We start from the raw sequence: 71,917 nt of genomic DNA, 5'->3' as shown, positions 1-71,917 counted from the left end.
CAATAGTTTGCATGTTTAGCTATTCGGTTTGAGACCTAGCGGAGATAACTGTTTAGCGGATTCAGGAATGTATTATATGATTTTAACCTTGAGACCTAGCGGAGATAGGTGGATCATAGGGAGCTATTCTTAGGAGCTATTGGGAGTTAGTAGATTTTCTTGAGACCTAGCGGAGATAGAGAATTTATTAATCTACGATCGTTGCTGCTCTAGCGAAAGTAATTGATTAATTAAGTGACCTCTCATCATAACTGGATTAAACTGGTACATAGGATTAATAGACTAATTGCATAGATTTAGTTAATGAAATTACTACCCTAGGATCAGTTGTCTTTTAATATTTGATTTTTCCTACGATCTTTTAATTATTGTTATTTGCGCTTTAGTTTAAGTTAATCAAACCTTCCTACCTTCGTTTGCCTGAATATTACTAGAGTTTAGTTAGGATTACTTAGAGTGATTCGTTATAATAGTCCCTGTGGATACGATACTCGGTTACTTTTTACTTGCTACAATTACCTATGTTGGTTGCAGTTTTTGTAGCTATAAAATTAGTGATCAGTAACCAGAGAAGCCGTTCAGAGGGAAGCTAACCAGAGGAACCACAAACACTTCAACAGAAAATAAGCAGTAATGGCAGAGCAATGGCAGAGCAACCACGAAAAGAAGAAGCAAGCAATGGCAGAGCAACAGAATAACATGGACCTTGAAACTCTTGTGCGAGCCGTGACAAACCTTCAGAGGCAACTAGATGAAGAGAGAGAGGAGAACAGGCGCAACCGGGCTCCTCCACCAGAGCCACCACTCAATCACATGTATCAGCCTCGGGTTGATCAATTTCAAGGAGGCAGATGGGGACCAACTGTGCAGGCTACCACGTTCGAGCTGAAACCGGGATTGATAAACATGGTGCAAGCTGAACAGTTTAGTGGAACGGTTTCTGAAAACCCGCATGCTCACATCACTCAGTTTTTAGATATCTGCGACATTATTAAGCAGAATGGAGTGCCACCAGATGCCATCAGAATGAAGATGTTTGGATTCTCTCTCAGGGACAGAGCGAAGGAGTGGTTCAAAAATTTGGACAGAGGTGCTATTACTGGATGGGAGGATTTATGTAGAGCTTTCCTAGCAAAATACTTTCCTACTTCTAAAGCTCAGAAAATCATTGCAGAGATTTCTCACTTTTCCCAGCTAGGAGATGAGACCATTCATGATGCCAGGGAAAGATTTCAAGAGCTGCTAAGGAACTGCCCACAACATGGTTTCACAGAGGATCAGCAAATCATTCACTTTTATAATGGTTTGACTGGTCTGACAAAAAGTATGGTGGATGCTACTGCAGGTGGATGTCTTCTCCATAGAAATACAAAGGAGGCTTATCGTGTGATAGAAGAGATGGCCTCCAACAGTTATCAATGGCCGAATGACAGAAATTCTACGAGAAGAATTGCAGCTGTAAACGAGGAGAGAGATGATTTTAAGGAGAAATACGAAGCTCTTCAAAAGCAGTATGAGTTGGAGAGAAAAGCACTGCTAGCTAAAATTCCTCAGCAGCCGAGATTATCTGATGTGTCGCAATTTGAAGATGCTAATTATGTCCAGCGGCAGTACCAATTCAATAGACCAAACTATCAGGGACATCAGGATGGAAATCCACCGTATCATCCCAATAATAGGAATCATCCAAATTTTTCCTATTCAAATCCCAACAATGCTTTGCAGCCTCCACCTGGATTTTCTGTGTCTAGCGGAGGAGTTATAAATGAACCAAAGAAGGGATCAATGGAGGATATGATGCAGCAGGTGTTAGCAGAAGTGTCTAGCATGAAGACAACTGTTAATACAAGGATGACCAATTTGGAGTCTCAAGTGGGTCATATTGGAAATAATTTTTCAGCACTGTCCAAGCAAGTGCAGATGTTGGAAACTCAAGTTGGTCAGATGGCCAACCAAGCAGCTGCGCAGCATAAGTCGGGCCAATTCCCGAGCAACACTAATGTCAATCCAAAGGGCCAATGCAATGCTATTTTCGATGGCACTCTGTCTCCAAAAGATAGGAGAATGAGCAAGGAGAACGAACAACCAAGTGAGGAACCATACAAATCTCCTATTCCACTTAGGGAATACATCCCAAAGGTTCCATTCCCCCGTAGCCTGATGAAGAGGGAGGTGCTTGAAGAGCAATGTGCTGTGAAGCCGAGCAAAAAGGTGGATGCCAAGGAAATCAATATCAGCGGGATCATCCAGAGAAGCGGGACTCAGCAGCTGGATCATCCAGAGCAGCGGGATCATCCGGAGCAGCGGGATCATCCAAAGCTGCAGGACGGCAAGGATGCCAAGGAAATCAAGCTGGAGATCTCCCATTGCAAGAATGAGAAAAAAGTTGCCAATCCTGAGGAAACAGAGCATAGACGCATAGTGGATGAGCTAGAGAGGCTACTTGAAGAATCAGACCAGCGTGCATAGCCTCAAACTCTCTCAAAATTGCAGGATCCCAAGGATAAAGAAGAAAAGACAGTTGTTCACACCAAGAAGATGGGTGATGAGGATAGGAAAATCTCACAGGCAAAAGCTGTGTGCACTGAGCTGCCAATGAAGCTACTTTCGAAGAAGAAAGATCTGGGTAGTTTCACCATTGAGTACGAAATAGGAGGAGAGCTCTTTCCCGAAGCTCTTTGCGATTTAGGGGCTAGTGTTAATGTGATGCCCATCTCTGTTTTCAAGCGGTTGGGAATTGGAGATCTCAAGCCGACCTCGATGGAGATTCAAATGGCGGATAGATCAAAAGTGAAGCCGAGAGGAAAGCTTGAAGACATCTTTGTGAAGGTTGACAAGCTCGTCTTCCCTACGGATTTCTTGGTCCTCGATATTCCTGAAGATGCAAATCCGCCATTGATTCTTGGTCGATCATTCTTAGCTACGGGAAGGGCTATGATAGATGTGCCCAATGGAAGCGTCGTTTTTCACGCAGCTGATGCGCATGAGTCCTCTGTCTCTGTTCGTGTCAGGCGGTCTGTCACACCCGCAGCATTTGATGTTCATTGAGACCATGAGGTATCGTCGAGCTCTAGACGTTAAATTAAGTACTTGTTGGGAGGTAACCAAACCGTTTTTGTTCTGTTTTTCTTTCTTTCAGTTTCGTTTTGTTTCTTGTTATTTTGTTGTTTTGTTTGGGTTTTTTGTGCGGTGTTGAGCTTGGAAGTTGCGAGGACTCACGCTTTGTTCATACTACCGCCGTGGGCATGTGTTTTCTCTGCCATATTTCTGGAGGTTTTCATGTTCCCAGCGCAGCCTTTTCTACTCTTCGCTGCCCTACCCAGCGCCGCCATTCTCCCCTCTGCAACAAACCCTCTGCAACGAACCCTCTGCAACAGACCGCAAATCCCCCTCTTCACCGCCTCTCACGATGATTCTGTTTGTCAGTGCCGATAATCAGGGATGTTTTCTCACTCTTTTTCTTTTATGCCCTGAGGACATGGCATGCTTTAAGTGTGGGGGGGGGGTGTTTTGTTGCTTATATTTTTCAAAAATTGGGTGAGATCCATCCTTCTATGCTTAGTTTTTGGTCTCGAATCTTGCTAATTTTTATGAATTTGTGGAAGAGAAGATGGTTTTCAATGTGCATTTCGGGTTTGTGTTTGTTTGGTGGTTATTCTTATTTTACTTTTAATATATGTTTCTTGATTGTGCAAAGAATTATGAGTATTGTTGCAACACTTTTGTAAGTTAGTAAAAGGTGATTTGTCCGGTAGATGCTAGAAGGAGTGTTGTCATTGTGATTGCCTACGATCGTATCTTATCTGTGAAAATGTTGGACGAATTGCCAACTCTAAAATTGCCAACTCTAAAACATCTGGCCTGTTCTGAAAAAGTGGCAGCTCTGAGTCTCTGCTCCTCTAGTCTAACTATGAGCATGGGAAACCACGTGAAAAGACTTTGGATTACATCCAAATGGTTTTATTTCATGAATTATGGCTCAACTGTCGAATATCTCAAGCACACAAAGTGTGAAAATTGGTGATATTGATTATAAAGGCGATCACATTAGGGAATTCACTTCTAGCGGAGAATTGGGTCTGATCGAATTACTTGCATTACTCTTTTGTTGCTCCTTAAACTTTGAGTTACTTGCATGACCAAGAGATGTGTGTTGATTGTAAAGTTTTGAATTGACTTTGTGAATGTTTGGATGGAAATTAACATTGTTGAAATCAATCTCTTCCTAGGATTCATATAGATTTTGCTTGAGGACAAGCAAAAGGCTAAGTGTGGGGGAGTTGATTTATGCTTAAATTGCTCTATTTTCAAGGGTTTGTATGTGCGTATTTTAAGATAATCTTCTGGAAATTGGTGCATTTTATGGTGTATTTTATGCTTTGCAGGAGATTTAGGCTTTCGAGATGGAAAAATGCAATTTTGGAGAATTTTGTATGAATTTGGCATTTTCTAGGTGTTCTGGTCTCCAGAGCAGAGGAACTGACATCTCCAGAGCAGAGAAGCGTCAGCATCAGAGAAGTAAAGCCCAGCGCTCGAAAGTGCCAGAGGAATCAATCTCCAGAGCAGCGGAACCAAGTCAGAAGTGAAGTCAGAGCAGAGAAACCAATCGCCAGAGAAATCAATTGTCAGAGCAGAGGAATCGAACGCCAGAGCAGCAAAATGACTTCCAGAGGAATCGAACTCCATAGAAATCAAAAGGCCAGAGCAGAGAAGTCGAGCGGTCAAGCCAGAGGAACCGAATGCCAGAGCAGCGAAGTGAATCACCAGAGAAACCGAGAGTCAGATGAATCAAGTGCGCCAGAGCGGAAGTCGTTTCTCTGGCGAGAGCCGCGAATTCGGCCAGAATGGAGATGACTTGCAGCGCGTGTCACAGCCGGAGAGTTGCCTTATCTTGCACGATTCTATTACCTTTAGAATTCTACTTTGCATGGCAACTTCCATGGTGATCGAAGGAAATCTGAAAACTATAAATAGGTCCTCTTTTGACCTATTCAAAAAGACCCCGAACATTCATATTTCAGTTTTATAGCTTTAGAATATTTTAGCTTTCCAGTTTTCAAGGCTTGGATCAAGATTGAAGATTCAAGCCGCTACATTCGTTTTCATTCGGTTTTTATACAATTTGTTTTTACAATTGCGTTCAATTTAATTATGTTTATGTTTTATTTTATTATGTCTGGCTAGTTTCCTTTAGCTGATTCTAGGGCTTGTAAATAGTTGATTGAATTTATGTGATTTATTTGTTAATACCTTTGTGCCTTCCAATTTATGATTCATAATTCCTGGTGCTTAATTTCTTGTGAATTATCTGATCAATAGTTTGCATGTTTAGCTATTCGGTTTGAGACCTAGCGGAGATAACTGTTTAGCGGATTCAGGAATGTATGATATGATTTTAACCTTGAGACATAGCGGAGATAGGTGGATCATAGGGAGCTATTCTTAGGAGCTATTGGGAGTTAGTAGATTTTCTTGAGACCTAGCGGAGATAGAGAATTTATTAATCTACGATCGTTGCTGCTCTAGCGAGAGTAATTGATTAATCAAGTGACCTCTCATCATAACTGGATTAAACTGGTACATAGGATTAATAGACTAATTGCATAGATTTAGTTAATGAAATTACTACCCTAGGATCAGTTGTCTTTTAATATTTGATTTTTCCTACGATCTTTTAATTATTGTTATTTGCGCTTTAGTTTAAGTTAATCAAACCTTCCTACCTTCGTTTGCCTGAATATTACTAGAGTTTAGTTAGGATTACTTAGAGTGATTCGTTATAATAGTCCATGTGGATACGATACTCGGTTACTTTTTACTTGCTACAATTACCTGTGTTGGTTGCAGTTTTTGTAGCTATAAAATTAGTGATCAGTAACCAGAGAAGCCATTCAGAGGGAAGCTAACCAGAGGAACCACAAACACTTCAACAGAAAATAAGAGTTCCACTCTATACAAAAGTTCGATTTGACTGGGCCGGAGCCCTAGAAACTGACAAGCATTTAATGACATGTCCAAGGCAAAAATCCAGAGCGGACACCCCACGCTGGGTAAAATCCAAATAATTGAGTATAGACCATGAGAATACTCAATTAGACAGGGGGGGAGTAGCTGATGAGGAGTAAAGTATGTGCAGAGCAGAGAAGTGGTCTTAGCCAGAGGAGCGGGCTTCAGCAGAGAAGTCAGAGGGATGAACCTTACCAGAGGAACCACACTCGCCAGAGGGATCACACTCGCCAGAGGAACCACACTCGCCAGAGGGATCACACTCGCCAGAGGGATCATACTCGCCAGAGGAACCACACTCGCCAGAGGGATCACACTCGCCAGAGGGATCACACTCGCCAGAGGAACCACACTCGCCAGAGGGATCACACTCGGTAGAGGGATCACCTTCGCCTGACAACGAGGCGACGCCCCGTCCGGTCGGCAACGCCTTCGCCTGACAACGAGGCGACCCACCTCTTCCAGCTTAAAGCACCAACTAAGGGAAATGACTGAAATTCCACCATATCCGATCTTCACCTAGATTTTCTAAATCCAGATGTCCGCCGCCGCGGCTTCAAGATCCGACGAACTTCCGCCGCGCCTAGAAGAACGAAAATAAGATCGATTTGGGGAGATTCAGGGATGAAGCTCTTTTCAATTTCAGAAAATTACAATAGGGGAGAAGTTTTCGCAGCTAGGGCTCAGTCCGATGGGGATCTCCAAGATCGATTCGGGGAAATTAATAGATCTCTCTGGTCAAGCGGACCACCAAGACGGGTGCTCTGACGGGTGACGGGCATTTCTCTGCTCTGACGGGTGACGGGTATTTCTCTGCTCTGGCGGGCGACGGGCATTTCTCTGCTCTGACGGGTGACGGGCATTTCTCTGCTCTGGCGGGTGACGGGTGCTCTGACGGGTGACGGGCATTTCTCTGCTCTGGCGGGTGACGGGTGCTCTGACGGATGACGGGTATTTCTCTGCTCTGGCGGGTGACGGGCATTTCTCTGCTCTGATTGGTGACGGGCATTTCTCTGCTCTGGCGGGTGACGGGTGCTCTGACGGGCGACGGGTATTTCTCTGCTCTGGCGGGTGACGGGTGCTCTGACGGGTGACAGGCATTTCTCTGCTCTGACGGGTGCTCTACCGGGTGCTCTGACGGGTATTTCTCTGCTCTGCCGGGTGCTCCGACGGGTGTTTCTCTGCTCTGACGGGTGCTCTGACGGGTGCCCTGACAGGTATTTCTCTGCTCTGACGGGTGCTCTGACGGGTATTTCTCTGCTCTGCTGGGTGCTCCGACGGGTGTTTCTCTGCTCTGACGGGTGCTCTGCCGGGTGCCCTGACGGGTGTTTCTCTACTCTGACGGGTGCTCAGACGGGTATTTCTCTGCTCTGCCGGGTGTTTCTCTGCTCTGCCGGGTGCTCTGACGGGTATTTCTCTGCTCTGCCGGGTGTTTCTCTGCTCTGCCGGGTGCTCTGCCGGGTGTTTCTCTGCTCTGCCGGGTGCTCTAACGGGTGTTTCTCTGCTCTGACGGGTGCTCTGTCGGGAGCCCTGACGGCACAGGGCAATTAAACTTGGAAAAGCTTTGAACAAAATATGGGAACCGCCATAACATGAAAACGGTAAACCACTTGTAAGTGGTAATTCAGAGCATTGCACATGTCACCAGAGGGGTGAGTAGGGTGTATACCCGTAATCCACAATTTACAAATTCAAAATTGCTGCTTAGCAAGTCAAAGGAAAAGCAAATGCAAAATTGCTTCCTAGCAAGTCAAGGGAAAAGCAAACATCAAGGGCGGATCAGAGGAATCATTTTAACCGTAAGCCACGAAAGTTGGTTGCACCCCCCGGGTCTTCCATGCTCCGTGCAGGGTCGTTGGCAGAACATCGATTGAATGTAGATCCAACCAAGAGGCACTGGGAGGTGGATCATATCACCTATCTGACAGCGAGGGAAGGCCACTTACGCGGCCTTGGAACGTCAACAACTTGAAGAAATTCTATGCTTGAAAAGCTTACGCTTCCTAAAGCGCTCATTGTAGACCGAATACTATTTTTCCACACAGGGGTTTTAACGAGGTTCGGGACCAAGTTCCTTATAATAAAATAGGATTCTTGGTTTTAGGATAAAATACTCGTGCATCTCTTTACCTGCTTTACTTTGAATGTTTTGGGAGGTGATTATGTTTTTTAGATGCTGCCTAAGTCGCGAGCTCCCAGAGCTGCCTTAGCCGCGAGCAGCTGCCAATGCCGAGCCCAGAGCCGGTTCGACGCGAGCACCTAAGTTTAGATGTCGCCTAAGTCGTGAGCTCCCAGAGCTACCTTAGTCACGGACATTAGGGGGGGCATGTTTTTTAGATGCTGCCTAAGTCGCGAGCTCCCTGAGCTGCCTTAGCCGCGAGCAGCTGCCAATGCCGAGCCCAGAGCCGGTTCGACGCGAGCACCTAAGTTTAGATGTCGCCTAAGTCGTGAGCTCCCAGAGCTACCTTAGTCGCGGACATTAGGGGGGGTATGTTTTTTAGATGCTGCCTAAGTCGCGAGCTCCCAGAGCTGCATTAGCCGCGAGCAGCTGCCAATGCCGAGCCCAGAGCCGGTTCGACGCGAGCACCTAAGTTTAGATGTCGCCTAAGTCGTGAGCTCCCAGAGCTACCTTAGTCGCGGCTGCTAAGTAAATTATACTTTAATATATATCGCTTAAGCCATGAGTTTTCAGGGCTGTCTTCGTCATGGGCAATAAAATGAACTCTCGGAGTCGCCTTAATCACAGATGTGGAAAGAGACACACTTCCTCGAAGCTGATCCAGCCTTGATACTTGGGGGGGATTGGCCACTCAAACAACAGAACTCGAACGGAGCAGAGGTAAGCAGTTGATTAAACAAGAATGGCCAAGTTCCTAGCCAGGGCTGGACGTCGGCACAATCGTGCTTGAGTTTTAAAGTACGCGCACGAAACTGGGGGGGAGTAGGGGTGTATACCCCGTATACAGCCAAGTTGTTATCATTATCCTATTTTTTAGGGATAAAAAATTCAAATCTAGGAAACACATATATCAAAAGTAAGAACTGGAAGGAGGGGAAGAAAGCAATATTTAAAAAGGGAAATGCCATAACATATATGCAGAGTTGGGAAATACTGTTTACAAAAAGTGAACATAAAATTTACAAGGGAAAAATTAGATAAAGAGTCAGGGAGCCAAGACATCCTCGCTAGAGGAGTCAGAGAAATCATCGCTAGAGGAGTCAGAGAAATCCTCGCTAGAAGAGTCAGAGAAATCCTCGACAAAGGAGTCAGAGAAATCAACCAGGAGGATCGTCCAGAAGAATCATTCAGAGGAATCAAATAGGGAGAGTAACTGATTTATGCTTAAATTGCTTTATTTTCAAGGGTTTTGGTGAATCAAAGAACCAACACCTAAACTAATCAACAGTAAACAACGTGTATTATACCTAGTTTGGGTGATTTGAGATGACAAAGGAAGACTGCTAGAACACAAGAGAGAATTTGCTGCTGTATTTGAATATGAGAGATAACGTAAATACAATGCACGAGCCCAGGGCCTATTTATAGATTACATAGGAGGGCAAAATAGTAAAATCAGTGCTAAGGCATGCATTTGGCGAGGTTGAGGGGCATATCGGTAAATTCGCCTTCACGCGGGAAATCTCCCGCGTTTCTGGCGATTCTGCTGGTGAAGATCGTTCTTCTGGCGAAAGCGACATCTCTGGCGAAGGTGACTCCTCTGGCATGCGTGATTCCTCTGGTGAGTGAGATGCCCCTGGTGAATGAGATTCCTCTGGTGAATGATATCCCTCTGATGAGGATGGCTCCTCTGGCAAGTCTGACTCCTCTGGTGAGGATGATTCCTCTGACGAGTGCGCTTCCTCTGCCATACTCGTTCCGCTGGTGGGGCCAATTCCACTGATTTACGTCATTTCCCTACTCTGCACATATCACTCCTCATCAACCACTCCCCCTCTAGTCTGGTTGAACCGGGTATTCTTCGTGTTTAACCAGCGAAGTATTGTTAAAATCAGCGCTGTGCTGTTTTCCTTGGTCCCTGCAAATCATGAAAACATGAGAGTTCTAATATTGTAAGAAAACAAAGGTGAGCCTTGTAAATTGTTTCTCTATCGTTTTTGCTACTCCCCCCTCTGGTCTGACTAGTTCACTCTGGAACGGTGCAACTAGTTAGAGGATTCGCCCGCGTGGGTGACGTCACCCGCATTAAATGCCCGCCCCTTCTACAGTGCTTTTTCCGTATCCCGAGGTTACTTTTCAACCTTTGCGTCTTTTCGTCTTTCCGTAGAAATTCTCAGCCATTGATTAATTTCCGTATGCCACGCGTCGTTCATCCCGTATGGTAGTAGTTGCCCGCGTACGTTACTTAGTCAGTTTCGAATTTCTGCTTCCCACTATTCATCTTCTCCAATTTTTCCAAACTCCTTCATCTGCGATTTTCGGCGATCCTCCCCCCTGTTCCGGTGTACTTCCAGCGACCCTTCCATCCCGGTATTTACAGTCAATCTTTCTTTGACCTAGGTAACTCGCGTACCCTCCTCTCCCAATATTTGTAATTAGTTGTAGCATAGTGGTGTAATTGTTGGTGCTCTGATTGATCGTGCTAGAAACCCTAGGATTAAAATTTCCGATAATGGCCTCCACTTCCGTTCCCCAGCCCTCGCGGTCGCCCTCTCCCCGAGATTCTTCATTTTCCTCCCCCCAGCCCCAGGGTCTTGAAAACCTTCCTTCCCCCTTCGCCTCGCACGATTCTCAGGCTACTCCGAGTCCCTCTAGGCCTAAGAAGAGAACTAAAAAAGCGCCCCAGCCCCCTAAGCCTGTTCCCGAATCTCGCCTTAGCTTCGCGGCGATGGAAAAGATGAGGAGCAAGTGTCGTTGCCCTGAAGGCTTAAGATTCGAGGCCTTCTCTAAAGCCTCGAAACCCCCGGAACAACTTCGTGACCATAAAACAATAGCCGTCTGGCAAGCCCAGATAGACGCTGGTCTGCGGCTTCCTCCCCCTACTCTTTTGGTCGATGTTTGCAATAATTTCCACATCCCTTTTTACCAAGTCACCCCTTCTGCTATCCGGAGACTATACGCCTTCCACATTTTATGTCGCGCTCACGGTGTCGGAGACACCGTGAAATTGTTCTGTCAAACCCAGTCCCTTCGTATGCAGGGCAGTCCCCTGTATAGCTTTGCCGGTCTCCAGAAATATCCCACCACCTTCCTTTCTTCCTTAAATTCTTTTGACAAAAATTTTTTATTTAACTACTGTTACGTGCGCACCCTTATTGGTTCCTGGCGTGATCACGGCGCCTTGGAGCTGGAGTGGCATAATCCACGAACCACCTATAAACCAGCCTCACAGGCTGCTCCCTCCGCCTTTGACCTGGGTGTCATAGCCCAACTTAATGCCATAAATGAGGCCGAGCCCCTATCCTGTAGATATCTCGCCGAGAACAATTCGGCTTTGGCATACAATGGCTTATTTCCCCTATATCCAAAGAAATCAATAGGTAAAAAATACGGGTTAGAAAATGTATTAACTTTTGTTACCCTGATTCTAACGTTGTAAAATTTTTATTTGCAGACATGGCTTGGAGGGTCAAGTGCGGGCTCGACTTGGCTGTCGCTGCTTCTCCCGTTCGCAGCGGGGAACGTAGCTCAGAAGGCTCTGACTCCCGTACAGGCCCGTCAGAACAGCCCACCATGCCCGAGGTAGACACCTCTCACCCAATGACAGTGACTTCTGGCCAAGGGAAAGAGTGTGGAGGCCCTGCACACGTTCAGCTCAGAAGACCCGGAGGTTGACGTCAGTGGCCTTGTTCATAGGCGCAGACGTTCTAGCACCGGTGGTGTATCCGGTGCTGGTGCAGAAGATGTCCAGGTTGTGGACATCACTGATGAAGTCCCCTCGTCCGACTCGGTCCCAGAGATCGCCCCCGCCGAGCCCACGAAGAAGAGGAAGAGGGGCTCTCTGGTCTCTGTGGGTGAAAAGGAAAGGCAGGAGGGCCTGAAGAAGGCCGGCAAGTCTATTGAACCAGCGAAGAAGTCTGCTGGTGGTTCAAAGGTTCTCTCCTCTGCTGCCGGAAAAGGCAAAGGCAAATCTGTGGCTCCTCCTGTGGAGGAGTCAGAGGATACTATTCCTGGCCCGATTTCAAGTTTATCGGGGCAGGCATTTGTTGATGCTTTGTCCGTCCGTGTTCATTCGAAGGACAAGGAGAAAGTAGGGAACTTGACACGAGGGGCTCTGGCAAGTCAGCTTGGCCAGTTGGCTCTTCAGGTACCTTGCATCTTGTATTTTTATTTAAAAATTTAAGTTATTAACCTCTTGACTGTTCTGGTGGAACCCATTTCTCTGAAGAAAACCATTCCTTTGGTGAAGATTATTTCTTTGTTCTGACATGACCCATTCTATTTCCTTGCAGGTGGAGTCTCGGCTCTAGGGAGCTATCCAGTGCATCCACGATTATGATGTGCTGGAGAAAGAGAGAGATAAAGAACAGGCGGACATTGCCAAGCGTGATGACGCCGTCGCTGGGGTAGTGGAGAATCTTAGCAAGGCTGAGGCGGAGGTCGCTGAGTTGAAGGCCAAGCTGGCCCAAGTAGAAGTGGAGAAGTCATCCTTGGCCTCCGAGCTGGCAAGGGTGACGAGGGAGAGTCATGAGAGCCTTGTCAGATTCAAGGCGGGGTACAAGAGAGACTACAAGGAGGCCAGGCGTGGCTGGAGGAAAACACTTATGGAGGCTCAGAACCGTGCTTATGTCCTAGGAGCGCGGGATCAACGTCTGGAGTATTTCTTATCTCCACAAGGCCAGCACTTCCTGGGGGTGATGCTTGAGGGCACCTTGGCGGCCTTCAAACGAACTCCCGAGTATCTGGAAGACTTCGGGCCCTCTTTGCTTACGTGATAAAGCAATCCGCTACGAAGCCGTTGGAGATGGCGGGTGCTTCCCCGGAGCAACTTGCTACCCTGAACCTGCCGGCCTTGATGGAGAACATCAAGAATGAAGACGTGAACAAACTGATGGGGATCCCTGCAAATGCCCCGAAAAAGCCGGTGTGGTGGTATCCGGTACTGGAGAAGGCCCTTCCCTATTTTGCCTTTGGGATCGGGTCTGACCCATTGCCTTCTGCTCCAATGTATATGCATGCCTTCTCTGCTTCCCTGGTGGGCTTCGTGAACCGGCTGCGGGATCCCACTGGCAACAGCACCCGGACATTTGCTCAATACAGCATGGAGCCTCCCCTGCCCTCTGATCTGGCGGCCTCAGTCTTTGAAGATTCTGCTTCCTCCTCCTCCGCAGTGGATAAACTTTTTGTCCTGTACAAAGATGAGAAATCATATGTACAAGAAGCTGTGAAGCTGTTGGACGTGGAGACCCGTCTTCCTAAGATGAAGGAAACTGGCATGTTGCCGGTGTTTACAGAGGGAGCCCCTTCTGGCCAGGTCTCTACAAGTGGTGTCCCTCATCTGGTTTCCTCTTCCTCTGCTCCCGCTTCCTCTGCCCCTGCTCAAGACTCCTCTGTCCCTCCCGCTTGATAGCCCTGCTCTCCTTTTTGATTTGGCAAACATTTTTGTAACTTTTTTAATTTCTAAAAACTTGGTATTTACCTCTAGTGTTCAATGTATAGCTTGCCTCTTTGGCACTCTTTTTTTTGAATGAGATTACTTCACTGTTTGTCTTGTCTTTTATATTTCTGTGCTGCTTCTGCTTTCCTTTGTACTTCGTGTTATTTTTGTTGCCCGTTGATGTTGAGTTTGCATTCCCGGATCTCCAACTGTGATGTATGTTTTCGTATCATAGAGTATGATTTCTACTTTTTGTCGAAGTCTTTTGTGCCTCCTCTGTTGATTTGATTTGGCCCGCTGCGCTTGTTCCCGATGTTTCTCTGATTTTATCCCTTGGGGGTTTCTCTGATTTCTGCTCTGCGGGTTCCGCTGATTCCTCTGGCGAGGACTTTAGCTGACTCTTCTGCCGAGGATTTTGCTGACTCCTCTGGCGAGGATTTTAGCTGACTCCTCTGTCGAGGATTTTGGCTGTCTCCTCTGGCGAGGATTTTGGCGGACTCCTCTGGCGAGGATTTTGGCTGATTCCTCTAGCGAGGATTTTGGCTGACTCCTCTGGCGAGGGTTTTGGCTGACTCCTCTGGCGAGGATTTTGGCTGACTTCTCTGGCGAGGATTTTGGTTGCTGCTTCCCATCCAAGCGTTCCTTTGCTGCTTCCCATCCAAGCTTGAGCACTCTGCGCGGAGCATGGAAGACCCGGGGGGTGCAACCAACTTTCGCGGCTTACGATTAAATAGTAACCCTCTGCGCGGAGCATGGAGGACCCGGGGGGTGCAACCAACTTTCGCGGCTTACGATTAAGAGAACACCCTGCACGGAGCATGGAAGACCCGGGGGGTGCAACCAACTTTCGTGGCTTACGGTTAGGAGAACACTCTGCGCGGAGCATGGAGGGCCTGGCCGGCGCAACCAACTTTCGCGGCTTACGATTGAGTAGTAACCCTCTGCACGGAGCATGGAGGACCCGGGGGGTGTAACCAACTTTCGCGGCTTACGATTAAGAGAACACCCTGCACGGAGCATGGAAGATCCGGGGGGTGCAACCATCCTTCGTGACTTACGGTTAAGTGCAACCTCTGCGCGGAGCATGGAGGACCCGGGGGGTGTAACCAACTTTCGCGACTTATGATTAAGTGCAACCTCTGCGCGGAGCATGGAGGGCCTGGCCGGCACAACCAGCTTTCACGGCTTACGATTGAGAGAACACCCTGCACGGAGCATGGAAGACCCGGGGGGTGCAACCAACTTTCGTTGGTTACGGTTAAGTGCAACCTCTGCGCGGAGCATGGAGGACCCGGGGGGTGTAACCAACTTTCGCGGCTTATGATTAAGTGCAACCTCTGCGCGGAGCATGGAAGGCCTGGCCGGCACAACCAACTTTCGCGGCTTATGATTGAGAGAACACCCTGCACGGAGCATGGAAGACCCGGGGGGTGCAACCAACTTTCGTGGCTTACGGTTAAGTGCAACCTCTGCGCGGAGCATGGAGGACCCGGGGGGTGCAACCAACTTTCGCGGCTTATGATTAAGTGCAACCTCTGCGTGGAGCATGGAGGGCCTGGCCGGCACAACCAACTTTCGCGGCTTACGATAGCATCCCTCTGCGCGGAGCATGGAAGACCCTGGGGGTGCAACCAACTTTCGCGGCTTACGATAGCATCCCTCTGCGCGGAGCATGGAAGACCCTGGGGGTGCAACCAACTTTCGCGGCTTACGATAGCATCCTTCTGCGCTGGTGGCAACGTGATTTCTCTGCTCTGCTAGCCGCATGATCCCTCTGCTCTGGTGGCAGCGTGATTCCTCTGCTTTTCCCTTGACTTGCTGAGAAGCAATTTTTTGAATTTGAAAATTGGGGACTACGGGTATACACCATACTCCCCCTCCAGGTAACATGTGCAATACTCTATATGAACATGTTGGCCCAATTACTCCTTATTCCAACTCCGGCCCATCAACTCGCGTAAGCCCATTACCTCTTATCCCTTTCTTAAGCCCGAGCCCTTCTCTATATATACCCCCAACCCTTCACGGCCTAGCCTAGAATCCCTCATCTCCTTTCCGCCGTCCCAATCTGATCTCCTCTCAAACCCTAAATCTCCCGATCCCTTGTCTCTCATATCACGTGTCCCTCCTTATCTTGGTTGTAAAGCACTCAGTCGGGGGAGTAAGTCCTGTATGAAGGTCCACAGTATTGGAGGCTGAGAAGACAGGACTCTCCCCCGCCTGAGGGTTTTATCTCCACGATTTCTGAAGAAAAATTCTTCGTTGCCCCCTTCTGATTTCAGTGTCCTTTCTTTGTGTCATTTTGACTTGCTGCTTTTCTTGGTGTTCTGCAGGCATGGCGCAGAGAAGCCGAAGTAGTAGATCGAAGAAGTGGAAATGTCCCGGCGGAGAAGTCAAGAATCCCCGATGTTTGCTTTCCCTTTACCCTGCTAAGCAGCAGTTTTTGTATTTGTTTCTCCCTTGTCCTGCTAAGAAGCAGTTTGTATTTTGAATTTGTAAATTGTGGGTTAGGGGTATACACCCTACTCCCCCCTCTGGTGACATGTACAATGCTCTGCATGAACATGTTAAGTAGCATATGTAATGTAAAAAAGCGATAATTAAAGTAAATGACACAACACCAGGGAATTCCCTAGAACCACATATCTGTTTTATTGATATCATGGCCCCGGACCTCGTTAAAACCCCTGTGGGGAAAAAGAGTATCCGGTCTATATTGGCATCAGTTCTGCTGAGTAGCAGTTATACATAAAACTTTTTGAGTGTATTTATGTTCCATGGTCTAGGGAGAGCTCTGCCGTCTGAATCCGACAATATGTATGCTCCGCCGCCCAAGACCTCTGTGACGATGAACGGGCCTTCCCAATTAGCTTCGAACTTGCCCACTGCCTTTAATGCGTCGGCTCTTTTTAGAACTAAATCACCCTTGGCCAGCTTCTGGGCTCTGACCCCCTTGTCGTATCCCGCTTTGATGACACTCTTATATTTCGCTGCTTTGACTTGAGCTTCTTCTCTTTGTGCTTCAACAAGGTCAAGCTCTGTTCTTCGGAGATCGGCATTGTGCTCTGTATCGTAGGTAATGATGCGATATGATTCCAACCTTGCCTCTGCTGGTATCACCGCGTTGGATCCATACACCAGAGTGAATGGTGCTTCGCCCGTGGCTGTCTTTGGGCTAGTTCGGTAGGCCCGAAGAACGGTGTCCAACTCCTCAACCCATTTCTCTCTGCTCTGATTCAACCGCTTTTTGATGCCTTCGCAAATTGATCTGTTTACGAGCTCCACTTGCCCATTTGCTTGAGGATGAGCTACGGATACGAAGCGCTGGGTGATATCCATCCTGTCACAGAAATCCGCAATCCTCTGCCCTGTAAACTGGGTTCCATTGTTTGACACAATGACCCTTGGGACTCCAAATCTGCAACATATATTCCGCCAAATGAAGCGCTCCACTGTCACCTCATCAATCTTTCCCACGGCCTCGGCCTTGACCCACTTGGAGAAATAATCGACTGCCACTATGAGGAAACACTTGCCCCCTGGTGCCGTGGGCAGCTTCCCGACGATATCAATGCCCCACTTGTCGAAAGGGCAGGCAGCGTTCATTACTCCCATGGTTTCCCCTGGAACGTGGATTCGCCCGGCATGCCTCTGGAAAGCTTCACATCTGCGGACGAACTCTCTGGCATCCTTGTTGATGTTGGGCCAGTAGAACCCTGCCCGAATGATTTTGCGCACGAGATCGCGGAATCCCGAGTGACCACCGCAGCAACCTGCATGAATTTCTAACAAAGCAAAATTAGCTTCCTCTGGAAATAGACATTTGAGTAAAGGTTGAGTGAATGCCCGCTTGTAGAGTTGATCGTTGATTAAACAGTAGTTCTCATAGCGAGCCCGCTGATTAGACTTTTTGCTAAACCGCTCCCCTGTTCTTAGAAAATGCATAATCGGAGCTCGCCAGTCATCCCTGATTTCGACGGAGAAAACTGGTGAAGTTCCCATTTCTCTGGTATCACAGAGTAAAATGATCTCGTCACTCCAAGTTTGTTCCACCGCGCTGGCCATGCGTGCCAGTAAGTCTGCTTTCGTGTTCTCCTCCCGGGCAATCTGTTCGATTTTGAATTCCATGAACTTTTCTTTCATCTCGTTGATTTTGTAATGGTACGCCTTCATCCGCTGATCCTTGACATTATAGGCCACTGACAGTTGTTGAGCTACTAACTGAGAATCCGTCTTGATGATGACACATTCTGCCTTGAGTTCCGACAGGATATGCGCCCCTCTGACCACAGCCTCATACTCAGCCTCATTGTTGGACAGCCGGCAGGTGAATTTAATAGCAAATTGATATGTCCCGTAACCTGGTGATGTGATGTACACCCCAATTCCGCATCCCTCTTTTGTTACTGACCCGTCCACAAAGGCAACCCAAAACTCTGGCGCGGGACGGCGAGTTGTTTCTTGGATGAAATCTGCCAGCTCTTGTGCTTTAATTGATGTTCTTGGCTCGTATTCCACATCATATTCCCCCAATTCCACAGCCCATTTGACCATTCTTCCCGACAAATCCGGCCGCCCCAACACTTGTCTAAAAGGTAGAGCAGTGCGCACCACTACCCGATGTGATAAGAAATAAGGTCTTAATTTTCTTGCCGTGACCATGACCGCCAGAGCAGCCTTCTCGATTTCTGTGTAATTCAATTCAGGACCCTGGATGATTCGGCTGACGAAGTAGATGGGTTTCTGGTGACTTCCCTCCTCTCTGATAAGCACAGAGCTGATTGCATCTTCCCCCACTGCTATATACAGATACAATATTTCTCCCGGGACCGGCTTGATCAGAGTCGGGAGCTTCGCCAGATACACTTTAAGATCCTCGAATGCCGCCCGGCATTCCGCTGTCCACAAGAATTTGGTTCCCTTCCTTAAGATTTTGAAGAACGGCATGCTGCGCTCTGCCGACCTCGAGATAAACCTGCTCAGAGCAGTGATACGCCCGTTCAGAGTCTGCACCTCCTTGATCCCTCTGGGTGGTGTCATTTCCATAATGGCCTTGACTTTCTCGGCATTAACTTCAATTACTGCAGGCGTAACTTTGTAGCCCAAGAATTTCCCTATTGTAACCCCAAAGGTGCATTTCGCTGGATTCAGCATGAGTCGGTGATTTCTGACCACAGTGAAGATCTCCTCCAGGTCAGAGACATGATCCTCTGCCCTGACACTCCGCACGAGCATGTCATCTACATACACTGAGATATTCTTGGAGAGCTGTTCTTTGAAGATTTTTTCCATCATCCGCTGATACGTGGCCCCCGCATTTTTCAAACCAAATGGCATACTCCTCCAGCCATAAACACCACAACAGACGGCGAAGGCCGTTTTAGCAATGTCTCCCTTATTCATTTTGACTTGGTGATACCCCTGATATGCGTCCATCATGGATAACATAGCACATCCCGAAGTTGAATCCACCAGCTGGTCAATCCTCGGCAGAGGATAGTGGTCCTTTGGGCAGGCAGCGTTCAAATCTCTGAAGTCGACACACATTCTCCAAGTATTTGTTTTCTTGGGTACCATCACCGCATTCGAGATCCATTCCGGGTATTGTACTTCCTCAATGTGTCCTGCTTCCAACAGCCCTTGGACCTGCTCTCTGATTGCAGCGTCTTCTCGGCCCCAAAATTCCTTGTTCGCTGTTTCACTGGCTTAACTCTAGGGTCCGCGTTAAGGCAGTGCTCTGCCAACCTTCTGTCAATTCCCTTTAAATCGGCGGTACTAAATGCGAACACATCCGCATTTCGGCGCAAGCAATTAATGAGCTCTTCTCTGATTTGATCACTCATAGAAGACCCTATTTTGGTCTGAAAACCCTATTTCCCTGGAAACAGTTCGATCATATTACAAACATCACTTGTGGAAACCAGAGCGGTCTTCTCTGTACTGTCCCTGTCTTTCAGTAAGTCCGCTAATTCATGTCGCTCCTCTACCGGGGCATGCACCTCGCCCACTTTCCCCTTCTTCCGTGTATCTGATCCCTCTGTCAATCTTTCCCTTTTTTGCCCCGCTGAGTGTGTAAGCATTTGTACGTGGCATGCTTTCGATGCCGTTTGATCACCACAGACTTCTCCCACTCTTCCCCCCTCGATGGGGAATTTCATCTTCAAGTGAATCATAGAGATTACCGCCCTGAACGCCATCAAGGCAGGCCGACCGAGTATTACATTATAAGATGGTTTAGGCATGTCCACCACCAAGAATCGCATCATTCTAGTTTTGCTGTTAGCAGCTGAAGTACCGAGATTCAACGACAATTCCACGTGAACCTAGGGGCATGACCATTTCTCTCCCGAACCCGAATAAAGGGGCATTCGTTGGCTCAATCCTGGTGTCGCTGTCTCTCTGGTGCTTCCTCAATCCTTTTGGCTTTATGTTTATCATTTTCCGCTTTTCTCGCCATCCTGGCGTCCTCCAACTACAAGTAACCTGGCAACCTTGCCATAATATCATCGAAATCCTTTGCTGGTCGGATCTGTAGCTCGTCAAAGAAGAGCCCCGGCTTAAGCCCCCTGACATAGGCGCAATTCTTGATCTGTGACTCTGCTTCTGGCACCTCCAGAGCGGCGAGATTAAACCTTGCAGTGTACTCCCGCAGTGTCTCGTTCTGATCTTGTTTAATATCCATTAGGGAAAGAGCTGACTTCCCTACCCTTCGCGAGCTCACGAATTGTCTCAGAAAACGTGTCTGTAAGTCCTCAAACGAATGGATGGAATTTGGCGCAAGCGTCCCAAACCACAACTGAGCTGGTCCGGTCAGAGTAGTGGAGAAGATGCGGCATTTGATGCCCTCCGTGTACATGTGCAGTGTGACCAACCCTTCAAACCGATTGAGGTGTACCTCCGGGTCAGTAGTGCCATCGTAGTCTAGCGAGATGGGTTTGTAGCTTCTGGGTAAAGTGTCCGCCAGAATGTCATCGGAGAAAGGACTGCGGTTGCTGATGGGGTGGAACCTTGAAGTCTTGGCCCTTTTATCCTCCTTATGTCTCCCCTGCTCCCTTCTATCCTTAGGCGCGTCACGAGCATGACGTTTGTGAACCCTATGCCCGGGCCTGTCATAGGAATACTCCAGCTCCCGTTCCTCTGATCTTTCTGTGTAACGTGATCTCTCTAAACGATGGGACCTCTCTGCCCTATGCGACTTCTCTGCTCTGTTCGATTTTCCTGACCTTTGCCCTCTATCATCCCTCTGGGATTTCTCCCTCAATGATTCCTCCAGATCCTGGAGCTGGTGCTTCAGTTACGACACCTGATCCTTCAGCCGTGCTTTCTTCTTTAGCCTCTCCTCCTCGAACACGAGGGAGATGGAATGACTATCAGACTCGTCAACCCTCTCTTTCATAACAACGCTATTGAGCCGAACTCGACTCCCCTCTGGCCTTCTCTCTTGTACCCTCTCAGCGGGTAGCTTCTGTATTTCCCCTGGTGCCGCAGCCTGTTTAGTGATTACAGGATTGTTGGCCTCCAGAACAGCGGGAGGTGGGGCCTCAATGCCCTGCAGAGTGGTCGCTCCTACCAGTGGAGCTACAGCGGGGATGGTGGACAGCATGGGAGTCCCCAGCGCCTGACGCATAGTAGCATAGTTAAGTAGAGCCATCATTTGCTCTGCCAACCCGAAGTTAAGCGATCCCCCCGCTAGACGTAGGGGCCAAGCCTGGCATCTCTGAACCCGGTGTCACCAGAGCAGATCTCTGGAGGTTACCATTCAGCCCTGTCAGCGGAGTGGCTGGAATAGCCGAAAAACCTGGTGGCACAGTGAAGGTGGTATTGCCCTGTAGACCGTTGAATAATGAGGTAGGCACCTCAGTAGTAAGAGCAGCGGAGTCAAACTCCTTTTCCAGGGTGCGGTGAGCATCAGAAGATCCCATGGTACCTGCACATAAACAAAGTGAGAAAAAATCCAGACGGCCAATGAATAGATCCTCCCTTACTGATTGAAATCCCGATATGAGAAATTCCGAACACCGGCGCAGAGGCCGTTAAAAAATTCCCCTCAAGATAACTCTATACCCTGGGAAATAAACCCAGGGCCTAGATTGAAACAACAAAGCCCGAATGGCAGGGCAACGACCTAGAAATTCCCCTCTTAACTCGTAAGAAAACCCAAAGATGGATATAAACAAAACATCAACCATAAAATTCGTTAGCGAAACTCGTCAGAAATGATAGAGAAAGCAAAATATACAGGAAAAACGAGCATCATAACTCAAAATTACCACGATCGGACAGTAAAATAACCACAACACCCGAAAACAACAGAGTTATCACAGCAATCAGCTGGATTACCAGCGTAGCACGTTAAACAGGATATAGAACGAAGATTAGCAGAAGAAAACATGGAGAACACCGACAATTATCACCCTTAGATGATACACATCCGCAAATCGACAGCGCAAGCCTAGTTATAACAGAAACAGAGCATTACCCCACAGTCCACCGATAGAAAATGAAGATCAGCCACAAAAACACGGAAAATATCGATAATTATCATCCTCAAGCGAAGAACACACGTAAATCAACAGCGCAAGCCCAACAAAACCAAAACAGAGTGCTAATCGGCATATTACCGGTGCAAAACCCGTAAATCCACAGCAAAAGCCCAACACAACCAAAAATAGAGTACTACAACACAATCCACCGATAAAAACATCAGATCTGTAAGAAAAACCCCGATTCTATGAAGAAACCTCGCATTCGTCTACAATTAAACCGATCAATCGGTAAATAAACACCCATCTCCCCCAATCCACGATTTACGACTTTCACCACCTTTCCTCGTGCACCAAAAGAACGTAAATAAACACAGATCGCATAAACTTAAAGGCAAATCAACCCGAAAAACGTGACAAATGGATCAAAACCATCTGGGTGCCCGAATTATCGGCCCAATCGGTGCCTGCGCACGTAAATCTAAACATAATTTCAGATCTGCATGCGCCGGCGAACGGAGACTCACATCCTAGCTCAGTTATTTCCCACAGACAGCGCCAGTTGGTAAATCAAAGAACCAACACCTAAACTAATCAACAGTAAACAACGCGTATTATACCTAGTTTAGGTGATTTGAGATGACAAAGGAAGACTGCTAGAACACAAGAGAGAATTTGCTGCTGTATTTGAATATGAAAGATAACGTAAATATAATGCACGAGCCCAGGGCCTATTTATAGATTACATAGGAGGGCAAAATAGTAAAATCAGTGCTAAGGCATGCATTTGGCGTGGTTGAGGGGCATATCGGTAAATTCGCCTTCACGCGGGAAATCTCTCGCGTTTCTGGCGATTCTGCTGGTGAAGACCGTTCTTCTGGCGAAAGCGACATCTCTGGCGAAGGTGACTCCTCTGGCATGCATGATTTCTCTGGTGAGTGAGATGCCCCTGGTGAATGAGATTCCTCTGGTGAATGATATCCCTCTGATGAGGATGGCTCCTCTGGCAAGTCTGACTCCTCTGGCGAGGATGATTCCTCTGATGAGTGCGCTTCCTCTGCCATACTCGTTCCGCTGGTGGGGCCAATTCCACTGATTTACGTCATTTCCCTACTCTGCACATATCACTCCTCATCAGGTTTGTATGTGCGTATTTTAAGATAATCTTCTGGAAATTGATGCGTTTTATGGTGTATTTTATGCTTTGCAGGAGATTTAGGCTTTCGAGATGGAAGAATGCAATTTTGGAGAATTTTGGATGAATTTGGCATTTTCTAGGTGTTCTGGTCTCCAGAGCAGAGGAACCACACTCGCCAGAGGGATCACACTCGCCAGAGGAACCATACTCGCCAGAGGGATCACACTCGCCAGAGGAACCACACTCGCCAGAGGGATCACACTCGCCAGAGGAACCATACTCGCCAGAGGGATCACACTCGCCAGAGGAACCACACTCGCCAGAGGGATCACACTCGCCAGAGGGATCATACTCGCCTGTGGATTGTTGGCCCAATGCTCTTTATCCCAGCCCAAGGCCCAAAACCCGCGTAAACCCAAGCCCAAAATCCCTCACCCTCATTTACCCTAAGTCCAAATCAGTCTCACCCTTTTTCACTCTCTCTCATCCTCCGGCACTCTCACCTCTCTCCCCCCCGAGACCCTTCCTCTCCCCCGACCTCTGATCTGCTGATCCCTCGAGCTCTCCCCCCAATTTATAGGCTGCCCCCTTTTTTCTTCCCACCTGCCTTTTGCTCGACCTCTATTAATCCCCGCTGCATAGTTTTCGATTGGGGTAAGTCTGACACACTGTTTGACCGGAAGGCTCTGCTATTCCTTCCTGAAGAGTCGCCCGATTCCTGTTCGTGGTTTTCTGATTGGTGACTGTGTGTGTGAACCTCGCTCCAATTGATTGCGTGTATCACCGGATTCCTGACCTTTGGATTCCTGTTTGGTGATACACTGTGGATTTTGGTGGCTGTGCAAAGCGAGACTTGAGTGCCGATTAGTTCTCCCTGTTCCCTTGAGCCGTGATCATTAACGTTGCCGGAAGAGCCGAGCCTACCGTGGGAAAAATCTGAGCCACCTGTGTCCCTGAGACACCTTTTTCCCACCTCTGTCTTTCTTTATTTCTTCCTGTTGTTTTCTGTTCTTTTTCCTTTTTACTTGCACTTCCTCTGATTTTGCAGGTTTAGGTGTAAGAAGAAGGAAAAGGAAGAAGCACGGAGTGTAGAGATTTGTTGTTGCTTGAGCAACGTGTGAAGGCGGCAGGACGGTCGGGAACCAAGCGGTGAACCCTGGCTAGGCGAAGATACCCAACAGTGGTATCAGAGCCATGGTGACCTAGCCGGGGCACCCTCCGACCGCACCTCCTTTACCCCGTCGCCCTCTGGGCCGCGCTGATTCGCTCCCGACGAGCAAGGATAAAGGTAGGTTCGGTCTCTCCCCTTCCTGGGAGAGACGGCTCTGGTAAATTGGCTTGATCTGGAAACTCCTAGATTCTAGTGTTGGTGTTGCTGCTGTTGTTTGTGTTTCTTGTATGTGTTGTCTGCTGAAATCTTGGTATCTTGCGATCCTCCCCTTGTGCTTCCGCTTATTGTTCTTCTCTGAGGTTTTCTTGCTCTGGTGTTTTCCTGAGTGTTCTCTGCTCATCTTCTTGTGAACCTTAGCATTCCAAGCTGGAGAGCCTTTGTGCTCGGACTTTCTTGCTTACGGTCCAGTTCGTCTGGATTCCCCTGTGGGTCTCCTCGTGCGAGTAGCCTGGATAGCAAGAGTAGTCAAGGGTTCACCGGCAGCCCTGAGCTGTTGTTTGCTTTTTTGCTCTGGAAAGTTTTTTCTCTGACTTCTTGTGTGCCTAGTTGAGCTCTGCCCTGGGTTGTTGCTTGTTGACTATTGTTTGTTGGTGTCTGTGAGACTGTTGTCTTGAGTTTTGCTGCTTGCAGCTGTTTGAGCTTTTTGTCATCATGAACAACTGCTATAGGTTGTGGGATTGGTCTGTCCCTGGGTTTAAAACTAGCATCAGCAGGGATGTGGTGTTTAATGAACTTTTCTTTCCATGTTTGACTGAATCCTCACATTATGCTGCTCCAAGTGAGGTGGAGAATGTGAATGTTGTTAATCAAAGCATGTATGAGTTTATGTTTCCTCCCCCCACTTTTGCTTTTGAGGTGGATTCTCAATCCAATATGCATGCTGAACCTAATAAGTTACTTGCTGCTATAAACTCTGAAATAAACTCTCTACATAATAACAAAACTTGGGCTCCTGTTGAAAGACCGGATAACTGCTCTATTGTTGAATGCAAATGGTTGTTTAAGGCTAAGAAAGAGTTTGGATGACCTTTTGTGTCTCTGTTGTGACAGAGCTCTGTCTGTTGAAACTCTGCTCTGAGTTTGTTTTACGTCTTTGTGAATTCTGTGTGTCGAGCTCTGCTCTGTGATTGAGCTCTGCTTTGTTTGTGTGTGCCATGTTTTGTGTTGAGTCTGTTGCTCTGCTCTGTCCTGCGTTTATGTGCTTCCTGTTGTTTCTGTGCTCTGTTTTGCTTTGCTTTGTGTCTGTTCTCTGGTCTGTCGTTGAGCTCTGTTCTTCTCTGTCGTCGCATGTGTGTGCTCTGCTCTGTTCTGTGTCTGTCTCTCTCCTCTGCATGTGTGCGTGGTTTGTTGAGTCTTCAATGATAACCCTTTGGGTTTGAGAAATGGTGATTTCCCTTGGGTTGGTCTCTGTTGTTGAGATTGAGTTAAATATGCATAATATTTTTCTCATCCTCTATTGTCTTGTCTTTGTGATAGGATGATAGTAAAAATGGCTGTGATGATAAATTCAGTTGAAGGCACACACTCCCTGGTGACATAAAGACCATTGTGCCAAAGGTGGATATGTGGATTGTTGGCCCAATGCTCTTTATCCCAGCCCAAGGCCCAAAACCCGCGTAAACCCAAGCCCAAAATCCCTCACCCTCATTTACCCTAAGTCCAAATCAGTCTCACCCTTTTTCACTCTCTCTCATCCTCCGGCACTCTCACCTCTCTCCCCCCCGAGACCCTTCCTCTCCCCCGACCTCTGATCTGCTGATCCCTCGAGCTCTCCCCCCAATTTATGGCTGCCCCCTTTTTTCTTCCCACCTGCCTTTTGCTCGACCTCTATTAATCCCCGCTGCATAGTTTTCGATTGGGGTAAGTTTGACACACTGTTTGACCGGAAGGCTCTGCTATTCCTTCCTGAAGAGTCGCCTGGATTCCTGTTCGTGGTTTCCTGATTGGTGACTGTGTGTGTGAACCTCGCTCCAATTGATTGCGTGTATCGCCGGATTCCTGACCTTTGGATTCCTGTGCAAAGCGAGACTTGAGTGCCGATTAGTTCTCCATGTTCCCTTGAGCCGTGATCATTAACGCTGCCGGAAGAGCCGAGCCTACCGTGGGAAAAATCTGAGCCACCTGTGTCCCTGAGACACCTTTTTCCCACCTCTGTCTTTCTTTATTTCTTCCTGTTGTTTTCTGTTCTTTTTCCTTTTTACTTGCACTTCCTCTGATTTTGCAGGTTTAGGTGTAAGAAGAAGGAAAAGGAAGAAGCACGGAGTGTAGAGATTTGTTGTTGCTTGAGCAACGTGTGAAGGTGGCAGGACGGTCAGGAACCAAGCGGTGAACCCTGGCTAGGCGAAGATACCCTACATCGCCAGAGGAACCACACTCGCCAGAGGGATCACACTCGCCAGAGGGATCACACTCGCCAAAGGAACCACACTCGCCAGAGGGATCACACTCGCCAGAGGGATCACACTCGCCAAAGGAACCACACTCGCCAGAGGGATCACACTCGCCAGAGGAACCACACTCGCCAGAGGGATCACACTCGCCAGAGGGATCACGATCACACTCGCCAGAGGGATCACACTCGCCAGAGGAACCACACTCGCCAGAGGAATCACATTCGCCAGAGGAGCCACACGCGCCAGAGAAATCATTCTCGCCAGAGGAATGACTTTCGCCAAGGAAATCATCAAAGAGCGGGAAAAGCTCCCGCCCGAGGGTGAATTTACTATTTTACCCCCCGACCACGCAAGACGCATGCTCCGATGATGAATTTACTATTTTACCCTTTACGTGTAATCTATAAATAGGCCATGGGCTCGTGCATTGTAGAAGGATGCTATCTCTATTCTCAATACAACAGCAATCAGTTCTTGTGCTCTCAACTTTACTTTCCTCTCTCTGCTCTGCCGGGTGCTCTGCCGGGTGTTTCTCTGCTCTGCCGGGTGCTCTGACGGGTATTTCTCTGCTCTGCCGGGTGCGCTGCCGGGTGTTCTGACGGGTGTTTCTCTGCTCTGACGGGTGCTCTGCCGAGTGCCCTGACGGCACATGGCAATTAAACTTGGGAAAGCTTTGAACAAAATATGGGAACCGCCATAACATGAAAATGGTAAACCACTTGTAAGTGGTAATTCAGAGCATTGCACATGTCGCCAGAGGGGGGAGTAGGGTGTATACCCATAATCCACAATTTACAAATTCAAAATTGCTGCTTAGCAAGTCAAAGGAAAAGCAAATGCAAAATTGCTTCCTAGCAAGTCAAGGGAAAAGCAAACATCAAGGGCGGATCAGAGGAATCATTTTAACCGTAAGCCACGAAAGTTGGTTGCACCCCCCGGGTCTTCCATGCTCCGTGCAGGGTCGTTGGCAGAGCATCGATTGAATGTAGATCCAACCAAGAGGCACTGGGAGGTGGATCATATCACCTATCTGACAGCGAGGGAAGGCCACTTACGCGGCCTTGGAACGTCAACAACTTGAAGAAATTCTATGCTTGAAAAGCTTACGCTTCCTAAAGCGCTCATTGTAGACCGAATACTCTTTTTCCACACAGGGGTTTTAACGAGGTTCGGGACCAAGTTCCTTATAATAAAATAGGATTCTTGGTTTTAGGATAAAATACCCGTGCATCTCTTTACCTTCTTTACTTTGAATGTTTTGGGAGGGGATTATGTTTTTTAGATGCTACCTAAGTCGCGAGCTCCCAGAGCTTCCTTAGCCGCGAGCAGCTGCCAATGCCGAGCCCAGAGCCGGTTCGACGCGAGCACCTAAGTTTAGATGTCGCCTAAGTCGTGAGCTCCCAGAGCTACCTTAGTCGCGGACATTAGGGGGGGTATGTTTTTTAGATGCTGCCTAAGTCGCGAGCTCCCAGAGCTGCCTTAGCCGCGAGCAGCTGCCAATGCCGAGCCCAGAGCTGGTTCGACGCGAGCACCTAAGTTTAGATGTCGCCTAAGTCGTGAGCTCCCAGAGCTACCTTAGTCGCGGACATTAGGGGGGGGTATGTTTTTTAGATACTGCCTAAGTCGCGAGCTCCCAGAACTGCCTTAGCCGCGAGCAGCTGCCAATGCCGAGCCCAGAGCCGGTTCGACGCGAGCACCTAAGTTTAGATGTCGCCTAAGTCGTGAGCTCCCAGAGCTACCTTAGTCGCGGACGCTAATTAAATTATACTTTAATATATATCGCTTAAGCCATGAGTTTTCAGGGCTGTCTTCGTCATGGGCAATAAAATGAACTCTCGGAGTCGCCTTAATCACAGATGTGGAAAGAGACACACTTCCTCGAAGCTGATCCAGCCTTGATACTTGGGGGGGAGTGGCCACTCAAACAACAGAACTCGAACGGAGCAGAGGTAAGCAGTTGATTAAACTAGAATGGCCAAGGTCCTAGCCAGGGCTGGACGTCGGCACAATCGTGCTTGACTTCTAAAGTACGCGCACGACACTGGGGGGGAGTAGGGGTGTATACCCCGTATACAGCCAAGTTGTTATCATTATCCTATTTTTTAGGGATAAAAAATTCAAATCTGGGAAACACATATATCAAAAGTAAGAATTGGAGGGAGGGGAAGAAAGCAATATTTAAAAAGGGACATGCCATAAAATATATGCAGAGTTGGGAAATACTGTTTACAAAAAGTGAACATAAAATTTACAAGGGAAAAATTAGATAAAGAGACAGGGAGCCAGCTGGTTTTGAGTCTCGAGGGCGGCCGCGCTGGAACTGGGAATGGTGGAAGAAATCCTCGCTAGAGGAGTCAGAGAAATTCTCGCTAGAGGAGTCAGAGACATCCTCGCTAGAGGAGTCAGAGAAATCATCGCTAGAGGAGTCAGAGAAATCCTCGCTAGAAGAGTCAGAGAAATCCTCGACAAAGGAGTCAAAGAAATCAACCAGGAGGATCGTCCAGAAGAATCATTCAGAGGAATCAAATAGGGAGAGTAACCAGAGAAGCCGCTCAGAGGGAAGCTGACCAGAGGAACCACAAACACTTCAACAGAAAATAAGAGTTCCACTCTATACAAAAGTTCGATTTGACTGGGCCGGAGCCCAAGAAACTGAGAAGCATTTAATGACATGTCCAAGGCAAAAATCCAGAGTGGACACCCCACGCTGGGTAAAATCCAAATAATTGAGTATAGACCATGAGAATACTCAATTAGACTGGGGGGGAGTAGCTGATGAGGAGTAAAGTATGTGCAGAGCAGAGAAGTGGTCTTAGCCAAATGAGCGGGCTCCAGCAGAGAAGTCAGAGGGATGAACCTTACCAGAGAAACCACACTCGCCAGAGGGATCACACTCGCCAGAGGAACCACACTCGCCAGAGGGATCACACTCGCCAGAGGGATCATACTCGCCAGAGGAACCACACTCGCCAGAGGGAGCACACTCTCCAGAGGGATGAACCTTACCAGAGGAACCACACTCGCCAGAGGAACCACACTCGCCTGAGGGATCACACTCGCCAGAGGAACCACACTCCAGAGGGATCACACTCTCCAGAGGAACCACACTCGCCAGAGGGATCACACTCGCCAGAGGGATCACACTCGCCAGAGGAACCACACTCGCCAGAGGAATCACATTCGCCAGAGGAGCCACACGCGCCAGAGAAATCATTCTCGCCAGAGGAATGACTTTCGCCAGGGAAATCATCAAAAGAGCGGGAAAAGCTCCCGCCCGAGGGTGAATTTACTATTTTACCCCCCGACCACGCAAGATGCATGCTCCGACGATGAATTTACTATTTTACCCTTTACGTGTAATCTATAAATAGGCCATGGGCTCGTGCATTGTAGAAGGACGCTATCTCTATTCTCAATACAACAGCAATCAGTTCTTGTGCTCTCAACTTTACTTTCCTCTCTCTGCTCTGCCGGGTGCTCTGCCGGGTGTTTCTCTGCTCTGCCGGGTGCTCTGACGGGTATTTCTCTGCTCTGCCGGGTGCGCTGCCGGGTGTTCTGACGGGTGTTTCTCTGCTCTGACGGGTGCTCTGCCGAGTGCCCTGACGGCACATGGCAATTAAACTTGGGAAAGCTTTGAACAAAATATGGGAACCGCCATAACATGAAAATGGTAAACCACTTGTAAGTGGTAATTCAGAGCATTGCACATGTCGCCAGAGGGGGGAGTAGGGTGTATACCCATAATCCACAATTTACAAATTCAAAATTGCTGCTTAGCAAGTCAAAGGAAAAGCAAATGCAAAATTACTTCCTAGCAAGTCAAGGGAAAAGCAAACATCAAGGGCGGATCAGAGGAATCATTTTAACCGTAAGCCACGAAAGTTGGTTGCACCCCCCGGGTCTTCCATGCTCCGTGCAGGGTCGTTGGCAGAGCATCGATTGAATGTAGATCCAACCAAGAGGCACTGGGAGGTGGATCATATCACCTATCTGACAGCGAGGGAAGGCCACTTACGCGGCCTTGGAACGTCAACAACTTGAAGAAATTCTATGCTTGAAAAGCTTACGCTTCCTAAAGCGCTCATTGTAGACCGAATACTCTTTTTCCACACAGGGGTTTTAACGAGGTTCGGGACCAAGTTCCTTATAATAAAATAGGATTCTTGGTTTTAGGATAAAATACCCGTGCATCTCTTTACCTTCTTTATTTTGAATGTTTTGGGAGGGGATTATGTTTTTTAGATGCTGCCTAAGTCGCGAGCTCCCAGAGCTTCCTTAGCCGCGAGCAGCTGCCAATGCCGAGCCCAGAGCCGGTTCGACGCGAGCACCTAAGTTTAGATGTCGCCTAAGTCGTGAGCTCCCAGAGCTACCTTAGTCGCGGACATTAGGGGAGGTATGTTTTTTAGATGTTGCCTAAGTCGCGAGCTCCCAGAGCTGCCTTAGCCGCGAGCAGCTGCCAATGCCGAGCCCAGAGCTGGTTCGACGCGAGCACCTAAGTTTAGATGTCGCCTAAGTCGTGAGCTCCCAGAGCTACCTTAGTCGCGGACATTAGGGGGGGTATGTTTTTTAGATACTGCCTAAGTCGCGAGCTCCCAGAACTGCCTTAGCCGCGAGCAGCTGCCAATGCCGAGCCCAGAGCCGGTTCGACGCGAGCACCTAAGTTTAGATGTCGCCTAAGTCGTGAGCTCCCAGAGCTACCTTAGTCGCGGACGCTAATTAAATTATACTTTAATATATATCGCTTAAGCCATGAGTTTTCAGGGCTGTCTTCGTCATGGGCAATAAAATGAACTCTCGGAGTCGCCTTAATCACAGATGTGGAAAGAGACACACTTCCTCGAAGCTGATCCAGCCTTGATACTTGGGGGGGAGTGGCCACTCAAACAACAGAACTCGAACGGAGCAGAGGTAAGCAGTTGATTAAACTAGAATGGCCAAGGTCCTAGCCAGGGCTGGACGTCGGCACAATCGTGCTTGACTTCTAAAGTACGCGCACGACACTGGGGGGGAGTAGGGGTGTATACCCCGTATACAGCCAAGTTGTTATCATTATCCTATTTTTTAGGGATAAAAAATTCAAATCTGGGAAACACATATATCAAAAGTAAGAATTGGAGGGAGGGGAAGAAAGCAATATTTAAAAAGGGACATGCCATAAAATATATGCAGAGTTGGGAAATACTGTTTACAAAAAGTGAACATAAAATTTACAAGGGAAAAATTAGATAAAGAGACAGGGAGCCAGCTGGTTTTGAGTCTCGAGGGCGGCCGCGCTGGAACTGGGAATGGTGGAAGAAATCCTCGCTAGAGGAGTCAGAGAAATTCTCGCTAGAGGAGTCAGAGACATCCTCGCTAGAGGAGTCAGAGAAATCATCGCTAGAGGAGTCAGAGAAATCCTCGCTAGAAGAGTCAGAGAAATCCTCGACAAAGGAGTCAAAGAAATCAACCAGGAGGATCGTCCAGAAGAATCATTCAGAGGAATCAAATAGGGAGAGTAACCAGAGAAGCCGCTCAGAGGGAAGCTGACCAGAGGAACCACAAACACTTCAACAGAAAATAAGAGTTCCACTCTATACAAAAGTTCGATTTGACTGGGCCGGAGCCCAAGAAACTGAGAAGCATTTAATGACATGTCCAAGGAAAAAATCCAGAGTGGACACCCCACGCTGGGTAAAATCCAAATAATTGAGTATAGACCATGAGAATACTCAATTAGACTGGGGGGGAGTAGCTGATGAGGAGTAAAGTATGTGCAGAGCAGAGAAGTGGTCTTAGCCAAATGAGCGGGCTCCAGCAGAGAAGTCAGAGGGATGAACCTTACCAGAGAAACCACACTCGCCAGAGGGATCACACTCGCCAGAGGAACCACACTCGCCAGAGGGATCACACTCGCCAGAGGGATCATACTCGCCAGAGGAACCACACTCGCCAGAGGGAGCACACTCTCCAGAGGGATGAACCTTACCAGAGGAACCACACTCGCCAGAGGAACCACACTCGCCTGAGGGATCACACTCGCCAGAGGAACCACACTCCAGAGGGATCACACTCTCCAGAGGAACCACACTCGCCAGAGGGATCACACTCGCCAGAGGGATCACACTCGCCAGAGGAACCACACTCGCCAGAGGAATCACATTCGCCAGAGGAGCCACACGCGCCAGAGAAATCATTCTCGCCAGAGGAATGACTTTCGCCAGGGAAATCATCAAAAGAGCGGGAAAAGCTCCCGCCCGAGGGTGAATTTACTATTTTACCCCCCGACCACGCAAGATGCATGCTCCGACGATGAATTTACTATTTTACCCTTTACGTGTAATCTATAAATAGGCCATGGGCTCGTGCATTGTAGAAGGACGCTATCTCTATTCTCAATACAACAGCAATCAGTTCTTGTGCTCTCAACTTTACTTTCCTCTCTCTGCTCTGCCGGGTGCTCTGCCGGGTGTTTCTCTGCTCTGCCGGGTGCTCTGACGGGTATTTCTCTGCTCTGCCGGGTGCGCTGCCGGGTGTTCTGACGGGTGTTTCTCTGCTCTGACGGGTGCTCTGCCGAGTGCCCTGACGGCACATGGCAATTAAACTTGGGAAAGCTTTGAACAAAATATGGGAACCGCCATAACATGAAAATGGTAAACCACTTGTAAGTGGTAATTCAGAGCATTGCACATGTCGCCAGAGGGGGGAGTAGGGTGTATACCCATAATCCACAATTTACAAATTCAAAATTGCTGCTTAGCAAGTCAAAGGAAAAGCAAATGCAAAATTGCTTCCTAGCAAGTCAAGGGAAAAGCAAACATCAAGGGCGGATCAGAGGAATCATTTTAACCGTAAGCCACGAAAGTTGGTTGCACCCCCCGGGTCTTCCATGCTCCGTGCAGGGTCGTTGGCAGAGCATCGATTGAATGTAGATCCAACCAAGAGGCACTGGGAGGTGGATCATATCACCTATCTGACAGCGAGGGAAGGCCACTTACGCGGCCTTGGAACGTCAACAACTTGAAGAAATTCTATGCTTGAAAAGCTTACGCTTCCTAAAGCGCTCATTGTAGACCGAATACTCTTTTTCCACACAGGGGTTTTAACGAGGTTCGGGACCAAGTTCCTTATAATAAAATAGGATTCTTGGTTTTAGGATAAAATACCCGTGCATCTCTTTACCTTCTTTACTTTGAATGTTTTGGGAGGGGATTATGTTTTTTAGATGCTGCCTAAGTCGCGAGCTCCCAGAGCTTCCTTAGCCGCGAGCAGCTGCCAATGCCGAGCCCAGAGCCGGTTCGACGCGAGCACCTAAGTTTAGATGTCGCCTAAGTCGTGAGCTCCCAGAGCTACCTTAGTCGCGGACATTAGGGGGGGTATGTTTTTTAGATGCTGCCTAAGTCGCGAGCTCCCAGAGCTGCCTTAGCCGCGAGCAGCTGCCAATGCCGAGCCCAGAGCTGGTTCGACGCGAGCACCTAAGTTTAGATGTCGCCTAAGTCGTGAGCTCCCAGAGCTACCTTAGTCGCGGACATTAGGGGGGGTATGTTTTTTAGATACTGCCTAAGTCGCGAGCTCCCAGAACTGCCTTAGCCGCGAGCAGCTGCCAATGCCGAGCCCAGAGCCGGTTCGACGCGAGCACCTAAGTTTAGATGTCGCCTAAGTCGTGAGCTCCCAGAGCTACCTTAGTCGCGGACGCTAATTAAATTATACTTTAATATATATCGCTTAAGCCATGAGTTTTCAGGGCTGTCTTCGTCATGGGCAATAAAATGAACTCTCGGAGTCGCCTTAATCACAGATGTGGAAAGAGACACACTTCCTCGAAGCTGATCCAGCCTTGATACTTGGGGGGGAGTGGCCACTCAAACAACAGAACTCGAACGGAGCAGAGGTAAGCAGTTGATTAAACTAGAATGGCCAAGGTCCTAGCCAGGGCTGGACGTCGGCACAATCGTGCTTGACTTCTAAAGTACGCGCACGACACTGGGGGGGAGTAGGGGTGTATACCCCGTATACAGCCAAGTTGTTATCATTATCCTATTTTTTAGGGATAAAAAATTCAAATCTGGGAAACACATATATCAAAAGTAAGAATTGGAGGGAGGGGAAGAAAGCAATATTTAAAAAGGGACATGCCATAAAATATATGCAGAGTTGGGAAATACTGTTTACAAAAAGTGAACATAAAATTTACAAGGGAAAAATTAGATAAAGAGACAGGGAGCCAGCTGGTTTTGAGTCTCGAGGGCGGCCGCGCTGGAACTGGGAATGGTGGAAGAAATCCTCGCTAGAGGAGTCAGAGAAATTCTCGCTAGAGGAGTCAGAGACATCCTCGCTAGAGGAGTCAGAGAAATCATCGCTAGAGGAGTCAGAGAAATCCTCGCTAGAAGAGTCAGAGAAATCCTCGAACAAAGGAGTCAAAGAAATCAACCAGGAGGATCGTCCAGAAGAATCATTCAGAGGAATCAAATAGGGAGAGTAACCAGAGAAGCCGCTCAGAGGGAAGCTGACCAGAGGAACCACAAACACTTCAACAGAAAATAAGAGTTCCACTCTATACAAAAGTTCGATTTGACTGGGCCGGAGCCCAAGAAACTGAGAAGCATTTAATGACATGTCCAAGGCAAAAATCCAGAGTGGACACCCCACGCTGGGTAAAATCCAAATAATTGAGTATAGACCATGAGAATACTCAATTAGACTGGGGGGGAGTAGCTGATGAGGAGTAAAGTATGTGCAGAGCAGAGAAGTGGTCTTAGCCAAATGAGCGGGCTCCAGCAGAGAAGTCAGAGGGATGAACCTTACCAGAGAAACCACACTCGCCAGAGGGATCACACTCGCCAGAGGAACCACACTCGCCAGAGGGATCACACTCGCCAGAGGGATCATACTCGCCAGAGGAACCACACTCGCCAGAGGGAGCACACTCTCCAGAGGGATGAACCTTACCAGAGGAACCACACTCGCCAGAGGAACCACACTCGCCTGAGGGATCACACTCGCCAGAGGAACCACACTCCAGAGGGATCACACTCTCCAGAGGAACCACACTCGCCAGAGGGATCACACTCGCCAGAGGGATCACACTCGCCAGAGGAACCACACTCGCCAGAGGAATCACATTCGCCAGAGGAGCCACACGCGCCAGAGAAATCATTCTCGCCAGAGGAATGACTTTCGCCAGGGAAATCATCAAAAGAGCGGGAAAAGCTCCCGCCCGAGGGTGAATTTACTATTTTACCCCCCGACCACGCAAGATGCATGCTCCGACGATGAATTTACTATTTTACCCTTTACGTGTAATCTATAAATAGGCCATGGGCTCGTGCATTGTAGAAGGACGCTATCTCTATTCTCAATACAACAGCAATCAGTTCTTGTGCTCTCAACTTTACTTTCCTCTCTCGATTTTCAGTAACACTAGGTAAAGTTTATCGTTTTACCTTAATTCACCGATTAAATCTACATCCACTAGATCATGTTTCACCAACTTGCTTAAATTAATAAATATTAAAATAATTATAAGTTAATAAGTTAAAAAAATTAAGAGCAACTAAATAAAAAATATAAAATATGAAGGAATAGCAAAAATGGTTAGAATAATTTCATACGTTAGTTACATTCTCTGATTATTTTATAAAAGTACAAGTTAATGAAAAAATCATAACAATTGTGAAATTAATGTAAAAATTAAAAAAATACAAATAAATGACTATAATATAATCATACGTTGAGCACATCGATTGATAACTACTAAAAATACACTACAGGAAAATATATCATAATAAATTAGTGAACTTAAAAAATAAAAAATAAAAACATAAAAAATTACTATAATAGCAAAAATAATGTCATACGCTAACACACCGATCAATTAGTAAATAAAATTATCCTATAGAACAGTATATCACAATAAATTAGTGGACTTGAAATAAAAAGAATTTATATAAAATAGGAAAGAATAACTAAAATGTTAGAATAATATCATACGCTAACTACATTCTTTCATTATTTTATAAATGTAGTATATGTTAATGAATAAATCATAACAAATTAGTGAAATTAGAATAAAACTTATAAAATATAAATGTATGGTTATAATTGTAGGAATAATGTCATACCTTGAGCACATCAATCCATATCTCAATAAAAATATGCTATAGGACAATATATTATAAATAAATTAGTAAATTCAAAATAATAAATTAAAAAATATATATATGATTATGAAAATACATTGAGCACATCGATCAGTTACTCAATAAAATTATATCATAATAAATTTAATGAACTCAAAATTTAAAATATAAAATATGAAGGAATTATTATAATTGCAAAAATAAATTAATAAAAATAACAAAAAGAAAAAACAAAACAAAAATGAAAAAGGACATGGAAAGGAAAAACGAAACAAAAATGAAAAAGGACATGGACATGAAAAGGGTTTTAACGAGGCTCGGCCCTTAGTTTGTTCTCTGTGCTCTCAAGGGTTTTAGGTTTTTTGTTTTCCTTTTTTTAATAAAATTTTATTTAATAATAATAGTATAATGTATATTAAATTTTAGAGGAATATCGTGACATTTGTTAAAGTATATTTAAAAAAATAAATCGTAGTATTATTTTATCTATGAATTTTTATACTTAAAAAAATATCAGTAAATATGATCATGATAAATCAAAATAATTGTATTTTAAATATAAAAAAACTAACAAAATCGTGTTTATATCTTTTCCTAAAATGAAGTGCCAATTTCTATGTATAGGATCTTGATTAGTGGCCATATCAATATTTTGTTTCCAAATTTGTTGCAATAAATAAAGGGAAAAAGTTCTTTAGAAAATTTCCAATATTAATTAAGGGTAATTTAGTAATAATAATAATTCAAATTAGGAAATAAATTTTCAAGGGCTTTATGTGCACACATATTATGTGTATTTAGCAGTACTCTAAAGAATAACCATCGCAAAAGGATTTTTTTTCTCGTCCGTGAAGCCTTAAATGTGGCTCTCAATCTATCCCAAGCTCCTCTCGGAGTTGCTAAACCTTACAATTTTATCCAAAGTTTGCATGATTGATTATATATAGTAATAAGATTGAGTATTTTTATTCTCTTTTTTTGAGGAAAAATATTTCTATTCTCAAAAATAGAATATCTTCAATCCCATTATTTTCATGAGATAAGAATCAAGCAAAATTAATTTGAAGTATAAAAATAATCAAGGATCTTTGGATATTCTAAAGTTGCAATCCATCAAACTAAATAAGGAATTAACCTTACTATTTTTATCTAGCAAACCTAATTCTCCAAAATAAGTGTCCCCTTAGATAGAATAAGCTTGAACCATTTCTCACTGAAATAACTATCTACATATATCTTATTCTTTGCCTTTGTACTCCTGTATAGTCCAATATTTTACTTTAATTTATACCTACATATATTATTATTTGGATGATTAGGCTTCAAGGTACACTTTGTGTAAATCTTGTTCCTAGGACAATAAGCTGCTCTGGGTGGTTCTATTCATAGCCCCCATTTTACTCCTTATAGCCCCTCTATTAAAATATTAATAACAATTAATTAAGAATTTACTATTCTACCCTATATTTTATAGCCCCCAAATTTTATTAAACTTTAAATTAATTATCACTTCAATTTTATAACCCCCATTTCATATTGAAGAATTCATAGCCTCCCTTCCCCCATTTATCCGTTCATAGCCCCCCCCCCATAAAAGAAATCACAATTCATCAAAGATTTAATCAAATCATCCGTCCCTTTTCTCTCAACATTTGTGCCATTGCTCTGTTTCTTCATCAAAGAAGAAGTGAGATTCTTGGGCACACCCTTTTCCGCAATTCCCTTTTAACCATTTGCAGAGATGTTCTTGGCTCCAGAGGCAGATTCTGACGATGAATTCGTAGTCGTGTTAGCTGGTTCGGAAGGTTTTGTGGCCGAAATTGTGGTCTGATTCGGCTTCAAGACTTCAACTTTATCTTTAATTTGAGTCTGATTTTGCTTCGATACTTGTCGCCACAAGTCACCAACCGTTGGGAAACCTCCTGGGCTGTTCAGAACTCGAGAATTAGGTGCTCCGTCACTTCCAAGTAAGTCCCTTTTGCCTGCAGAATTCTGTTTTTGAGGTTTTCTTGATTGAGTGGAAGTTGAAGTTGATGCCTTTCTGCAGTGAAGTTGAAGCGCCGGCGACGGTGAAGTTAGGGGAAATGAAGAAGAACGCTGAGTGCTATGGGGTTTTCTGTCTCACTTATGATCTCAAAGCTGTGAGTTTTTTATTGCACACACTGCGCTCGACATAATCCTCATGTGTTTTTCCATTGTTTCTTTTTTTGTTAGACTTAATTGTTTGTTTACGAGGTTTTGAGAGCTAGAATTAGTAGTTTTGAGTATGTAATCGAACTAGTTCAAATAAAGCCAAGATAATTTAGGTAATATACAAATATTGGAAGTAGATCAATGGTGGGAATAAGTGAAGATTGAATGTTTCATCATGTAAAACTCTTGAGACATTACTACATTGCTTCATTTACTTAGATCAGAACCGATGTCCTAATGTGCGGATGCACGTTTTTTTATTGTGTGTGTGTGTGTCGTTGGTAGGAAGAGGAGACGAAGTCACGGAAGAAGTTGGTTAACATTGCTTTCTCTGGTGTTGCGGGGATGATATCCAATCATCTTCTCTTCAAAGTAAAAAATTTTTTTACTCCAATAATATATAAGTTGGGATTCTATTGAACAATCAATGCAGAAATGAAGGCTTCATTGTGAAGTATTTACAAGTTTTTGAGTAATAAATTTTTCTGATCTTTCAGCTTGCTTCTGGTGAGGTTCTTGGACCTGATCAGCCAATTGCATTCAATTATTAGGATCCGAGCGATCACTGCAAGCGCTTGAAGGTACGAATTTACCAAGTTTGCACCGATGTATGCCGTACACAGGCACCTTCTGTCCCTTTGATGTCATAACAAAGGGCGGTGCAAGTGAGATTAGGAAAATAGAAGTTTCTTTGAGTGTCAGTTTACTAATTCCGATGACGAGTGATGTGTGACACAGCTAGTGCCGTGCCTTCAGTTTATCGTTGTTATATTGAGATTATTCTTTATAATTTTTAATCTTGCAGTTTAATTTGTTTTCTTCTTTTTGGTTTTCTGAGGTTATGAGAAATGGGAGGCAGTTTGAGGCAACAATACTTGAGGAAGATAGTAAGCTTGAGTGATTTTCTTTCCTTCTTTCATCCAATCAGTATCATCCCTACTACTTAAAAGCCCTCGAGGCAGCTCAGGAGGTACCGTCATTCCAACACCCCCTCTTCCTTATCCAATGCAGCATATGAACTGATAGAAATTAAAATGTATCATATGCTCTTGTGTTTATCCTTTTGCGTGCTCTCCCTGAAATAGTTTCATAAATCATGTACGTTGTATGCTTCTTGTTAAATTACGTGTAATATAGGCATGCTTTTGTCATGTTCTTTTACTCTATATATTCAACCAAAAAATATTTGAGGTAGACTACCTCAAATATTTTTGGTTGAATATATAGTACTTTAAAGTATTGATAATTTTACTTTTGTTTTCATTAACCATATAACTTGTGTCTTGCTAACAACAAACATCCCAGGGTTTTTAATAAGCCTCTTTTAAGTTAAGGTCGAAAATAGTTCCAGCTGGAACTGATATAGTGCTAAAGTCTCATTAGTTTGTAAGCTTGGGTATTTTATGCTTGAACAAGCTTGACTAAATTTCTTCAATCTAAATTATATACTACCTACACTGACATAGTGTATGCGGTTCATTGAAATAAACAAGTAGAGCCTAAAATTATGTATGTCTGAATGTCTCAAACCTACACATGTGCTACTTTGAAGATCCTGTATGTATTTTTATTTTTTGGTTGACATGTTTACAAAAATGGCATGGCATTCCTATTATAGTCTCTTATTGTTTTGCAGTCAAAAGTAAATGGCAAGAGTCTCTATCCCGGACAGGAGGATCTAGGTGGACGTGGGATTAGCAGAAAAGCTTCTATGCTCAAAGAAAACGAAAATTCACACTCCACTTCTGATCTTTGTGATGTGCCATTTGAATCTGATAGGAAAGAGAAGTTAAAGATGGTAATTGGCAAATCAAAGAAAGATGCACAAGAGACAGAGAAAGAATCCCAAGAATGTGGATTTACTGTAGATGCAGCTGCAGCAGCTGTTATCCTTAAGGCTGCCACAAAAGGAATTAAGAGCTCTGGTTTGCGATACATCACTAACACTGCCTCAAATTCGCATACTAATGCTATTAGAAATGAGGAGGGGCAGCCTGCAAGCTCAGGCAGTCTTCAGCCCTTGCTACCATTTAGTACCGGTGAAAAGTCTGATAAAAGTGGAAGTTGCAATATCTCTGCAATGTTGCCAAAGACAATTGCTGGAACATCTTCTCATGAAGTTGCAGGAGGGGATGATTCTTCTAATGCAAATCTGACAGAAGTGCAGAAGCTGAAAGCCGAGAGGCTCAAAAGGGCTAAAATGTTTGTGGCTATGTTGAAAAGTGGGGCATTCCCATCTAGAACAGAAGCATCAAGAGGATCATCAGCAGAACCTGTAGAACCTGGAGTGTTGAAACCTGCTGCTAGGCTCGTTGTGCTAGCCAAGAAAGAGAGGGCAGCTTCACTGAGGCAAAGTGAGCGACAATCAAAAAGAAAGTATGGCTCGAAATCTATTGCAACATTTTAAACAATGTAATAAAAGCTTCTAAGCATGCAGTGTGTTCCACTTAGATAAAATTTTATATGAAATATGTGAATGCGTGGTTAATGCATCCCAGACATGTTCATATGATCAGAAACACATGTATTTTGTTCCCATGGAATCATAAAAGCAATATAATACACACAAAATCTGACAAGCTAAGGGTCTTAATCATCTTATATACTATTCAATTAAATAAGATAAAAAAATCAGGAAACAACCTATTTCCTTCTACTTTTGACTATTACAAATGCCGAAAAACATTATAGAAGCATGTCAAACATAAGCGCTTTCACGTATATTCTTCAATTAAAGTCATTTCATATCTCAACATTGAAAAGTATTAAACAAAAATATATAAAACAAGATAGGACATTCAAATTCGTGAACATCTACAAGAACTCGTGACTTTAATATTAAAATAACACAATTCGAAATATCATTTAAAATTAAACCACAAATCTAAAAAAGAAACAATGTGTATCATGGATCATTTAAGTCAATGACTTCTTGTCACACCCCAATTCTTGAATGAATAAATATAATCGAGGTGCAACTAATTCATAAAAATAAACAAGGAACAACCTTGTTAAAACCCGAATAATAAGATAACGAGTCGGGCTAGGCCCCTTTGGATCACAAGTTTTGTTTCATGTTTCTGACAACCGACATTCATTAACATAAAACTGGAAATTTTAAATTGAAGCTCGACAGGAAGTCATCTTAAGTTGAGAAAACAAAAGGTGTAAAAGAGTTATTACTACAGCGGGAGTCTATATAGAAATTGAACCCTAGCCTCAGCTCAGTCCCGTCAGCACCGGCCAGCCAACCTGAAAACATTTGAAAGTATTTTTGGGCTGAGTACTAATGTACTCAGTGGGCAAGCATTTTCATAAACATTTCATATTTTAATAAAGACAGTTTATCCAATCATAATTGACATAACTTAGAAGGTTTTAAATTGAAAGGACTTCTAAGCATGTTAAAATAATTTTCATTTGTGCGCACATGTTACACTCCCTTTCCGTTACTCGCTGTGATCCCGGACCTTTTAGCCACCGACGGATCCATTTCTCTCATTGCACTTGCCCTGAGGACGTAACTCAGACAAGTTGAATTGACCTCAGGACGCTACCCAGACAGGCCTTACATGATACATGCTCCGGAACACATCCCGTCGAGCACCCTTATAACGCCTCTGGCCAGTGCCCGATGGAGATCAACCCACCAGGTCAGCTAGCATGTGTACACGATTCTCAGACAACGTGTTAGGTCATAAGAGAACCTCAATTGATTAACTTTGCGAGCCTTAAACAGAGCAGAGTGCACATATTCTTGATACTTGACTTTCATTGAATCTTCAAGTTCCCATGTGGCCTCTAGCTTCCATCCCGTGATGGTTCCACTTCACTTTAACGAGAACAATATTCTTGTTCCGTAAAACTTGAACCTTGCGATCAAGTATTTGGACTGGTTTCTCTTCATAACTTAAGTCTTGGGCTAGGACCACTTCATCGTGCTTAATCACATGCTTTGGATCAAACACATACTTTCTTAATTGAGAGACATGAAACACATTGTGCACGTCCCCAATTCTAGGCGGCAAAGCCAACCTATAGGCTACATGGCCTATCTTATCTAGGATCTCAAAAGGTCCTATATAACGGGGTCGTAACTTGCCCCTCTTTCCGAAACGTATAACTCCCTTTGAGGGAGAAACTTTGAGGAAAACTCGATCCCCAACATTGAATTCTAACTCTGATCGGCGTTTATCAGCGTAAGACTTTTGTCTATCTTGAGCTTCTTTGATTCTTTGCTTGATGTGGTCGACTTTCTCAACCATCTGTTGGACCAGTTCAGGACCTAATAGCTTTCTTTCACCCACTTCATCCCAGTAAAGTGGTGATCGACATTTTCGGCCATACAAAGCCTCATATGGAGCCATTCCAATTGTTGCTTGTTAACTGTTGTTATAAGCAAATTCCACGAGAGGTAACAAATCCTCCCAACTTCCACCTTTGTCTGCGATAATCGTTTGCAACATATCTTCTAGAATCTGAATCGTTCTTTCTGACTGCCCGTCAGTCTGAGGGTGGTACGCTGTGCTGAAGTTTAGCTGAGTGCCCATTGCTTCTTGTAAACCTTTCCAGAAACGCGATGTGAATCTGGTGTCACGATCTGATGTGATAGATACAGGTACACAGTGAAGGCGTACTATCTCTTTGACATATAACTTTGCAAGTTTCTCCAATCCAAATGTCATTTGAATTGGCAGAAAATGCGCTGACTTTGATAATCGGTCCACTATGACCCAAATAGCAGTGTTTCCACGTGCTGACTTTGGTAGGCTCACTACGAAGTCCATGTTGATGTGCTCCCACTTCCACTCAGGGATAGGTAGTGGTTGCAGCATTCCATACGGCCTTTGATGCACGGCCTTCACTTGTTGACAAGCGAGACATCGCTCTACAAACAACGCTACATCTCTTTTCATTCCTTTCCACCAGAGAATTTTCTTCAAATCCTGGTACATCTTTGTGCTGCCTGGATGTGCAGTGTAAGGAGTATCATGAGCCTCGCTCATAATCTCGTTCTTTAATTCTTCCTTATGTGGCACACACAATCTTTCACCAACCATAAGTGCGTTATCCTTGGCTTCAGTGAATCCTTTCGTTTCATTCGTTCTTGCAGCAAGACGCATCTTCTCCAAGAACCAATCTTCTCTTTGTGCTTGCACAATTCTTTCTCTCAAATCAGGTTTAGCTATCAAGGCAGCTACACAACCCGATACTTGTTGGATTTGTATACTGAAAGCAAGAACTTTATGCTTGTATACAATGATTCCTGTTATTCACTATTCTTATCTCCTATCTGATTGGTGTTCATGATTGCATATGTATGTTCTTTATCTCTGTATAAGTAGATTATATGGTGTGTTGTAGATCACAGAAGACCATATAATTGGAATAACCTTAAGAGATATAATATGATCACGGCCGAAATAACTCTAGGACAAGTTATTGGTTTAGGCTGCAGTATTGATGGAAGTAGTTTGTCTTGGCTAATTGTCTATACTGGTACGTCATTACGTATTGATAGGACCACAGTTTGAGATGTATTCTTCTATCTGACTTAAGTGAAGAATCAAGATCTCGGTGACTTATAAATCTTAATACTAATAAGTATTCAGATATATATGTTAACTCGTATATCACTTTGACTTACTATGGGTGAAAGTTATATACTAACTCGAGTACTCTGTATCTTGGGTGATAGCGGTTAATATATGATATTTGATTATCTGTATTAGTACCCGTATCCGGTATAGGATAATGACATCCCCTTAAGGAGCTTAATAAGGTTTATTACGCTAAACCCTGCAGGTTGATTAAGTTCAGGCGTAATAATAAAGTTTGAGTGGTACTGCTTAAGGAATTATTAAGAGATTAATTAATTTAAGCTGTCAGAGCTCTAATTAATTAATGGATGTCGGATATTTTAAATACGGAGATTTAATAAGTCTAAATACAAGCCCCGACTCATCACCGGCAATAAAGGGGTAAGTCAGTATCGGTTCTCTAGTAGAATGAACTGATATTTATAAATTAATTATGGTCTGGGCTGACCATGGATAAATTAATTTATTTGAGGCCCATCTTTATTCCTTGTATCTGGTCCCTGGGCTGGCCCAATGTCTCCAAGCCCTAGAAGACAGTAAAATCGGCCCTCTCATCAAAGTGGCGCCTCCTCCTTCTTTGTGTATTTTTAAATACAGCTGTCAGCTCTCAGGAAAATACACTGATAAAAATTAGGGTTTTGAGAGCAGAGGGAGGCGCAGGAACGTGATTGGCTTTCTATCTTGGGAGTTCTCATAGTTTGTTGTCCATCCAATGTTGGGAATTGAGCGGGATACAGTCGAGAAGATCAGAGCTGGAGTCTGAATCATTCGACGCGATCATCAACCATCTGTGCATCCAATTCTCAAGTAAGTATTTCCTAACACCTGTGTGCAGCTGTTAAATTCATAGGAGCATGTTAGGAATTAATCGTTGTATGATGAATTAATAATAATCCAAGAAACGATCATCGGGCAATCGAGTATTAATTCAATTTAATATTCCTTCAATTGGTATCAGAGCCCAGGATTAATTTCTTGGCTCTATTATTAATTTGTGTACGATTAATAATATGCGTTGTTTTTAACTGTCGTTGTTCTTCGTGATTTGTTGATTTGTGGAATACGTCGTTTGACGTTGTAATCGTTTTTCACCACAAGAAAATCCGTGGTTAGATTAGGATTTCAATTGTATTTTATTTTCCGTTGTAAATCTGTAAAACCGAGGAACGAAACGAGGATGACGACGAATCAATAAACGAAGAACGGTGTCAGGAGTGCGGCACGGGCTGCCGGATCATGGCGAGGCGCGGGTGATCGAGAGCGAGGGGCCGCGGGCGCCGAAGGGCAGCGCGCGCGCGGGTGCGTGCACACCGCGCGCAGCGCGCCCAGGCAGGCGACCGCGCGGCCGCTGCTGCTCCCTGGTCTGGACACGCGCTAATGGCGAGGCGGGCTCGGCTAGGGCTGGGCGAACGGCTGGAAGCAGCGGGCAGCGGCGGTGGGCGCCCGGGGCTGCGCCTGCGCGCTCTGCGCGCTGCGCGCCCGGCGGGCGGCGCGCTGCCGCTGCTGTTGTCGTCCGCTGGAGCTGCTGCCGCCGAGCGCCTGTTGCTGCTGTTGCTGGAAGCTGCCGATCGGTTGCTGGTGGCTGCGCGCGTCTGCTGCCGCTGTGCGCGAGGACCGTCGGAAGCACCGAGTGCCGGACGGTGCTGCTGCCAGCGCCGGGACGCTACGCGCGCCTTGGTTGCTGCAGCACTGGCGTGCTGCTGGGCGGCGCCGAGGGCTGCTGTGCGGCGGTGGAGGATGCAAAGGGCGGCGGCGGCTAGGGTTTCCAAACCCTAGCTGCGTCTCAAACCCTAGGGGGCCCAAACCCTTATTCCAACGACGGGCTTGAAGTTTTCGGGCCTTTTTAGTTTTTGGGCTTGTTTTTCTATTTTATTTTGTAATAGAATAGATGTTGGGTTTCCACGAATGGATCACGAAGAATTTTAATTCTTTCATTACTGTTCTTTGCATGTCGTGGTTGTTAATCCCTTATGCTCTTTACCTGCTTTTGCACGTCTTTGCTTGTTAATATTTGTTTATTAATTGCGCTTAGACGAGCATGATAGTAGGTTTGCCGTTTTCTTAAGCATGTTTTAGAATTCTGCGAGCATGATTTACATGTTGCGTTCTAGAGAAGCATGTTTAGGTTTATGTGCTTGAGCATGAACAAACCTTTTGAAAGAAAAAGACTAAGCTGTTTAATGATTTTTATAGTAATTAAAAATTATTTTAGACCTCCACATGCGGTCTCTAGACAAAGTGATTAGCAATATGAGTAAACGTCCACCCAACGTGGCTTACTTCATATTTGTTTTTCATAAGTTTGTCAGAAGAGGTTTCTATAAAAAATATTTAAACCATTAAAGTAGTGGGAGTTATGCAGTAAACGTCCACCCAACGTGGCTTACTTGTGTAATTTTCACAAGTACTTTGGAGAATGGAATTAAATAAGATAACCAAGAAAATTAAATTGAAAGCGGCATGGTCCGAGTGAGTATGCTAATTTCGAGAATTTAATTTTCAAGGTTAAAATGTGGTCATTGCTTAGATATCATATCAAGTACAATGTACAACTCCCAAAGGAGTCCCTTCTTGATGATGATATGGTCTAGTTAAGGTGCCAACTATTAATTTCCTTTGTCAAAAGGTTAAGTTGACATGGATGGAAATTAAATGACTAGGTAAATAGTCTGGTTGAGGAGTTCATGTGTAAACGTCCACCCAACGTGGCTTGCACATGGGATTCTTTGAGCCGTTGGAGGTTTCATTGATATTGTTTTATCAAAAGGTTACAATATTATTGTTACGAACTATATGCTTTTCATGTTCTTACATGTTTATTTGTTTACTTTCAGATATGTCTATGTCTCCGATTATTAACATTCTAGCAAACAATCCTCTCATCGGTCCAAATTATACCGAATGGAAACGCCATATTATGTACATACTTGACGCTGATGAGCACAGTTTTGTGCTTACTACTCCATGTCCCGCGGCCTTAACTGATGAGTCGACTGATGCGGAACGTGAGGCGCATAAAAGGTGGCACAAGTCAAATAATATGGCCAAGTGCTATATTATGATGACTATGTCACAAACTTTGCAACTCCAGCATCAGGTCATGAATGACGCGGCTGAAATCATGTTAAACCTCAAGGAGGTTTATGGGGAGTCCGAGAGGTCTGCTCGTTATAACTTGATGAGAGAAATCTTATCTTGTAAAATGAGCGAGGGCAGCTCGGTGCACGATCATGTCATGCATATGACAAATTTGTTTGACAGGCTTGATCTGCTAGGAGGGGGTATCGAAGGCGAAGCCAAAGTCGATATCATCCTCAACACTCTCCCCAAAACCTATGAGAACTTCCGACTCAACGTCGTTATGAGCAAGGCCAACTATACTCTCAATGAGTTATTGAATGCTCTAGTTTCGGCGGAGGGAGTCATGGGCACGCGCAATGGGAAAGAGGTCCTTGTTGCTGTCAAGGGATCTACTTCTTCGTCGAAAGGCGGGAAAAATAAGTGGAAAGGTCCAAAGGGCAAGCATGACCATGAGGCTAGTGGGAGCGGTAAAGCCAAAGTTGATGGCCCTAGCGGCGGCGTGAACAAGCCAACGGCCAAGGGAAAGTGCTTCAAGTGCGGCAAGGTTGGGCATTGGAAGTAAGATTGTCCAGTGCTCAAGGCAAAGGGACAAGGTACGTCACAAGTTTTAGTAACAGAAACATGTTTAGCTTCGTTTTCTACTCATTCGTGGGTAGTGGATACGGGGGCAACTGACCATGTTTGTTACACCTTGTAGGGGTTCAACCCAACAAGGGAGCTGGCAAGTGATGAGATCACCATCTCCATGGGCAATGCGTCGAAGGTCGCAGCTGTTGCTATTGGAGATTTATCTTTATGTTTTGGTGATGACATTTTAGTTTTGAGAGATATTTTATATGGGCCGGAGTTTCGGCGGAACATAATTTCTGTTTCAAAGTTGTTTTTGAATGGATATTCTGTTACTTTTGATGGGGGTGTCTCTATCATGAGAGATAACAAGATTATTTGTTCTGGAATTTTGAACAACTCTCTCTATACTATTACATGTCCAATGAATAACTCTGTCCATGTTGCATCTACATCACAAATTCTTCCAAATCCAAATAAGAGAAAATATTATTCTCATGAACAATATACACATACTTGGCACCTAAGATTAGGCCACATCAATCTAAATAGGATCCAAAGGCTCGTTTCAAATGGAATCTTGAAAGACTTTCAAGCTGTGCCATTTAGAACCTGCGAATCCTGTATAGAGGGAAAGATGACGGCAAGGCCTTTTAAGGCAAAGGGTAATAGGGCCTCGGATGTGTTAGAATTGATTCACTCTGACTTGTGTGGACCGATGTCCACTAGAGCTCGTGGAGGGTACGAGTACTTCGTCACTTTCATTGATGATTACTCAAGGTATGGGTATATTTACCTACTTCAACGCAAGTCTGAATGCTTTGAGAAATTCAAAGAATTCAAGGCGGAGGTGGAGAAGAGAACGGGTAAATCTATCAAGTCATTGCGGTCTGATCGCGGTGGCGAATACCTCGGGAACGAGTTCTTGCAATACTTGTCAGATTTTGGGATTACATCCCAATTGACTGCACCGGGTACTCCCCAACAGAACGGTGTAGCAGAGAGAAGAAACAGGACTCTTATGGAAATGGTACGATCTATGATGAGCTATGCATCATTGCCTATTTCGTTTTGGGGATATGCCTTGGAAACAGTGGTTTATTTGCTGAATCGGGTACCGTCCAAATCGGTTCCTAAAACTCCTATTGAGTTATGGTCAGGGCGTAAGCCTAGCTTGAATCATATAAAGATATGGGGTTGTCCTGCATATGTGCTAGACAAGGAAGCGAGGAAATTGGAGCCGAGATGCGAACTAATGTTGTTTATAGGATACCCTAAGGAAACGAAAGGTGGTTACTTTTATAATCCGAAGGATCAGAAAGTGGTTGTTAGCACCAACGCACGATTCTTGGAACACGATTATGAAAGTAATCACAAGTCTAAGTCCGAGATTGTCCTTCAAGAAATCGAAGGCAATGGACAGGCGATTCCATCACCCCAGCCAAGTGTGCAAGTGAATGCACCACAAGACCCTGCACAAACCATTATCACAGCTGTACCACCACCGCTTCGTCGTAGTGGGAGGGTTGTAGTTCAACCCGATCGATTTATGTTCTTGGGAGAATCTTCGGATCTTCTCCCTGTTGATGAACAAAAGGATATCGACCCTGACAACTTTAGACAAGCGATGAAAGATCAAGATGCAGATTCTTGGTACGAGGCCATGGTTTCTGAAATAGAATCCATGGGTGCTATGGATGTATACGAGAAGACCGAACTACCAGATGGCTTCTTAGCTATAGGTAGTAGGTGGGTATACAAGAGAAAGAGAGATTCGGATGGCGAAGTCGCAGCTTTTAAAGCTAGACTGGTGGCGAAAGGTTATACCCAGAAACAGGGTATAGATTATGATGAGACCTTTTCGCCAGTTGCCATGCTCAAGTCTATCCGAATACTCCTTGCCATAGCAGCCCACATGAACCTTGAGATTTGGCAAATGGATATCAAGACCGCTTTCCTAAACGGTTTCCTTGAAGAAGGAAGGGACATCTATATGCAGCAACCTGAAGGGTTTGTGAAGAAGGGCGAAGAGCATCTTGTGTGGAAGCTTAAGAAGTCCATTTATGGACTTAAGCAAGCTTCGAGGTCATGGAACAAACGTTTTGACGAGGTCATTAAATCCTATGGATTTACTCGTTGTGAAAACGAAAGTTGCGTGTACCGTTTAGATGCCAATGGTGACGTGTTTTTCCTTGCACTTTATGTAGATGATATCCTCCTCATTGGCAACAATGTTGAGCTATTATCGGACATAAAGAAGTGGTTATCCGAACAGTTTCAAATGAAAGACTTAGGAGATGCAGCGTACATCCTGGGGATCAAGGTCGTTCGTGATCGCCAGAAAAGGATGTTGAGCTTATCTCAAGCGTCTTACATTGATACTGTGATTGCTCATTTTAGCATGCAAAATGCCAAGAAAGGCTTACTACCTTTTAGACATGGCATTCCTCTGTCTAAGGACATGTGTCCTAAGACGCCTAGTGAGGTTGAGGAGATGAGGAAGATACCCTATGCTTCCGCCGTAGGTAGCCTCATGTATGCAATGTTATGCACGAGACCTGATATTTGCTATGTCGTTGGCATGGTTGCAAGATATCAGTCGAACCCTGGACCAGGACACTGGACTGCGGTAAAGCATATTCTCAAGTACCTGAAACGGACTCGAGATTATAGGCTAGTTTACCAGTCAAACAGTCTATTTCCTTTGGGTTACACCGATTCGGATTTCCAGGCTGACCGGGATGAGAAGAGATCTACCTCTGGTTATGTGTTTACCTTGGGAGGTGGAGCCGTATCGTGGCGGAGTGCAAAGCAGAAGTGCATTGCAGACTCCACCATGGAAGCCGAGTATGTAGCTGCTTCGGAAGCTGCTAAAGAGGCTGTATGGTTCCGGAACTACCTCTTGGATCTAGGAGTGGTCCCTAATTTGCCTAAGAGTATCATAATTTATTGTGATAACTCGGGTGCAGTGGCAAATTCTAAGGAACCCAGGAGCCACAAGGCGTCAAAACACATAGAGAGAAAGTACCACATCATACGAGAAATCGTAAACAGAGGAGATGTGCTAGTAGAAAAGATTGATACATTGGAGAACCTAGCTGATCCTTTCACGAAAAGCTTACCGCAAAAGACCTATGAGAAGCATGCTCGAGGGATGGGATTGCGGTTGATGCCACCCACTTAGAGAAAAACTTTCAGTATAAGTGGGAGAGATGAAGTGAAGTTTTTGTAATAGCTAGTATTTAGACACATTGTATACTAAAAGTTTTGCTTTAGTATAAGTGGGAGATTGTTGGATTTGTATACTGAAAGCAAGAACTTTATGCTTGTATACAATGATTCCTGTTATTCACTATTCTTATCTCCTATCTGATTGGTGTTCATGATTGCATATGTATGTTCTTTATCTCTGTATAAGTAGATTATATGGTGTGTTGTAGATCACAGAAGACCATATAATTGGAATAACCTTAAGAGATATAATATGATCACAGCCGAAATAACTCTAGGACAAGTTATTGGTTTAGGCTGCAGTATTGATGGAAGTAGTTTGTCTTGGCTACTTGTCTATACTGGTACGTCATTACGTATTGATAAGACCACAGTTTGAGATGTATTCTTCTATCTGACTTAAGTGAAGAATCAAGATCTCGGTGACTTATAAATCTTAATACTAATAAGTATTCAGATATATATGTTAACTCGTATATCACTTTGACTTACTATGGGTGAAAGTTATATACTAACTCGAGTACTCTGTATCTTGGGTGATAGCGGTTAATATATGATATTTGATTATCTGTATTAGTACCCGTATCCGGTATAGGATAATGACATCCCCTTAAGGAGCTCAAGAAGGTTTATTACGCTAAACCCTGCAGGTTGATTAAGTTCAGGCGTAATAATAAAGTTTGAGTGGTACTGCTTAAGGAATTATTAAGAGATTAATTAATTTAAGTTGTCAGAGCTCTAATTAATTAATGGATGTCGGATATTTTAAATACGGAGATTTAATAAGTCTAAATACAAGCCCCGACTCATCACCGGCAATAAAGGGGTAAGTCAGTATCGGTTCTCTAGTGGAATGAACTGATATTTATAAATTAATTATGGTCTGGGCTGACCATGGATAAATTAATTTATTTGAGGCCCATCTTTATTCCTTGTATCTGGTCCCTGGGCTGGCCCAATGTCTCCAAGCCCTAGAAGACAGTAAAATCGGCCCTTTCATCAAAGTGGCGCCTCCTCCTTCTTTGTGTATTTTTAAATACAGCTGTCAGCTCTCAGGAAAATACACTGATAAAAATTAGGGTTTTGAGAGCAGAGGGAGGCGCAGGAACGTGATTGGCTTTCTGTCTTGGGAGTTCTCATAGTTCGTTGTCCATCCAACGTTGGGAATTGAGCGGGATACAGTCGAGAAGATCAGAGCTGGAGTCTGAATCATTCGACGCGATCATCAACCATCTGTGCATCCAATTCTCAAGTAAGTATTTCCTAACACCTGTGTGCAGCTGTTAAATTCATAGAAGCATGTTAGGAATTAATCGTTGTATGATGAATTAATAATAATCCAAGAAACGATCATCGGGCAATCGAATATTAATTCAATTTAATATTCCTTCAATACTGTGTTTGGAGGATGAACAATCTCCAAACTGAGGGAGGCGAAGTCACGAATCAGTTCCTTCTGCTGGGTGATGAAATACCCTAGCTTAGCTTTCATCTTTCGACTCAGGGCGTTAGCTACTACATTCGCTTTTCCTGGATGATAACTGATGGTGCAATCGTAATCCTTTACTAATTCGAGCCATCTTCGTTGTCTCATGATCAAATCCTTTTGCTCGAAGAAGTACTTCAAACTTTTATGATCTGTAAAGATCTCACACCTAACTCCATAGAGGTAGTGTCTCCAAATCTTCAGCGCGTGCACGACAGCTGCTAGTTCTAAATCATGAGTCGGGTAGTTCAGCTCATGGGGCTTCAATTGACGAGACGCGTATGCTATCACTTTTTGATTTTGCATCAATACGCAACCCAATCCTAGTTTCGAGGCATCTGTATACACCACGAATTCTTCATTCTCTTCTGGTATTGCTAACACTGGTGCGTTCAGCTCTGTCTTTCAGCTCTGGCCTTCAACTCTGCTCTGCCTTCCAGCTCTGCTCTGTCCCTTCCAGCTCTGCTCAGCCTTCCAGCTCTGCTCTTTCCAGCCCTGGCTTTCCCAGCTCTGGTGATCAGCTCTGACGGTTAGCTCTGACGGTTAGCTCTGATGGTCAGCTCTGGATTTCCAGCTCTGGCTTTTAGCTCTGCACTCTTGCTACTCTGCTCTGCTCTTCACCCCCAACCTCTGAACACCTCACGATTCTCTCTTTCTCAGCCTGTAACACCCCGTACTTTTCCTTATGTTGTGATATAGTGTCTTAGCACTATTGAGAGTACTGAGATGTCGAGATGCGAGACTACTTTTTTTTTGTGACCAGATAAGACATTATGTCTTTTAAATAGTGATACGAGTGAATAAACCGATGATGGAGTTAGAGTGATGAGATTCGAGAAATGAGCTGAGATAGAGATGCTGATTGAATTGAGTTAAGATTTTATTTTATTTCCGACTACCGGGAATAGAATTACCGGATATTGAGTTATCAGAGTTTGACTGTCCTATTAAGAAAATAGGAATAATGAGTTGGAAATAGAGCCGAGAAAGAAAGAGTGAGAACCTTGATGAAAAGAGTCGGTCCGAGAGACGTCTAGTTGTTTGTTTTGCCGACTGCTTTGATGTGACATTATGTGAATTTACGTGACTGATTGATTATGTGATTTTCGTGATGTGTGTCACTGTGACCGAGTTATTATGATTTTTATTTGAGACTTTAGCATTTGGAATTTTGATTAAGTTTCCAAAGCAAGTATGGTTTATTTTTATCGAGAAATCGAATGATGCCGGTTTATGAAAATTTTTCCAAGCATAATATTTTTAAATTATTTTTCCTATGATGAGGAATATTATAATTGAGTGAGTGCACTAATATTAGTGCTATAATTATTTTATTTTGGGTCACATGAATAATTATACTATGGTACTTTATTAATGAGTAATATTTCCATAGTTTTTGTGATTATTATTTAATCACCCTTCTCACACTTTATTTTAATTCTCTCTACCATATGTTATATGCCTAAATTTTGCTAAGTATAGAATTGAGAGAGTAGAGAGTTGAGAGTATATTATGGAGAGAGTAAGGATTGATAGTGTAGAGATTAGAGAGAGATTAGAGTGAGAGAGAGATCAAAGGCATTAATTGCCAATATTCTTTAAGATTTGCAAAATCTCTATAAGATCATCTAAATCTTGCAAATCCATTCATATCTCTCAAGCAACTCTCTCTCTCCTTCATCCTCACCAATCGGCCACCTCTCTCTCTCCTTTCTCTCTCATAATTCCTCCATTGTCAACCATTGGAGAGACCTCCGAAGCTTCACCAAAATATGCCAAACACATAAATCACCAACAAAATTCCACCTAAACACCTCCTATCAACTTGAATCCAAGGAAATCCTTGAAGATTGGCTTCAAGACTAGTGAGAGAAAGTTTGTTTGTTGGTGAAAAACTTGAGTAAGTGATCTCTATATTCATAGATTAAACTTGTATGATGATATATATGAGTATATTTGAAGGATTGAAGCAAGAAAATCACCCCCTCTTTTATTCTTCAAGATTTTCGAAAATTTGGGTGTTCTACCCTTCAAAAAATTTTCTTCTTCTTTCCTTGAATAGAAGTGAGAAAAATGATCTATGTGATGTTTGGTAATGATTTGTGTGTGTTTTGAAAAGCTATGCCTTGTGAGGTAAAAATTTGGTTGAGTTAGTTTACCCCAATTTGGGAATTTTTGAGTTGATGATCAAGGTGATGGATTGATGATGTATATGAGTCCATGAGATGTATATGATGATGATTAGTGGAGTAAATTGAGCATATGATGTCAAATGATGATTTTGATATGAGTTAGTTTACTAAAATTAGGGCTATGTGTATCTATGCTCTAATTTATAAAATTGATGGAGTATATGTGAGTTTAAATGACTAAAATTGATAGATATATGATGAGATTAAAGATCCATGCGAGTTTATAAAATTTCAAAGAGTTTAGTTTAATAAAAATTAGGACTTTCTTGTATATATGTCTATTAAGTGTTTTGGCTTAAAATATAGGTAATTGAACATGATGTTAGTGTTTTAATATGTTTGATTAAGTCTTTTCTAAGCTAAGTAAAATTTTGACTTGAGTTAGTTTATGAGAATTTTTGAGTTTTCATATCTTGAGAAGTCAATGATTGATAACATGAGGTCTAATTTGCTTTATGACCATTATGTGAAAGTTGTCATGTTTTTGTTGAGAGTTTATGTGGATATATGAGTTTTTATTAGAGTTTAGTTGGCATGATTATAGGGGATTTATTTGTGTAAAATGAGTTACATGATGTATGAAGTCATTAATGAATGATTGAATGATATTGAGCATGAAATTGAAAAGAGGATTGAATTGATACGTTTGTAGAAACGTTTTCCTTGAGATTTGAGTTTATGATGTAAGAGGAGATTTGAGATTGAGTATGATGAGTATTTTAATGTTTTTGAATGTTTTTTAGTGTTATATGTGTTTAAAATGAGCTTTGATTGGTTTTCTTTGAAGGAATGTTGAATTGAGCATTTAAGAGTTTGAGATGAAATTTTGGTGATTTTTCGTAGGCTACTGACCTACTGTGATCGACGGGTTGTCGATGTCTAATGGCTTTGAAAATTTTACAGAATTTCCCTACATGCGTCTTGAGAATACCGGTAAAATTTCAAGTCATTTGGACTTGATTTACTAGTTTTATAAAATTCAAAACCAAATCTGCACATTTCTACCGGGAATTTCAGAGAACAGGGGACAAAGTCATTCATTTCAGTAGCTTCCTGTGTGATCTAGATTTCCAAATTTTTATGGTATCAACCTTACTGTATGGGCTAGATATCCACCAAATTTGAGCTCAGTTTGACAACGTTTACTATTTTTCAAAAATCAATGTTTCCGATTGCTCAAAACTGCCGAATATGGTAGACCGTGGTAAAAACGCCATATCTCCCAAACCACTTTGAGTTTCTGACTCTACTTTTTTTTAAATGACACTAGACTCAAATACCTTTCTTTTGGTATGAGTCTGGAGTCCAGGAGATGTCGGAGTCATAACGTGTTAAATTTTGAAGTCGAGTCAGTGGGAAAACAGAACATGATTTGTTGATGTTTGATTGTATTTTCTTATGTGCCTTATGTGTTTATGTTGCCTAAGTGTTTTAATGAGATTAGACGAGTCTTATATGGGAGATAAATCGAGACTTAGAACCATGATTTTCTTGAAACCTATCCTTGGACTTAAGAATTTGAAATGAGTGAAGAAGTTATGTAGAGTCGATTAAGAGATAGAATATAAGATAAAGCATGAGTTAAGGCATGAGTTTTCGTCGTTAAGTTCTAATCGAGATTCATTATTTGACATGAACTTTCGACAATGACGATGATCCCTGAAGACACGAGCAGAGCAGGGAAGTAAGTAACTCCGCTTTGACGGGAGTTTTTGAGTAAGGTCTTCAGGTGGGCAATATTTTGAGTATATGTTTATCATATGAGCTTTCTAAAATGATTTTATGATGTTATGAGATTAACAAATGCTTTGAGATAAATGATATTTGAGAACTGTTTGACTTGCCAATTTTTGATGTTGAGCTTGTATGTTACCATCTACTGATGAGACGAATTCGGTCCTGCCACAAACGGGATTTTGTGCACAGAGGTGACTGTGAGCCGTCTTCGGGTCGGCCGGTCACGGTACTCGAGAGGGAGGCCTACTTCTCGGTACCTTTGGTGATAAATTGTAGATGTGGTACTTACATGTTGAGTATTTTGATTGCGCAATCGTTCATTTGATATTTATGATGCATATGTTTGAGATTCAGCTTTCACAGGTTTATTTATACTAAAATCCCTGTGATTTGCTTAAAACTGTGGCAAGTTCAATTTATAGCTCTAAGAGCACCTTTCTTGTTTTTCGGCGTTTGCCCACTGAGTATTATGTACTCACGCCCTGCATATATTTCTAAATGTGCAGGCTAAGCGAGGAGCGAGATTGGTCTGGTGCTGGCGGGGAATTGTTAGAGGATGTATTTACTTTATCGTATTTCTATTTTGACGATAAAGTCTTGTTGATTGATATACTTTGATTTTCTTTTGAATTTAAGCAATGTACTCACGGTTATATGTCTTCATACATATAATCGGTTCACCTTTTGCTGCGATACTCTGCATATTGTGATTCCTTACGAAAAATGAGCGATACCCGTTTTGTTTTTGATTTTGAAATTCCTGATAATTAAAAAGTTATAACGACATTGACGAAATTACCCTTGGGTTCATTTATGATAATTTCCTTAACACCTTTTGATGCGAGCTTCCGCTTGATGTTCGACCTATCCTTCTTATCTTTTATTCTTTTAAAAATAGTCGTATCGATACTCGTACCCCACTATCACTAGTGTCGGGTTTTCGGGCTGCGACAGGGTGGTATCAGAGCAGGTCATCTGCTCTGAGTCTATTGCTTGACTGAGTTGAACCTTTGATTGTTTCTACTCTTTCAAAATTGAGTACTAGCCTAATTTGAATTCTTAGGCTAATTTGAGAGAGTCAGTTCGAAACAGAACCCCAGCACCCCATCTCCTCCGGCTTAACGAGGTAAGAGGTTGATGTTGTTTCTTGTTGCTTTCCTGTTGAGAGCTGAGTTTGATTCACTAATGAGTCATGTATTGTTTTAATGACGAAATTGTTTGAGATGATGAATTCTGGTACGAGGCAGTTGATGTGGAATACGAGGAGAGATGTTGAGGCTAGTATAGCCGATGCCCTACCGTACCAAACGAGGATGAAGTCGAGAGGAGGCAGCGATACAGTGACGATATAGCGAGGGCGATACTCTTGGAGAGTTTCTAGCGCATTACCACCGTCGTTGGTGGGAGGCTAGTATCCACGGGATTGATGAGGCTGAGGCCATCACTCGCCTGATTCCACAGCTGCCACCCGAGTGGCGAGACTGGGCGGCTTCGCTGGTGCCGCAGTATATCAGGAGGACTGAGTTAGGGCGGTTGGTGAGCACCGATTTTCGTGGATTCATCGCGACGTTGAGCCACCGCTACCTTGCTTATGGCAAGCCACCTTCACCGCCGTATGGAGAGTCTGAGGGACCAGCCCAGGGAAGGGAGCTTGTTGTTGTGCCCCCACTTCCCGAGGGGCCGTTTTCGATTGCCCTCTACCCCCAGCTGATCCGATTCCAGTTTCTTTTGAGCTGGATGTTTCAGAGCCGATGGTCTTCGAGGCGTACTCTCCAGTGGTAGAGCATGACCCGTTTACGTTTCTATCCCTTATTCCTTTTCCCAGCGCTGAGTTACCGCCTTGGGATTTGACACTGGCAACGGCACCTTTGCCATTGCCACCTGTTGAGTCGGCATAGCCGATTGTTTCTGTTGAGCCTCAGATACAGTATGTGCCCTTTTATCCTTATCCGAGGGTTGCCCCGTTGCCTGAGCCGGGCATTTTGGCTTTTCAGACGTATATACACTCGATTTTATTTTCACCGTCCCGAGATGCCCAGGAGGGAAGGTCTCGGCCAGTACACCTGAACAGTGATGAGGAGGACCCGGATGAGGAAACTCCAGAGATGACGGTCGGCCACGGACGGACCCAGCCATTACAGCGTCATATCGCTGTCAACGGAATCGAGACATGGGTACCTGTTCCCGAGGTGCCGGTTTATGGTCCGATGATGGACACCGATGTCGAGGATGAGCCGAGCGATGATAGCGTCTACCGACTGATTGACGAGTACGAGAGTCAGGAGTCAGAGCCGAGCAAGGAGACGGAGCCGAGTGAAGATATGGAGGTTGACGAGGCGACGAGCAGGATTTCAGGAGACGACGACTAGCGATCACGTGTATCTAGTAGACGCGTACATATGTATAGATGCATAGTTGATATATACGTATATGTATATATATAGGTAGAGAGGCATAATATAGTGTGTATGTGTACATAGCATAGATCTATAGATGCTTAGTACCTATGATGCTTGTATAGTTAAAGCATCATTTTAGTGTTAGGACCTTTCTACATAGGATCCTACTTTTGTAAAAGACCTCGAGAGAGAGGCAATTTTCCATATATATATATATATACAGAGATGTAGATGATTAGTGAGTTTCACTATCTTTATCAGAGCTTTGAGAAAGATGATGATGTTGAGGCTTGATGATAAATGAGAAATAGAGATTGATGAGAATTTCGAACGATGATAGACGAGAAATAGAGTAGACGAGAATTTTGAGAACTTTGAGATCACAAATGAGATATAGAAGTGAAGTAAGAAAAACGAGGATTTGTATTTTGTAATGACGAACGGTTAGTTTAGAAGTCGATAGTTATATAACTCTTTTTCCTTTATAGTATACCTCCGAGAAGAAGAGGGAACCGAAGGAACATAAACCGAGAAGAAGATGAAGAAGAGGAGCAGAGAAACCAACCGTTGAGATAATACGACGAGAGTTAGAGTTTTCATCGCGATTTATAGACACGACCTTAATAGGACGAACGTAGTATGGAGACCTCATGGGATGCATAATACTATTGACCAATTGTACTTCGCAATAGAGGTACTTTCACCGGGACCGCGCGTATTATCGCTAGAGTAGTCATGAGGGTAGACTTATTGAGTCCCTATCCCGCTTGGTCGTATTTAAAATTTTTCTGCATCCATTTGAACTCCCACAGGAGAAGAACTATTTACTATTGAGAAAATTTTTCCGGATCCACTGTATTTGAGCCTGACCCGTTTGTGTTGGAAATTTTTACCCCTTGCTTTAACAGTGGACAATATATTCATTTTCCACTTAGTGGATTGTTTCTACCTCCAGTATTGATTTATTCCTATCATATCGTATCTCAGTTTCATTCTAGATTCTGTTCTAGCTTTTGATCTTACCTTGATTTTAACTTCCTCATTATCCTTGAAATAGCACTGGCTATTATGGAATTATTCCATTACTTGAGCTCGTCTTGTTCAAGATCGGACATTTTATTCATCACATCCTATTCCCTACCACATCCGACAAGAGTTAGGAATGTCTAGGTAACTAGGATGGCATAACAAGAGGAGTGATTGGGAGAACCACGATTTATGAGAGCAATCGTAGGATATAATTATTACGGGACGAGCACAACTTTTCGACCATGAATTTTCTTTTATTAGCCAGTTATGCAGAAAGCTAACCATTTCGAGGATGAGAATAAGTGATGCTAAGACAGAGTAGGCAGTAGCAGATTCAAGAAGATCAAGATGACAGGTTAGAGCAGATAATGTATTCCACGATAGCAGACTGAGATGACGACTAGTATAGATGTAGCATCGTCGTAGTATTAGGGGATGTTTTATTTTCGTTATGCCCCGCAATTAGTAAGAGTTCTCGGGAGAAAAAAAATTTCTTAAGTGTTCATATGACGATGACCAGAGTCTCTATGCTTGAGTAGAGTTTTGATCTGATGTTGCGATGATAGACATGAAATATGTCTTTGACGTTGAGTTATGAGAATTTAGAAAATAGTATGATGTTGAGTAAGAGTTTTATGATTTGTGAGTTATGAGAATTAGTTCTAAGGTTGATATGTGTTCCCTTAGACTTTTGTCGAGGAAGAAAAATCGATTGAAGAAAGAAATAGAGTTGATAATATAAGATAAGGCAATAAAACCGTAGCTGTATACGATCGTCAGTTTCGTGACTTGGTTCGGTGTGCCACATATCGAGAAGAGATGAACGAGAAGATGTCAGAATAGTTCCGATCAGGTTTGAGACAAGAGATTCGAGTCGATTTAACGAGTCAGAGTACGTGTATGTGTACTGAAGCATTAAATAGAGCGCTAGATATGGAACTAACAAAGCAGCCAGAGAAGGCGATTCAAGCTTCAGCACCCCAATCGAATTAGAGCATCCAAACGTGAAATCCACCTTTTTCCGGACGAGGGCAAGAAGGAAAGAGAAAATGGGACGACCGAAGTCAAGGCCCTAAGAAGCCGTGGCAGAGTCAGAATGTGCCACCGCCATATCAGAACTGAGACAAATGGCCTTATGTTGGCCCAGCTGCCCCAGCAGCAGTCTTTCAAGGACCGCGAGGGATATCGCCTTGCCCGAAGAGCAATAAACTACGTTTGGGAGGGTGTAAAATGGGACAATATACTTGCTACACCTGCGAAAGGGTTGGACACTACTCGAACCAGTGTCCGAATCGGCAGCAAAGTGGAAGCGGAGAACGACCGAGTCAGTTTTGGCCGCAACTCGAAAGCAATGGAGGGAACTCTACCGCTACCTCTACCACAGCGACAACAGCCAGCCTATCGACCACGTCAGTCAAGAAGGCAACCACCAGCCCCGTAGATGAATTAATCCCATCACCAGATACTGTTCGCGCTTGAGCAGAAAGCACCGGACAAGAATCGAGGAAATTTGACAGGTATAGGCGAGATGAAAGGTGTGCCCAGAGTATTTTTGTTCGATACTGAACGTAGAGCCTGCTCCACAACCTCTAAAGAGTAACCACACCCATAGGCAGAACTACTACGGTTTCGCACGTGTGCCCTAACTTAGAATTTAAGTTAGAATCAATTAAGCTCGAGGCAAGAGACCTGAGATTGATGCCTATGTGACACTTGGATATAATTTTGGAATGGACTGGTTACAGGAAAACCATGCGAAGATACAATGCAAGGAGAGACGGATATCTTTTCAGCCACTTGGCCAAGAACCTACTTCCTTCATTAGCATTAAGAGAAAATGAAAGAAGACGCCGATCATATCGGTACTACAAGCAAGGAAACTCTTGCGAAGAAAAGATACAACAGCGCACGTTGTATATTTGAACCAGAGAGACGAATCCAAGGCGAACGTTGATGACGTACCCGTCGTGCGAGAGTACAAAGATGTTTTCCTAAAACTTTACCAGGATTACCACCAGATCGACAATTTGAGTTTACGATTGACCTTGAACCCGGTACCGCACCGACGTCGAAAGTGCCGTATAGAGTGGCCCATGTAGAGTTGCAAGAGTTAAAGCTGCAACTCCAAGAACTTCTAGAGATGGGTAGATTCTTTTGACGTTGGAGACAACGTTTTCTGTAAGTTCTCCCTATCTTGGGGAGTGTATCGTTTTCGAATAAAGGAAAGTTCAAACCGAGATATATAGGACCTTATGATATATTAGAGAAGGTAGGCCCTGTAGCCTATAAACTAGCGTTGCCTCCGAGCTTCGCGAACGTCTATGACGTTTTCCATGTTTCTCAATTGAGAAAGTACATGTTTGATCCAAAACACGTCATCCATCAAGAAGAAGTATCCCTGGAATCAGATTCGAGCTATGAAGAGAGACCTGATGCTATGCTGGACCAGAAGATCCAATAATTGAGGAACAAGACGATTCCTTAGTAAAAATCCAAAGGAGACCTCACGGTCAAGAAGAATCAACATAGGAACTTGAAGAGAAGATGAAAGAGAAGTACCCAGAGCTTTTTCCCGAAGAAGAATAACTCAAATTTCGGGACGAAATTTTTTTTAAGGGGGGTAGGATGTAACACCCCGTACTTTTCCTTATGTTGTGATATAGTGTCTTAGCACTATTGAGAGTACTGAGATGTCGAGATGCGAGACTACTTTTTTTTGTGACCAGATAAGACATTATGTCTTTTAAATAGTGATACGAGTGAATAAACCGATGATGGAGTTAGAGTGATGAGATTCGAGAAATGAGCTGAGATAGAGATGCTGATTGAATTGAGTTAAGATTTAATTTTATTTCCGACTACCGGGAATAGAATTACCGGATATTGAGTTATCAGAGTTTGACTGTCCTATTAAGAAAATAGGAATAATGAGTTGGAAATAGAGCCGAGACAGAAAGAGTGAGAACCTTGATGAAAAGAGTCGGTCCGAGAGACGTCTAGTTGTTTGTTTTGCCGACTGCTCTGATGTGACATTATGTGAATTTACGTGACTGATTGATTATGTGATTTTCGTGATGTGTGTCACTGTGACCGAGTTATTATGATTTTTATTTGAGACTTTAGCATTTGGAATTTTGATTAAGTTTCCAAAGCAAGTATGGTTTATTTTTATCGAGAAATCGAATGATGCCGGTTTATGAAAATTTTTCCAAGCATAATATTTTTAAATTATTTTTCCTATGATGAGGAATATTATAATTGAGTGAGTGCACTAATATTAGTGCTATAATTATTTTATTTTGGGTCACATGAATAATTATACTATGGTACTTTATTAATGAGTAATATTTCCATAGTTTTTGTGATTATTATTTAATCACCCTTCTCACACTTTATTTTAATTCTCTCTACCATATGTTATATGCCTAAATTTTGCTAAGTATAGAATTGAGAGAGTAGAGAGTTGAGAGTATATTATGGAGAGAGTAAGGATTGATAGTGTAGAGATTAGAGAGAGATTAGAGTGAGAGAGAGATCAAAGGCATTAATTGCCAATATTCTTTAAGATTTGCAAAATCTCTATAAGATCATCTAAATCTTGCAAATCCATTCATATCTCTCAAGCAACTCTCTCTCTCCTTCATCCTCACCAATCGGCCACCTCTCTCTCTCCTTTCTCTCTCATAATTCCTCCATTGTCAACCATTGGAGAGACCTCCGAAGCTTCACCAAAATATGCCAAACACATAAATCACCAACAAAATTCCACCTAAACACCTCCTATCAACTTGAATCCAAGGAAATCCTTGAAGATTGGCTTCAAGACTAGTGAGAGAAAGTTTGTTTGTTGGTGAAAAACTTGAGTAAGTGATCTCTATATTCATAGATTAAACTTGTATGATGATATATATGAGTATATTTGAAGGATTGAAGCAAGAAAATCACCCCCTCTTTTATTCTTCAAGATTTTCGAAAATTTGGGTGTTCTACCCTTCAAAAAATTTTCTTCTTCTTTCCTTGAATAGAAGTGAGAAAAATGATCTATGTGATGTTTGGTAATGATTTGTGTGTGTTTTGAAAAGCTATGCCTTGTGAGGTAAAAATTTGGTTGAGTTAGTTTACCCCAATTTGGGAATTTTTGAGTTGATGATCAAGGTGATGGATTGATGATGTATATGAGTCCATGAGATGTATATGATGATGATTAGTGGAGTAAATTGAGCATATGATGTCAAATGATGATTTTGATATGAGTTAGTTTACTAAAATTAGGGCTATGTGTATCTATGCTCTAATTTATAAAATTGATGGAGTATATGTGAGTTTAAATGACTAAAATTGATAGATATATGATGAGATTAAAGATCCATGCGAGTTTATAAAATTTCAAAGAGTTTAGTTTAATAAAAATTAGGACTTTCTTGTATATATGTCTATTAAGTGTTTTGGCTTAAAATATAGGTAATTGAACATGATGTTAGTGTTTTAATATGTTTGATTAAGTCTTTTCTAAGCTAAGTAAAATTTTGACTTGAGTTAGTTTATGAGAATTTTTGAGTTTTCATATCTTGAGAAGTCAATGATTGATAACATGAGGTCTAATTTGCTTTATGACCATTATGTGAAAGTTGTCATGTTTTTGTTGAGAGTTTATGTGGATATATGAGTTTTTATTAGAGTTTAGTTGGCATGATTATAGGGGATTTATTTGTGTAAAATGAGTTACATGATGTATGAAGTCATTAATGAATGATTGAATGATATTGAGCATGAAATTGAAAAGAGGATTGAATTGATACGTTTGTAGAAACGTTTTCCTTGAGATTTGAGTTTATGATGTAAGAGGAGATTTGAGATTGAGTATGATGAGTATTTTAATGTTTTTGAATGTTTTTTAGTGTTATATGTGTTTAAAATGAGCTTTGATTGGTTTTCTTTGAAGGAATGTTGAATTGAGCATTTAAGAGTTTGAGATGAAATTTTGGTGATTTTTCGTAGGCTACTGACCTACTGTGATCGACGGGTTGTCGATGTCTAATGGCTTTGAAAATTTTACAGAATGTCCCTACATGCGTCTTGAGAATACCGGTAAAATTGCAAGTCATTTGGACTTGATTTACTAGTTTTATAAAATTCAAAACCAAATCTGCACATTTCTACCGGGAATTTCAGAGAACAGGGGACAAAGTCATTCATTTCAGTAGCTTCCTGTGTGATCTAGATTTCCAAATTTTTATGGTATCAACCTTACTGTATGGGCTAGATATCCACCAAATTTGAGCTCAGTTTGACAACGTTTACTATTTTTCAAAAATCAATGTTTCCGATTGCTCAAAACTGCCGAATATGGTAGACCGTGGTAAAAACGCCATATCTCCCAAACCACTTTGAGTTTCTGACTCTACTTTTTTTAAAATGAAACTAGACTAAAATACCTTGCTTTTGGTATGAGTCTGGAGTCCAGGAGATGTCGGAGTCAGAACGTGTTAAATTTTGAAGTCGAGTCAGTGGGAAAACAGAACATGATTTGTTGATGTTTGATTGTATTTTCTTATGTGCCTTATGTGTTTATGTTGCCTAAGTGTTTTAATGAGATTAGACGAGTCTTATATGGGAGATAAATCGAGACTTAGAACCATGATTTTCTTGAAACCTATCCTTGGACTTAAGAATTTGAAATGAGTGAAGAAGTTATGTAGAGTCGATTAAGAGATAGAATATAAGATAAAGCATGAGTTAAGGCATGAGTTTTCGTCGTTAAGTTCTAATCGAGATTCATTATTTGACATGAACTTTCGACAATGACGATGATCCCTGAAGACACGAGCAGAGCAGGGAAGTAAGTAACTCCGCTTTGACGGGAGTTTTTGAGTAAGGTCTTCAGGTGGGCAATATTTTGAGTATATGTTTATCATATGAGCTTTCTAAAATGATTTTATGATGTTATGAGATTAACAAATGCTTTGAGATAAATGATATTTGAGAACTGTTTGACTTGCCAATTTTTGATGTTGAGCTTGTATGTTACCATCTACTGATGAGACGAATTCGGTCCTGCCACAAACGGGATTTTGTGCACAGAGGTGACTGTGAGCCGTCTTCGGGTCGGCCGGTCACGGTACTCGAGAGGGAGGCCTACTTCTCGGTACCTTTGGTGATAAATTGTAGATGTGGTACTTACATGTTGAGTATTTTGATTGCGCAATCGTTCATTTGATATTTATGATGCATATGTTTGAGATTCAGCTTTCACAGGTTTATTTATACTAAAATCCCTGTGATTTGCTTAAAACTGTGGCAAGTTCAATTTATAGCTCTAAGAGCACCTTTCTTGTTTTTCGGCGTTTGCCCACTGAGTATTATGTACTCACGCCCTGCATATATTTCTAAATGTGCAGGCTAAGCGAGGAGCGAGATTGGTCTGGTGCTGGCGGGGAATTGTTAGAGGATGTATTTACTTTATCGTATTTCTATTTTGACGATAAAGTCTTGTTGATTGATATACTTTGATTTTCTTTTGAATTTAAGCAATGTACTCACGGTTATATGTCTTCATACATATAATCGGTTCACCTTTTGCTGCGATACTCTGCATATTGTGATTCCTTACGAAAAATGAGCGATACCCGTTTTGTTTTTTATTTTGAAATTCCTGATAATTAAAAAGTTATAACGACATTGACGAAATTACCCTTGGGTTCATTTATGATAATTTCCTTAACACCTTTTGATGCGAGCTTCCGCTTGATGTTCGACCTATCCTTCTTATCTTTTATTCTTTTAAAAATAGTCGTATCGATACTCGTACCCCACTATCACTAGTGTCGGGTTTTCGGGCTGCGACACAGCCTAACAGTACAGCTCACGCAGATCTCCTTCTTTCTCAACCCACCAAGTCAGTTCATGCCGATCACCTCCCTCTGTTTCCGGCGACCGCAGCGAGCTACGGCCGCCACCCTCAACTCACATCCAAAACTCGACTGAACCACCCAAAACTCCACAAAACAACACACTCAAAGATCGATTTTCAGTAACTTACATCAAGACTCCACCTTTATCCTTATTCATTTAACAGTTATGATGCTAAAACATATAAACACACAAAAACATGAACAAAGGGCGATGGAGTTCATAGATGAAACCTTGGTTTGAATTTGCTGGATGAATCGTTGGCTGCTGTTCTTGAAGTTCTCTTCGGTTGGAATGAGAGAGAAATGCGTGAATGAGAGAGAGAGTGCAGGGGAGGTGTATTTGAAGAGGGGGAATAGTGAGGCGGTGGAGATGGAGAAAAAAATATCTTGGAAACAAGATGGGTTGGGCTTTGTTTGGAAAGGTTTGGGCTCTCATTTTATTACCCATAATTAATTAAAACATAAGGCCCAAAAATAAATCCCAACTCATGGAATGCTTGAATGCTTAATCAAATAAATATGCAATGCATATAAATTTAATGACTAAATTTACAAATGCTTTTGTAAATCATTTTTGTTGGAATTAAAATAAATTCTTTTTCTCAATCCGGCGTGAATCATCTAAATTCTAAGTTCAAAAATTATTCTAAACTTAGCTCGAGGAAACGGGGTATTACATCCCTCCCTCCTTAAAGAAAATTTCGTCCCCGAAATTACATACCCTGGTAATCTAGCTCGGGATACTTGACTTTCATTGAATCTTCAAGTTCCCATGTGGCCTCTAGCTTCCATCCCGTGATGGTTCCACTTCACTTTAACGAGAACAATATTCTTGATCCGTAAAACTTGAACCTTGCGATCAAGTATTTGGACTGGTTTCTCTTCATAACTTAAGTCTTGGGCTAGGACCACTTCATCGTGCTTAATCACATGCTTTGGATCAAACACATACTTTCTTAATTGAGAGACATGAAACACATTGTGCACGTCCCCAATTCTAGGCGGCAAAGCCAACCTATAGGCTACAGGGCCTATCTTATCTAGGATCTCAAAAGGTCCTATATAACGGGGTCGTAACTTGCCCCTCTTTCCGAAACGTATAACTCCCTTTGAGGGAGAAACTTTGAGGAAAACTCGATCCCCAACATTGAATTCTAACTCTGATCGGCGTTTATCAGCGTAAGACTTTTGTCTATCTTGAGCTTCTTTGATTCTTTGCTTGATGTGGTCGACTTTCTCAACCATCTGTTGGACCAGTTCAGGACCTAATAGCTTTCTTTCACCCACTTCATCCCAGTAAAGTGGTGATCGACATTTTCGGCCATACAAAGCCTCATATGGAGCCATTCCAATTGTTGCTTGTTAACTGTTGTTATAAGCAAATTCCACGAGAGGTAACAAATCCTCCCAACTTCCACCTTTGTCTGCGACAATCGTTCGCAACATATCTTCTAGAATCTGAATCGTTCTTTCTGACTGCCCGTCAGTCTGAGGGTGGTACGCTGTGCTGAAGTTTAGCTGAGTGCCCATTGCTTCTTGTAAACCTTTCCAGAAACGCGATGTGAATCTGGTGTCACGATCTGACGTGATAGATACAGGTACACCGTGAAGGCGTACTATCTCTTTGACATATAACTTTGCAAGTTTCTCCAATCCAAATGTCATTTGAATTGGCAGAAAATGCGCTGACTTTGATAATCGGTCCACTATGACCCAAATAGCAGTGTTTCCACGTGCTGACTTTGGTAGGCTCACTACGAAGTCCATGTTGATGTGCTCCCACTTCCACTCAGGGATAGGTAGTGGTTGCAGCATTCCATACGGCCTTTGATGCACGGCCTTCACTTGTTGACAAGCGAGACATCGCTCTACAAACAACGCTACATCTCTTTTCATTCCTTTCCACCAGAGAATTTTCTTCAAATCCTGGTACATCTTTGTGCTGCCTGGATGTGCAGTGTAAGGAGTATCATGAGCCTCGCTCATAATCTCGTTCTTTAATTCTTCCTTATGTGGCACACACAATCTTTCACCAACCATAAGTGCGTTATCCTTGGCTTCAGTGAATCCTTTCGTTTCATTCGTTCTTGCAGCAAGACGCATCTTCTCCAAGAACCAATCTTCTCTTTGTGCTTGCACAATTCTTTCTCTCAAATCAGGTTTAGCTATCAAGGCAGCTACACAACCCGATACTGTGTTTGGAGGATGAACAATCTCCAAACTGAGGGAGGCGAAGTCACGAATCAGTTCCTTCTGCTGGGTGATGAAATACCATAGCTTAGCTTTCATCTTTCGACTCAGGGCGTCAGCTACTACATTCGCTTTTCCTGGATGATAACTGATGGTGCAATCGTAATCCTTTACTAATTCGAGCCATCTTCGTTGTCTCATGTTCAAATCCTTTTGCTCGAAGAAGTACTTCAAACTTTTATGATCTGTAAAGATCTCACACCTAACTCCATAGAGGTAGTGTCTCCAAATCTTCAGCGCGTGCACGACAGCTGCTAGTTCTAAATCATGAGTCGGGTAGTTCAGCTTATGGGGCTTCAATTGACGAGATGTGTATGCTATCACTTTTTGATTTTGCATCAATACGCAACCCAATCCTAGTTTCGAGGCATCTGTATACACCACGAATTCTTCATTCTCTTCTGGTATTGCTAACACTGGTGCAGTAGTTAGTCTTATCTTGAGCTCCCTAAAACTTCGTTCACAAGCTTCAGACCAAACATACTTAGTCCCTTTTCTCAAAAGCTGAGTCATTGGCCTTGCCAATTTCGAGAATCCTTCGATGAATCTTCTATAGTAACCTGCTAGACCGAGGAAACTTCTGTTCTCATTGACATTCGATGGTGCCTTCCATTTCTTGACTGCTTCGACCTTGGCGGGGTCTACTTTGATTCCTTCAGTCGACACTATGTGACCGAGAAACATCACTTCCTTCAACCAAAACTCGCACTTGCTGAATTTGGCAAACAGTCTCTCATTACGCAGGGTTTCGAGTACGATGCGCAAGTGTTCCTCGTGTTGCTCTTCAGTCTTAGAGTATATGAGGATGTCGTCAATGAACACTAAGACAAAACTATCGAGATACTGATGGAAAACTCTGTTCATCAGGTCCATGAAGACTGCTGGGGCATTCGTTAAACCAAAAGGCATCACGGTGAACTCGTAATGTCCATAACGCGTTCGAAGCGCTGTCTTTGGGATGTCTTCTCTTTTCATTCTTAGTTGGTGGTAACCAGATCTTAGGTCAATTTTGGAAAACACACCGGCTCCTCTCAACTGATTGAACAGGTCGTCTATCCTCGGAAGAGGATATCTATTCTTTATCGTGAGCTTGTTCAATTCCCTATAATCGATACACATCCTTAGTGAACCATCTTTCTTCTTGACGAATAGGACTGGTGCTCCCCACGGTGATACGCTAGGTCGTATGAAACCTAGGTCCAACAATTCTTGTAGTTGCACTTTCAATTCTTGTAACTCCGGCGGGGCCATTCTGTATGGTGCCTTGGACACTGGTGCTGCTCCAGGTTCCAGATCTATCGTGAATTCTAATTGTCGGTCTGGTGGCAAACCAGGCAATTCTTCAGGAAAGACATCTTTGAACTCTCGAACCACGCGAACTTCTTCGATTGTTTTCTCTACTTTATGTTCTCCTGTCAAACTGACTAGGAAAGCCTGACATTTTCCCTTCCTCATCATCTTCGTGGCCTTTATTGCTGAAATCATTGGTACTCTTTCTCCCATTCTTATGCCATGAAAACTTGCCTTCTCATCTCCAGCGGTTTGGAAAGAGATCTTTCTCTCATTACACAGTATCGTGGCACCGACTTGAGTAAGCCAGTCCATCCCTAAGATCATGTCAAAATCTATTATAGCGATGACATACAATTTTGCCTTAAACGTTTCAGCACCTATGTTCAGCTCTAAGTTCGAGATAACGTCCTTAGCAGCCAATCTTCCACCACCAGGGGTGCTAACCTCTAAAGTTGTCTCAGCCAATTGTGGAGTCAATTCTAATCTCTCACAAGCAGCATGTGAAATGAAAGAGTGGGACGCTCCAGTATCAAACAAAGCTATAATCGGCACGTCGAAAACATTAATCATACCTGCCAGATTTCCTTGGTTTCCTGCTGCTTGGTTTTGGTTAAGGGCATAGGCCCTAGCATTCTGTGGCTGTCCACGGTGTCCTCCAGGACCCTGATTTTGTCGCTGCTGATTCCCGGGGTTTTGCTGTTGAGGCGCCCCTCCGTTCTTCTTCGGACATGCTGAAGCATAGTGCCCAGTTTCCCCGCAACTATAGCAGATATTCATTCCTTTCAGGCATTCCCCTGAATGAGGTCGTTGACACTTTAGGCAAAGTGGTCGCCCCATTGCTTGCGGCTGTTGGTTCTGACGTTGATTCTGATTTTGGTTAGCAACCCATGGTTTCTTCCCATTTCCATTTCCACCAGTTCCCTCGTTCCATTTTCTTTTTCCTTTACCACCATCTTGAGGTGGTATAAATCCAGACTGTCCTGGAGCTTTTCCTTTCTCTCTTGGTAGCAATGACTCAATGGTGAGAGCCCTGCTCAATGTTTGTGCATAAGTGAGACCTCTCTGGCTTGCTAGGGAGATTGATAT

General features: G+C 43.7%; 2 protein-coding genes, 2 long non-coding RNA genes and 1 other non-coding gene across 5 annotated transcripts; 3 read left to right on the top strand and 2 right to left on the bottom strand.

Annotated features, from left to right (window-relative positions):
* Nucleotides 1-1,161: 1,161 nt before the first annotated feature.
* On the bottom strand, nucleotides 1,162-1,268 carry LOC131002097 (small nucleolar RNA R71). The gene has a single exon (XR_009094175.1). It is a non-coding gene; the product is annotated as a small nucleolar RNA R71 (small nucleolar RNA).
* Nucleotides 1,269-16,304: 15,036 nt separating this feature from the next.
* Nucleotides 16,305-18,509, bottom strand: LOC130998653 (uncharacterized). Its single transcript, XM_057924067.1, has one exon. The coding sequence runs from the start codon at nucleotides 18,507-18,509 to the stop codon at nucleotides 16,305-16,307; it is 2,205 nt and encodes a 734-aa protein (XP_057780050.1).
* Nucleotides 18,510-38,379: 19,870 nt separating this feature from the next.
* Nucleotides 38,380-41,547, top strand: LOC130999001 (uncharacterized). The gene is made up of 6 exons (XM_057924464.1): nucleotides 38,380-38,829; nucleotides 38,910-39,003; nucleotides 39,341-39,427; nucleotides 39,553-39,636; nucleotides 39,894-40,025; nucleotides 40,692-41,547. Exon 6 carries the CDS (start codon nucleotides 40,767-40,769, stop codon nucleotides 41,460-41,462), a length of 696 nt encoding a protein of 231 aa, XP_057780447.1. The 5' UTR covers nucleotides 38,380-38,829; nucleotides 38,910-39,003; nucleotides 39,341-39,427; nucleotides 39,553-39,636; nucleotides 39,894-40,025; nucleotides 40,692-40,766; the 3' UTR covers nucleotides 41,463-41,547.
* Nucleotides 41,548-54,390: 12,843 nt separating this feature from the next.
* On the top strand, nucleotides 54,391-57,942 carry LOC130999000 (uncharacterized). Its single transcript, XR_009093373.1, has 3 exons — nucleotides 54,391-54,920; nucleotides 56,878-56,941; nucleotides 57,456-57,942. It is a non-coding gene; the product is annotated as an uncharacterized LOC130999000 (long non-coding RNA).
* Nucleotides 57,943-63,710: 5,768 nt separating this feature from the next.
* On the top strand, nucleotides 63,711-67,007 carry LOC130998999 (uncharacterized). The gene is made up of 3 exons (XR_009093372.1): nucleotides 63,711-64,240; nucleotides 66,198-66,261; nucleotides 66,776-67,007. It is a non-coding gene; the product is annotated as an uncharacterized LOC130998999 (long non-coding RNA).
* Nucleotides 67,008-71,917: the final 4,910 nt, after the last annotated feature.

This window comes from Salvia miltiorrhiza, chromosome 8 (genome assembly GCF_028751815.1).
Source record: "Salvia miltiorrhiza cultivar Shanhuang (shh) chromosome 8, IMPLAD_Smil_shh, whole genome shotgun sequence".
In the NCBI taxonomy this organism is placed as follows: Eukaryota; Viridiplantae; Streptophyta; class Magnoliopsida; order Lamiales; family Lamiaceae; genus Salvia; species Salvia miltiorrhiza.
This window is presented reverse-complemented; position numbering and strand designations above follow the sequence as displayed.

Coding starts and splice junctions, on each gene's coding strand:
- LOC130998653 (XM_057924067.1), bottom strand. CDS start 18,509: ATGCCGTTCTTCAAAATCTTAAGGAAGGGAACCAAATTCTTGTGGACA.
- LOC130999001 (XM_057924464.1), top strand. CDS start 40,767: ATGCTCAAAGAAAACGAAAATTCACACTCCACTTCTGATCTTTGTGAT.